This window comes from Lactuca virosa, chromosome 4 (genome assembly GCF_052849685.1).
Source record: "Lactuca virosa cultivar CGN04683 chromosome 4, Lactuca_virosa_CGN04683_v6, whole genome shotgun sequence".
NCBI classification, from domain to species: domain Eukaryota; kingdom Viridiplantae; phylum Streptophyta; class Magnoliopsida; order Asterales; family Asteraceae; genus Lactuca; species Lactuca virosa.
In genome coordinates this window covers 62,647,445-62,719,533 of record NC_136429.1, presented here as the reverse complement: position 1 = coordinate 62,719,533, position 72,089 = coordinate 62,647,445, and the positions used below count along the sequence as shown (strand labels likewise).

Here is a 72,089-nt window from a genome sequence, read left to right as displayed (position 1 = left end):
GCTTGATCATGTATGATATGACTTGTACTCGCCCTGATGTGGCCTTTGCTTTGATCATGGTCAGCAGATATCAAGGGAATCCTGGTAAAGCTCACTGGACTGCAGTAAAGAACATTCTTAAGTACCTGCGGAGGACTAAGGACTGGATCCTTACCCTCGGTGGGGGTGATGACTTGAGAGTGACAGGGTATTGTGACGCCGGTTTTCAGACCGACAGTGATAATTTGCGCTCTCAGTCGGGCTGGGTGTTTACCCTAAATGGAGGAGCAGTAACATGGAAAAGTTCCAAGCAGGAGAATGTAGCTGATTCAACATGTGAATCAGAGTACATAGCCGTGAGTGAAGCATCGAAAGAGGCGATATGGTTGAAAAACTTCATCGGAGACCTTGGAGTTGTGTCATCCATAAAGGAGCATATGGAGATTTTCTGTGATAATGAAAGGGCGGTTGCCTTAACCAAGGAACCGAGAGATCATGGTAGATCCAGGCATATCGACAGAAAGTACCACTTTATAAGACATCAAGTAGAAGAAGGACACCTCGTGGTGAAGAGAATATTGTCAGAGGACAACCCATCAGATCCCCTCACGAAGGGACTGAGTAGGGTTAGGCACTTGCAGCATGCAAGGGGCATCGGGCTAACAGACGATATTAGTTTTAGTGATTAGATAAATATTTTGAAACTTCTAATAGCTAACTTGTAATTCACATTTGATGATTGAATAAAAGGAGTTTTATTTATAAGTAAAGTTACTATCTTGTGTCAATTATTTACTATTGTTTCACCTTCGCATGTTTTGACTTCCGGAATAATAAGATTATTCAAACTATCCACAGTAGATCATACTTTGAAAGTAGGTTATGAAGTTAGTCTGTCATGAATTTGGCTTGTAGATTGTCAAAAGTCTTAGGCATAACAAAAGTATGCTACAACGTTCATGAGTGCTCCTGAAATAAGATTTGAGTATTAGATTAAACCCACGCTCACCTGAATCACTTCATGGAATTTATCACGAGTGATTGTAAGACTATAATATCATATAGTCTTCAAACCAATATATATGAGTTGTTGACCACGAGTTGGTTGTGCATTGATGATACGAAAACGCATCAATAACTTGATGTTATAAAACGCATCGTTGTGCATGATTTAATGAGTAGTTAGTACAAGCATATAATGTCAAAGTTAATCTGTTCCTTTTATCCTAAGAGGATTAAAAGCGATATCTTAGTCCCCTCGATGAGTTTGTTTTGACTTATGTGTCGGGCCCGGTCAGAATTAAATTGTTGTGTTCAATTATGTTCTATGTCAGACAAATTAGAAATCAGGAAACAAACTGTAGGACAATAAGTATGACTATGTTCCATGTATTTGTCCGCATGATATCTTGAAGAACAGAGGAATATATGATCCCTTATCTAAAGGACGCGTCACCGACTAGGTCAGAGTTCGACAACGGCTTTTGAAAGCTACGATTGCTAATCCGATTTTGAAGAAGCATTGGCAATTATAGTTATTAGACTTATCCAAGTGGGAGACTGTTGGATTTGGTGTCTAAGCCCATAACTATAACCGGGATGTACTTGACCCGATAGTAGCATGGTCCTTTTGGGTTGCCTTCACCAGTGCAATTTGATAGGATGGACTTTTGAGAATAAGGTTGTTTATGATTTATTAATATATTATAAGTATAATATATTAATTGAGAAATCATATTATTTAATTAGTATTGATCAAGAATTAATTTGGAATTAATTTAGTGATCAAAAGAGACTAATTAAATATACGGGGACTGATTAAGTAAATCAATGATTCTTATAGTGTGGGCCAAAGATCCATGGTTAATTAGGATGGGATAAACCAATATGATAGTCCATGGATAGTCCATAGAGGATTAACCCATGGATCCTAAGTAATATGAAGGGTCATGGTGCATTAGGGTTTGCATGGATGAAAACCTAGCCTTTGTAACACTATAAAAGCACACCCCTAGAGCCAAAATCGGTTACCCCATTCATTCTAAGAGAGTGATAATCGATTTTGTGCTAACTAGCCTATTCTCTCAAGTCTCCTCTTGCATTTGGTGTTTGTGACACATTAGAGGCATCACACTTGAGGTGCTAAAGCTTTCAAAAGCCAAGAACTTCAAACTACATAAGAGGTATTCATCAAACTATGAGTTTTATATTGTATATCCTCTATTGTATGCTAGTTAGAATGTATGCTTTGGAAAATTGAAAAATGCATGTATAATTAGAGAAAACACAGATCCAAAGCATCTAGGATTGCATGTGCACCATAAGAGTGTTATAGTGCTTAAAACCCAACACCTTTAGGGTCCCCTTAAACTTCTGGAGAAGTTGGGTTTGACGGCTTAATGATTTAAGGACTTACAACCTTGATTTTTGGCTTCAGACTAAAGTCACGACGTGACAACGAAAAAGCCCGTAGATCGTTGACCATTTAAAACTCATCACGTGACATGGTGATGCTCACGTCATGAGGTCAGTGTTGGATTAGGTGTCTAAGCTCATAACTATTACTGGTATGTACTTGACCCGAGAGTAGCATGGTCCATTTCGGGTTGCATATCACCAGGACAATTTGATAGGATGGACTTTTGAGAAGAGGTTATTTATGATTTATTAATATATTATAAGTTCTAATATATTAATATGAAATCATATGATTTAATTAGTATTGATCAAGAATTAATTTGGAATTAATTTTGTGATCAAAAGAGACTAATTAAATTAATGTGGACTAATTATGGTAATTAGTGAAACATATGGTTTGGGCTATTGATCCATGTTGGACTAAGTTTAAGTAAGGATACATAAAGAGTTAGCCCACATGAACCATGGATCATAACCTACGTGTATGGATTAGGGTTTACCCATCACCTTTGGAATCCTACACTATATATATGTTTCTCATACCCTAAAATCCGCTAGACATGTTCTTGGAGTTCATAGGAGCCGATTTTGAAGCTAGCAACTCTTCTCTCAAGTTCTCCTTTTTCCTAGGTGTGTTGTGAACCATTTGAGGCATCACACTTGGGGTGTTAAGTTCTTAAAGGCCAAATACAACAAGTTCTACAAGCTACATAAAGAGGTAAACTCCTAACTAGTATTTTATGTTGTTTAAGTCAATTGTTTGCTAGTTGTAGGCTTAATGCTTTGGAAAAAATATTGCATGTATAATTAGAGAAAATGTAGATCCAAAGAATTTAGGGTTGTATGTGCACCACAGGATGTTGTAGTATACTAAAACCCAACAGTGGTATCAGAGCCTAGGATTGTTTTCTATTATATTTGATGCATGACTTAATTTTCAAAGCTGAAAAATCGATTTTCTGGCCATCAGACTAATGAACTCGCCGAGTCCACTGGCTGACGTGACGAGTCCACTCAGTATAAGGTCAACTCGGCGAGTCATGTTCATGTACTCAACGAGTTGATGCTTTTGATGCCAGGTTTTCGGGAGTTTTGGCCTGTTTTGGATTAGGATCATTACCACAAAATGTTTTAGTTCATAAAATTTGATTTTGTTGATATGGAAGTGATCATGCTTTTCCAATTAAAAGATAATTGTCAAAATTTTCAAGATTTGTATTAGTTTTTTTATGATTAGGCTAATTTCTTGCAAATTATTGATATGAATTATTTTGACTTATGAGTTTAACTTGATCATAGATAAATCATTTATTTATTTTGTTAATTGAAATGTTTGATCTTAAATGTTTTTAAAGTCTTCCATAATTTGTCCTCAAGTTATGGAACATGAAAAGTTTTTCATAAAAACCACATTAAACTCATAAGTTATAGAAATCAAAGGTTTTTTCAAGAGTTACAAAACTTGCCCTCAAGTTTTGGTATTTAAAAAGTCTCAATTTAAGAAACTCTTGTAATTAAAAGGTGTAACTCTTGGGTTCATAAATTAAAAATTAATTAAATAGTTTTTAATTTTGAATTTTTTATTTAGGACCTTGATGTTTTTGAATACTTCAAATTACACCTTATGGACTTTATTAAATTAATTAAAGTGTTTAATTAAAAGAGAAGTTTAATAAATCCATAATAACATGGTTTAAGATTAATTAAATTAAGAGTATAATTTAATTAAAAGATTAAACCACCAAGTATTTTAAATGTGTAAAATACACTCTTATACTACATAAAATTAAAAGTTTAATACACTACAAGAAAAAGACCCTTTTACGACGCGCAAACCACGACACTCATTGATTTATGTTACGCAAAAGAGACTGACATTAAAAAAGTGTCATCTCTTCAAAAAATTTAAGGATTTATGTCACGCATTATTGTGTGCCGTTAAATTAGTGTCTCTAGAAAAGAAATTAAAAACACGGAGGGCGCTTTATTTTAAACGCGCGTCCTCTATACCTGTCGCTTTATAATTTTAATGAAACGCGCGTTTAGCAGAGGGGGAAACGAAATCCCCAAAATTTTGAAAACCCGTCTTCTACCTTCTTTCTATCTTTCATCTTCGCAGTTGACTCTCCCCTCTCCCTCCTTCTCTCTTCTCTCCAATCCGCTTCTCCGCCACTACTGACCTCCTTCTTATCGGTCTCATCAAACATCATGTCCCCTCCTTAATACCTTGCAGGAATCTAAAAACTAGAAAACCCCATCCTCACTAAGTCTAGGAAACTAGGGTTTTTTTCATCCCTCAAAGAACGACCCACATCCTCCATAGATCGATCTCTATCGCTTCATTTCTCACAAAGTATCGAACACTTTACATTTATAGGGCCACAAAATCGACTATTGCTTGAACTAGGGTTTTGAGTTCGTATCACATAACCCTCCCTCAATCTGTTCTCACTGTTCAATCGATTCGCTGGTTTTGCTCGACTCCCGCTCACGCCGACCATCGATGTTCAATCGTCGACCATCGCCGCAACTATAAGTCTTTATCTTTAAGTCTTTATCGAAGGTTTAATCGAAGGTTCATCTGTTATGTAAGTCTTTATCGATGTTCAATCGTCGCTCACGCCGACCATCGATGTTCAATCGATTTGTGTGTACTCAGAACTCAGTAAGACTGTAGACGCGGGTGAAGGCGGAGAGAGAGAGAGAGAGAGAGAGAGAGAGAGAGAGACTCTGCACTTCTCCATCGATGACGTCTGATGAAACTGAGTAAGTCTTACATATTGTTTTCTCTCTGGAGTTCCATTTTGGTTTACACCTGAAAAGAAATTAAAAATATGATATTCTTGTGATCTTGTCATCCCATAACTTTTCTTTTTTCAGAACATTATAAGAAATGTTTCTTTTCTTCAGTGATTAGAGTTTATGTTGTTTGAGCATGTTCCTTTTTCATGGTTTCAGTTGAATACCCGACTGGAAAAGCCATTGCGATGTTTATTGAGAGCTTCCACAGTTCCACATTATCACTGGTGTCGACCATGCAAGGTAAGTCAATTTCTCAAAATTGTTGATAGTCTTTCAACTCATTAAGCTATTTGATGATGTTATCTATAAAAAAGGAAACTGAAGGAATCATAATTAGTCTTGTATTTGATTGGTAGAAATTAGAATGAATTCAATGCACTTAACATGTTTGATGAAATGCCTCTATGGAACCTGAACAATTTTTTTAGATATATGTTGATAAATGTAAGGGAGAGTACAATACATAGACCCAAGAGGATCAATCATTCATAGGTGTGAGTCAAATGAGTCTAACATCAACATATCTAAGGCTTTACAGATGTTGCAGAAGAAAAGAGTGAGGAGAAATGGTGATGCATTATTTAGTAACTTCTGAAAATATGTCATAGTTGTATAGATTATAATGAAATAGTACCCCAAATGTGGATGATTAGTGTGTTTCAACTCTCTCAAGGATGATTAGTTTGTTTCAGCTCTCTCAAGTGAGGGATAATTTCTAATAAAATAGGACTAAGTAGAGAAAGATATATACACTACCTGATGTGTTTGTGCCTGTGGTTATATTAGTTTAAAAGCATGTCAAAAAACAAAACTAGAAATCTTGGTAGTTCATACATAACCAAAGGAGATTGAAGATCTTTTTCTGATTTTGCCAAAGTTTAGTTTGAAAATAGTACGAACAAATTCAAGGCTGCCAACTTCTGACTTATTAAGAATTATCTTTTAGGTACAACACTCTATGGTAGATGCTTTATGTATGTTGGACACTATTTCAGTTTGATTTACTTATGTAGTATCACATGCAGGTTTCCTATGGCATTCACCACCACAATGTTGTCACGGGGTATGCTTGAAATTGTTGGGTTCACAAAAAAGATCTAGGAAATGCGAAAACAACTATCTATTGGGTGACTGGTTATCTTCTGAAAGATATGCTTCAAGCGGTCATCATTTATGTTCAGGTAAATCTGTATAAAGACGATGCATTACATCATTTACAAGATCTTTGTCTATCTTCCATGGTTTTGACTCAAACTTTGTCTATAATGAAGGTTGGTTCTGTAAACAAAGATCATGCTTCTTGGGAAAGACCTGGAGAAATTGATACCACATAACAATGTTGAAGATTAAAGAACACGCTCTGATCCAACATGATTAAAGATTCTATTTGAAAGGGTTGTTTCAAACATTGGGCTCAATAGTTACGGGTGCCCAATTTACTGCTCTTATTTCGGATGCCAGGTAGTTCGTTTTAAAAAGATTTGTGGGTGATTTTGTATAGGATTTATTACATTAGATCAACCACCCATGCTTCAATTCATGACAAATATCAATTTTAAAGGAATAGTGTTCAAAAATATTCTATTGTTTTTATGCTTCACAAGATGCAAGTTGGGAATGTGTTTGGTCTACTTTTTTAAGAAAATGGAGCGATGAAAACCCAAGTCCTAAAATTTATTAAAAAAATCTAGATATTCAATGCATGTTAGTAATGAGAGTGCAACGAGTGGAAGATGGTTTTCATTTATCGACTATATGCTTACTTTTAGGCTGTGGATTTTGGTTTAACAAAGCTTGTTTAAATGATCGCAGCTCATTTCTTGGGAGATTATATTTTGTCATTTTGTGATTCACATGTTGTATCTAACACTTGTGTCAGACTGCTGCTAGCTACCATGCTATAGCAATTGCTCTTTCCTTGATGGAAACCTATTCCTTGAGTGTTCAACATGAGCAAACCACTTTACAGATTCTGCAGGCTAAACTTGGACCTGAAGATCTTCGTACTCAAGTACCTTACACAATTTTTTTTTATTATTTTTATTTTATGATTTTCACATTAATAATTTTAGTTTTACTAAGTGTATTAAGATATTGTAGGATGCAGCAGCGTGGCTTGAATACTTTGAGTCCAAAGCCCTTGAACAGCAAGAAGCTGCACGCAATGGTACCCGAAAGCCTGATGCCTCTATATCCAGCAAAGGCCATCTAAGGTAAGCATAGGCTATTGGAATCAGGAAAGGAATGGAATAGTTCATTCCAGGATACTGAAGTTTTATTATTGGGTTATATAATCCAATAAATATAATCCAACATATATATATATATATATATATATATATATATATATATATATATACATTTATCCGTCGAATACAATAACGAAATCAATGTTTTTCATAATTATCTTGTTCATTTTTCATGGCCATATTTTGGTCTATTGTATGTGTGGTTCAAAAAAACCAGGAATGGCTCGTATGTTCTTATGTTCAAGGTCTTCAAGAATGGCTCGTATGTTCTTATGCATAAGACAAATTCATTCTCGAATCTTCTTTATTGAACTCAATGAATTACAACTCATAATTTAATTTTTTTGATCATGTTGCAGGCAAAATTAATTATTTAGGGATGTTAAACCATCAACATCTTGTGAAATTAATTAGTTACTGTTTAGAAGATGATCACAGCCTGTTGGTATACGAGTTCATGTCTAGAGGGAGCTTGGAAAATCATCTTTTCAGAATTAAGTTTTCACCATTTTTTATCCAAATTGGGAAATTTCCCATCATTAATGAATCTTATGATCTGTTTATTATAACAGGAAGTTCTTACTTTCAACCTCTCTCATGGAACCTACGAATTAAAGTCTCTTTAGGTGCTGCGAAAGTCGCTTTGGTGCTGGAAAAGGTACAAAAGTTATTTTTTTTTTGGAGAAAGAATTGGAATTGGAAAGATTGATCTTTCTGTGTATGTCTCTAGGTATTGCATATGTTTCTTGAAAGGATTTTTTTATCTGATGAGTTGCTCCCTTTGTGAGTATTATAAAGGAAGCTAATCAATGCATCAAGTATCTTCTTGAAATGGTAATATAAAGGAATCGATTTGATGATTGAGTTTTTTTTATGGTCTGTTTTGCTTCATAACTTGAAATTGAGTATTTTTTTTACATCAAAATGATTTTTTTTTTTTTGGATTGTTAATCGGTGCAAATTGTTTCCTTTTTAGGGGCTTGGTAATTGAGATAAGAGTTGGGGATATGTGAATCAGTCTAAAGGCCCCACATATTAGATACTTAACAAATCACCAAAGAATGAAGTTTGACTGAAAGAAACCCTCAATACTGCCTAACAAAATGTAAAAGCCTAGCCTATAATTGAAAAAGTATGATCCTCTCTCTCTCTCTCTCTCACACATACATGCATATCAGTATCAGTGTATTACAATACTTCCTTGTATATATGTATACAGGCCAAGGTCATACACATCTAGCACTGCAATTGAAACAAAACGAAATGCTGGAGGTGGCCATAAGAAAAGGTAAGCAAAGGGTAATTTGGTATTTGTTACTGTTATTGTGTATTACAATACTTCCTTGTATATATGTATAAAGTTTGTTCTTATTCAGATTCGTCTTTTACCATTGATTTCCTTATTGAGGCATTGTACTTTGAAAATGTTAATTCTTACCTTTTGTCCATGTAGGATCCACCAAGAACAGGAAAAACACAAACAATTCTTGGGCTTCTTAGTGCCATATTACATACCAACTGAGTATCTAAGTCTCTTAGTAACGTTGTAAGACATTGATTACTTGAGGGTATTTTAGTAACATTGTAAGAGATTGATTACTTGAGGGTACTTATGGTATATAATGTTATATTCTTTTGTTAACACTGTCCTTAGTGCAATGAATTATCTTTATTGTTTATGGTATTTTATTTTGTATTATGAGACTTTTAATGTGTTATTTAATTTGAAAATTAGTAAATCTATCAAAAATATATAATTTTAAAAAAATTTAAAATTATGACACGCAAAAATGCGTGTCGTCTTCCTTTATGACACGTGCTTCCTTGATACGCATTGTGTGTCATAAACACGCACATCGTAAGGTTACGACACGCAAATGCGTGTCGTCTTCCTTTATGACAGGGCCTTCCTTGATACGCATTGCGTGTCATAACTGCGCGTCGTAAATGCGTGTCATAAATGCGCGTCGTAAATAGATGACGCGCAAAAGCGTGTCGTCTCTCGTTATGACAGGGCCTTCCTTAACACGCATTTGCGCATCGTCTGAGCATTTTACGACATGCATTGCGCGTCGTAAAAGGTTATTTTTCTAGTAGTGATATATTATATATGTATAAGTAAAAGGTCAGTCTTACCGTTAGTAGGCCTCATTCACGAAGCCGGTCTATAAGGGGGGTATAAGGTTACTACCAATAAAATGGTGGTTTAATGGGTGTCCACTCTCACCCATCGCTTCCTTGACTGGTGGAGGGTTGTTAGCCGAACAGGTAGGATATGACATTAATTCTCATCAAAAGTATAATGAAATATTAAATAACTAAATGTCTTACAAATTCCCAATCTTAGTTACCCAGGAAAAATATGAATTTGATGCTAAACCATGAAATTACACTTTGCACCTTGCCAAGCCATTAGTGGAGCATGTGTGGTTAACCGGCACACTATCTTGGACTAACAAGGGTGGCAAAGGGTAGCTCGATGTTTGTCATAGATCAATGGAGCGTGTGTGGTTAACCGGCACATTGATTAGGTGATAAATGACATCGAGAGTGCCAAGCTAATTTGCATGGTTATTCAAACCTTTTTTGTGATCCTCGGCATCCCAGTCACAAACTTGAAGGGCATAATCGAGATTAAACATTCCATTGATAAGTTCAATGAATCTCAAAATGATCTAGGAATTTCAATTCATTGAAAAGCTAAAGTTCATTTTCGTTTTTCATGGTGGGAATTGGTAAATCGTCATTTACCTACCTTCAAATATTTTTCAATTGGATTACGGTATCCCTCTTCCGAATTGTAAAAATATTGTGTTGGGTCCTAGCCTTAATATTTCATTGGGTGTTATATTAAGGACTTAAATCAACTAAACTTGAATTTCTCCCTTATATATGTCTAGTTCAGACTACTATGATCTTCCTGAATCCTTTGTTTATAAAGATAATATTCCACAAGACGATCAAGGTGAAAGATTAATCCCTTCTTCGTGTTGTAGTGGTACTTCACTTCCTCCACCTCCTCCAATAATTCTCCTTAACCCACAAGTTCAAAGACTTGAAAAGTTCAAGGTCACTCAAGCTCAAGCACTATTGGCTAGCAAACACCAAAATGGAAGGTCTGTGTGTGCACATGTCTTGGAGATGAAGTCACACATTGACAGGCTGGGAATGTTGGGTGTCGTTGTTTCAAGGAAGTTGGCTGTTGACTTGGTTCTTCAATCACTTCCTAAGTCATATAGTGTGTTCTTTAAGGACTACTATATGGGAGATCACGACATGACCCTTATTGATCTAACATATTTGCTTGTTGCTGCTGAATCAGCAATGATTTGGAAAACTGGTAAAACAAATTTAATTGGAAGATCTACTTCCCAAACTTCCATGGACATTAACAATGGTAACATTGGAAGTCCAGAAAAGCTTTCTCTTTCCAATGTAAACGGATCGGCCATGTTCAAGTCATTTGACCGAATGGCAAAGAGAAAGGCTAAGTCTGAGATAGTCTCGTGTACCATTCCAAAAGAGTATGTTTGTTTCTATTGCCAAGAGAAGGGGAATTGGTTGCGAAGCTGACATTTTTACCTGAAAGATTGCAAGGATGGTAAAGTCAAAAAGTTTGACTCTGCTTCAGGTAAGTCCATTATCTAACTCTATTAAGTTCCTATTTTGAGATTCTTAATACATGATGTAATGTAATTACATTTTGATGTTTTGTAGGATCAAAGAAAAGAAAGGTTAAAGGAAGAGCATGTTGAATCTGATCGCGAAGATGGATTTCGGTCGCATGGTTCGATGATCGGATTTATGAGCTACTACTTAGGAGTTATGATAGATTGCTTAGAAAAATTTGGTGACATAGTTTTCATTTGTAATTGCATTGTAAGGAAAAGTTTTTCAAGGTTTTATTAATAAATAAATAAATTTTGATTTTATTTTGTTTTATATTTCCTTGCAATGACATTTGTGAAAATTGATGTTTCTATTTTTAGCAATATGGATTTGATTCTTTCGTTTGTGGTAGTGTCTAAATTTACCAAATAAGGAAAGATTCTCATCACCCAAGTTTTAGTTGGATAGAAATTTGGAATCATGCAACTTGTATTGTGTGATGAATGAGAACCTTCATCTTTGGGAAATTAAGACTAATTCCTTGTTGACATGTATATGTGACTCAAGTGAAGGACTAGGGGATCGGGTACACTTGGTTGTACGCAGTTCAGGTCCACCACAAAGAATGATAAGACTATTCGTTATGATTTACTAAAGTTTAGTAAATATTGTTATACTTACAAGATTAAGTGTAATTCTGAATCATTGGAAAAGTTTCAATGTATGGCAGAACGAATAAGAAGAATCAAATTAGGCAGAAAGATAAACGTTTCTCCAATCTGAGAAGAAGGGAGAGTACTTTAGTATCGTGTTTTATGATCATCTTAGTGATTATGAATCCATATCACAATTGATCTTCTAAGGAAATCTTAGTGCATTTGTATGGCTAAAGAGAGGAATCGTGAAATGTTGAAATGGTTAAATCAAGAAGATAAACCATACTTCGTTCCAAAATCAGGTCTTAGAGTCATACTACAAGATTGTAACTTGAGTGACATGGTCTTAAGAAAGGTTTATAACACTCATCAAATGTAGAGTAAAATGTTTCTTACTCTTGTACATTTGAAATTGGAAAGTTGTGATGTTTTGGATAAGACAAAGACCAACTAAGACCAATTGTGTGAAGTGTTTGTCTTGATAAGAAACCACGCTAACTCTTGAATATTTGTTTGTCAAGTAATGTTCCTTGACAAAGTGAATCTTATATGTCAAGTTGTCAGTGGGAGTCTTAAGGATCTTGAATAGCTTCAAGAACTAATCAAGAGTGAACCTATTGTTAATCACTAGCACACGACTTGAGGTTTGTAACCTATCGTGTTGACATATTCTTGTTTCTGTGCCCATTCCAGTTAAAGTTGACTATGCATGTGAGTTTTATGAATGCTCAATTGTTTGCATAACAACTTGGAAGCAATGGTAGGCCCTTGTGCTACCAAGTGGCAGGAAATTAATATTGAACAAGTTCAGTCCACATGAGTTTGGATTTGTCACTGACCTTGTCTTATGATTATGGTTTGACAAATTCACATGGATAGGAACACATACACCATAAAATCTAAATGTCATAAGGTTTCTCTCCGCTTCATGAAAATGATTGTGAGGAAACACTTTCACTAAGTAGATTCTAAGGAGATAGCAATTGTGGTACTTGCATTCTCAAATTCGATTATGATTACGTCATCCCTCTTCATTGTTCAAATTGTGAGAAATGTCAAAAGATCTAAACATTTGAGACTTATCGCTGTAAGTTCTAAAATTGTTTAGACACACATGTGAGCTATCTAAGGAAAGGTGTATGAGTTTGAGAAGCCTAGATAAAGTCTTATCGAAGCATCTCGTGTCAGAAATCTGAACTTTGGTAAGAAAGTCAATAAGTATTGATTTCTAGAAGTCCAGCTGATTTTTGAGTGCATGTCAAAGCAAGTGGGAGCATAAGTGTTATGCTAGTAAGATAATAATTATTATGCTAGTGGGAGCATAATTTTTATGGTAAGTGTTGCAACTTAGCAATGTTAATTATAGAAAACAAAAGTCTCAATTTGCAAACTTGCAGAGTTTGAAAAGTTGTTTTGCTATAATTAAGGGAGAGAAATTTATACTTCATTTCAATTCTAAAAGCTTAGATTGTTAGATTTTAATCAAATTTAGTCAAGGACATATATAAATGTTATGTTGATAAGATTCGACATAAGGAAATTCTATATATGGAACTGTTATAGCAAGAGACTGGTAAAGTATCAGGTCGTTAATATGAATCGTGTCCCATATGCTTCGAATATAGGATCGATCGCATGTGCTATAATATTCTCATGTTCTAATTTTCCATATGCCTAGGGCATTAAGAGGGAAAAGGGACTAGAACGAGATATGACTAAAATGGTTAAGCAATTGTCAAGGACAATCTGACGTTTACCAAAGATTGGTTGCTCATAGACATTTGGAAGTATAGTGTAAAATTTAGAAGGAACATATTGACATACTCTGAGAAGAGGTAACTCTAGTTCAAAAGTGATAGTCAAGATGGGAATATGGAAATGTTTCCATAAGTGGAAGTTATTCTTAAATCTGTGTAAGATTAGAAAACTTAATGCAAGAAGGATGTTCAAAGGAATGTACTTTGAATGTGAGACTTCGTTTCCATGGAATTGCTCTCCATTGGAGTACTTTGTAATGTCTGTTGCCAAGTCTCTGTGACTTTTGTGCATAGTCATTACAAGAGGATCATTGCATATAAGTTTAAAATCTAACAGATTATAGTAAATGGAAAGAATTTGGTATTCTTACATTTACGATAAGGATTTGGAATTGTGAAATGAGTGTCATTGAAATGCTTTCAATTGATCTATTTTACAAAGAAAGGACCATAAACAAACATAGTGTGCATGCTTGGAGCATCGCATAGATGTTTTATTTCAAGTATTAAGTTGATTAATCGGAACATTATACAATGAATAATGTGTAATCAATATGGTGATTAAATAAAAGGTGTTTTATTTATATTCATAAGTTCTGAGACCATATTGGATTCGATTATTCGTGTGTTTCACTTTGCATGTTTTGACTTCCCGAATAACTAGGTTATTCAAACCATCCACAGTCAATCATACTTTGGAAGTAGGTATTGAGGCAAGACTGTCATGAATCTGACTTTAGATTGTCTAGGTGTTTTAGACATAGCACAAGTTTGCTGCAGTGTTCATGAGTACTCCTGGAATAAGATTCGAGTATTGGATTAATCCCACGCTTATTTGTATCACTTTATGGATTTTATCACAAGTGATCATGAGACGATAATATCTTATATTCTTGAAACCAAGACATGTGAGTTGTAGTTTACAAGTCGGTTTCACATTGACGTATGTAAACGCACCAGTAACTCGGTGTTATAAAACATATTGTTGTGTGTGATTTGATGAGTAAATACAAGCAAGCATTTGAGTCGAAGTTTATCCATTTCTTTTACCCTTATAGGGATAAAAGCGATATATGTGGGTGCCCCGATGATTTAGTGATGACAAACCTAAGTACTTGGCCAATCCTGGACTGATTTGATTTGTTCAATTAGTCGGTCGTCATAAATCGGAAATCAGGAAACAACAGATGGACAGAGAGAATGATTATAATTCATGTCTTAGTCCATATGATATCTTGTAGAATGGAGGAATATATGATCCCTTATCGAATGGACGCGTCATTGACTAGGTTAGAGTTCGACAACGGCTTTTAAGAGCTACGATTGCTAGTCGGGATTTTGGAGTTGTACTTGCAATAATAGTTATTCGACTTATCCAAGTGGGAGACTGTTGGATTAGGTGTCTAAGCCCATAACTATTATTGGTATGTACTTGACCTGAGAGTAGCATGGTCCATTTCGGGTTGCATATCACCAGGACAATTTGATAGGATGGACTTTTGAGAAGAGGTTATTTATGATTTATTAATATATTATAAGTTCTAATATATTAATATAAAATCATATGATTTAATTAGTATTGATCAAGAATTAATTTGGAATTAATTTTGTGATCAAAAGAGACGAATTAAATTAATGGGGACTAATTATGGTAATTAGTGAAACATATGGATTGGGCTATTGATCCATGTTGGACTAAGTTTATGTAAGGATCCATCCGCTAGACATGTTCTTGGAGTTCATAGGAGCCAATTTTGAAGCTAACAACTATTCTCTCAAGTTCTCCTTTGTCCTAGGTGTGTTGTGAACCGTTTGAGGCATCACACTTGGGGTGCTAAGTTCTTAAAGGCCAAATACAAAAAGTTCTACAAGCTACATAAAGAGGTAAACTCGTAACTAGTATTTTATGTTGTTTATGTCAATTGTTTGCTAGTTGTAGGCTTAATGCTTTGGAAACAATATTACATGTATAATTAGAGAAAACATAGATCCAAAGCATTTAGGGTTGTATGTGCACCATAGGATGTTGTAGTATACTAAAACCCAACAGTCAGTCCAACAGAATAGCCCGCGACTGAGTGATCTGAGTTTGGAGCGAGTTGATGGAATCGGACCTGGTAGTCTCTCACGACAAGACCAAGGAATGGTCATGATGCAAGATCCGAGATTAGGGTTTTGTCTGATGGATTTGACCTTGTGAGTTGAATTTTTTACCCGGTCTGACTTTAGGGGTGGTTCCTAGCCATGAAGGGGAAAGATGGTCATTTACCCCAAGGAAAGTATGCTTAGGAACCTTAATTGTGGAATGTTACCTTAATTTGTAATTAGGGTTGTTTGGATATGTTTAGTGTGAGGAGATTTTGTAGCAGCTGACCGAGTTTTGTTTTATCCAAACATCGATTGAGATGACTCTTCTACCATACTAATGGGTCGAAGGCACCAATGTCGGCCCACTAATTTGTATGTGTTGGATGTACTTGATTATGTGACTATGGCTGAAATGATTGAATGATGTATGTGTGCGTCTATATATATATATATATATATATATATATATATATATATATATATATATATATATATATATATATATATATATGGATCAAATCTGGGCTCGGATTTATTATGGACTCGGGGGTTGATACGGACCCGAGACAGCTATTTGTTGTCATATGGGTTGATACGGCCCCGACACAGCTACCTGTTGTCATATGGGGTTGATACGAACCTGAAACAACCACATGTTGTAATATGTTTATGTGTTTGTATGCGGTACTTTGGGAAAGCTCACTAAGCCTTGTGCTTACAGTTTATGTTTAGGGTTTCAGGTACTTCCGGTTCGAAAGGGAAGGGCCCAGAATGATCGCAATGCATCCACCTATGTTCCGCATTTTCTTATGATTTGGATTTTGTACTCTGATGATTTATTCACATAATGACATACTTTGTTTGGGGTTGTCTTGATTACTTGATGGTTTTTTTATTAAATTAAAATGAATTTTTTATCCATGATTTTTGGGTTGTTACACTTAGGTTACCTATCTCACCACCGTGGGTACCAATGCCTGAATCTTGAAACTCAATAGATTATTCTATCTCATCATGCCACTTTTGAAGAATCAATTTTTCCTGTTAGGTTTATGACTCTGAACTCCACTCCTTCCTATAAATTTCTTGACACTATAAATGACACCAATCATCTCTCTCAACTATTTCGTCAGACTCCTATCATTCCCGCTGCCACTCAAACTGCCGCGGAGCTCATCCCAACTTCTGCAGATGACATATATCCTTCCATATCCGTTGCTAGCTCTCCCTCCACTAATGATTCGATTCCCACTCCCTTTAGGGTTCTGTCGACGAGTATTCCATCTCCCCCTCCGACCGTCTGAGGTCATCCAATGGCTACTCATCTTCGCCACATTAATAAACCCATTCACAAACTCAATCTCCATGTTGACACTCCATATCCAGTTCCCTTAATTACTTACAAGAATTTAAAGATCCTAACTGGCTTAACGCCATGAAGGATGGATTTAATGCTCTTTTATCGAATCGAACATGTGTTCTTGTTCCCCATCCACCTGGTGCAAATATTATAAACTGCATTTGGTTATTTAAGAAGAAAGAGCATGTAGAAGGATCTTTGGATCGCAACAAGGCTCGTCTTGTAACTAACGGTAGAAGTTAGTGACCCGACATTGACTGTGATGAGACTTTCAGTCTGATGGTCAAACCCACTATTATCCGTACTATCTTTTCTCTTGCGGTATCTCAGCACTGGCATATTCGACAGCTTGGTGTGAAGAATGCATTTCTTCACGGTGATCTTAGTGAGACTATTTTTATGAATCAGCCACCGGGTTTTCGAGATCCTCGACACCCTGATCATGTTTTTTTATTACATCGCTCTTTATATGGTTTTAAATAGGCTCTGTGGGCATGGTTTTATCGGTTTGCTCAATTTATTTGCAGGATTGGTTTTTTCAACAGTCGCTCTGAATCCTTCGAAATCTTCTTCGAGAGCTTCATCAGTCTCCCTCGCATCTCACTATAGTTTATTATGATAATGTTAGTGTTGTATATCTCACCACCAATCTAATTTAACATCATAGGACCAAACATATTGAGATTGACATTCACTTTGTTCGAGACAAAGTTGCTCTGGGTCAAATTCGGGTTTTGCATGTTCCCTCGTCTTCTCAATATGCGGATATATTCACTAAGGGCCTTCCTTCTCTGTTATTTCTTTACTTTCGGTCCAGTTTGAACATTAATTATCAGGCAAACTTTCCAACTGTGGGGGGATGTTAGTATACGTAATTGTATGATGTATTTTGTATTGTATGGCCCAATGTATTTATGGTGTATTACGCCCAGTCCAATTTGTATCTTGTATTTATTGTGGCCGATTAATGAGATGAGGGGCATGGAAGATTATTACATTGAAAGAATGGACAATTTTTTTAAGGCTCGAAATAAAGTTGAATGAATAATTTTTTTAGGTTTTCATAAGTTTTTTTAGCATAAATGATAACTTTCTTATGGTTAGAACACTATAGACTTGAATATAAAATAAAGAATGAAGAGTTGGGATTCGATCTGGATAAAATCTTACAACAAGATCTAACAATCCTAATCAGAAACATCTATATTAATACATAACTTGCTTCGAATTAATTATAATGTGATTGAGATGGTGTTGAAGTTTTGTTAAAAAGTATGATTACTCTATACTTATGTTATTACTTAAGATTAAGAGACCACAATCTAGATACTTATGTTATCATGATAAAGTTTTGTTCGATTAAACAATCTTAATTAATCAAAAAAAAAACTTTGACAAATGAAAAAGATATTGTTAACAAACATATAGAGTTCCATTACAACTTCTGTAGATATTTTTTACTATGTCCAACGATGAAAGCATAGTGATTGACATGTATAATTCTATAATAGATATTTAAGGTTCAAGCATTACATATCCAAAATATTGTTAGTGTTTCATAATTTACCTCTCATGTAAATGGGCATGGGTCTGGTTTGATATGGGACGTCAAGAGGGTGTGACTTACCATTTTTTAATCTATACCTTTACGAAAAGAACCCCTATGTTTTTTTCCATTTTGGGATCTTATATTAATACTATTTTCTTCTACAAAAAATATATGTAACGAGGATTTTAAGTCCGTACGTTGCGCCGAGAGTTTAAATAATATTTTTTGTGAAAGTTAAAGAAAGATAAAATGTGTGTAGAAAAATAGAAATAGCAATATAATTATTGTGTTTACCGCACGTTGTTGTGGGTGTCATGGTGAGATGCATTGAGTATGTTCCTCTAATATTGGTGTCCCTTTTATGTTCTTCAACCTAACTACCAACCAACATACATACCTTACATGGTAACAACTATTGGCTAACATACATCCGCCGAAAATGGAAAATGAACCTTTAATGAAAATTTAAATGGAAACGAGTAAATAATGATTATCTATTTAATCTGTCATTCAAGGTTCACTTTCACTCTCAATGGATATCAGTTAGCCGATGATTGCTACTATGTAGGTATGGAGGTTGGGTGGTAATCAGGTTAAAGAACGTAAGAGGAACATCAATATCAGAGGAACATTCATAGATTGCATCTCACCATGATGCTCATAACGATGCATAAGAAGATCGTAGATTTTTAAAGTGGTCAACAAGCAACAGGGGAGTACTTACTCAACCTTTACATTCCTAGAAGTTAACAAATGTATTTCCTTTTCTATAATAAAAAATGATGTGCTACATTTATAAACGATGCTTTTAAACCCGCACGTTGCAGCAGACGTTTTAAGCAATAATTTTTGTGATATAATATGTTTTTTTGAAGTTCACTTTTAGATTCCAATATAGTATTGTACTTCCATTTTTTTCTGTTACCACTTTCTAATTTTAGGTTCTTTCTTATTATGGCATTTAAAAGTACAATGTTGTAATGAACACTTACTTCCAATAACCGGGTGAAAAAAATCATTTTTTTACATTAAGGAAGCAAAATACATGTTCTTATTAGGGTTGTTCACTATTCAGATAAAACCGAATTATCCAATTGGATAATTTGGATTGGACTATTTGGTTCGGATATTCGGATTTTTGGATTGATTTTCAACAAAACCAAATTATTATTTTGGATTTCGAATTGGTTTTGGTTTATAAAATGAGAACCGAATAGTCCAAAAAAACCGAATAAACATTTATAATTTATCTATTTATAATATATATCTATAGTTATTTATTAATTTTGTAATTTATTTTTTCAAATAGGTTCAAAACGTTTCACCCGATAAAAAAACATTAATATGCATTTTTCTCAAAAGTTTTTTGTCTATAAAATATTTAACTATAATATATCTTCTTATTAGTTGTTTTTTAATTTCAAATCACAACTAAATAATTTGTTTTTGCTTCTTGTGTAAAGTTGGGTAATATTATAATTATATGTCGTTTTAAAATGTTTCGGTTTTTGTAAACCGAATTATAAAAACCGATCCAACCGAATTGTAATTGGTTCGGATCGGATCGGATTTGAATTTAGTTTGAACTATTCGGATCCATGTTTTGAAAACCGAAATCAATTTAGATTCATTTGATTGGATCGGATCAAACCGATCCATCCAATCGAACACCCCTAGTTCTTATAACGTATATAAGATGGACTTGGGTCAATAAATAAGAAAAATTCATGCTCTGGTAGCCACTACTTTAATCAACAATTTCCATAGCCTACTTTGAAACATAAAAAATGCAAGTAAGATGCTATAATAAACAAATTAATAAAAAAAATATACCTTGCTATTTCCACAATTTACCAATAAATATGCATACTACTTCAAATAGCTAATAGGATGATCTAATTTCACAATTGTGAATTGCAAAATTACTTTTTGAAATATCACCACCTCAAGAAACCTTAAGAAAATTATAGAAAACATTGAAATATCATCTTATGCAGGTCAAAAAGAATCACCTCACAAAAACCAAATAAAAAACCAACTCATATGGTGTCACAACCCGAAATTTCTATCTTGTACAAACCATTGACTTCAATCTAAGTCAGACTCGTTTCTGCTAACTTTCAGCACTGTTTAGAGTCTGTTTGAGCATTCTGAGCCTAGTGCATCAAAGGAATCAGTGTTTGGATGTATCAGTTAATGTTCTAAACCAACTAGCAAACTGTAAAACTCCTCAAAAGGAGTTTACGGTCAGAAGCTTAAAGCTTACGGTCATGGTGACCGTAAACTCATAGATATATGACATTTAGTCATTTTTCAATCACTTTTACAATTCCAAGCCAAAAATCTCGAAAACTCTCTCAAGTATCATAAGATCTTCATCTCGATCTTCCAAAATTGTAAGAATTCTTTCCTTTGATTTGTTGTTACATCTCTTTATCTAGTGTTTATGCATGATTTCATCCATGAAATCTCTTCATTTTGATAGATCTTCAAGTGTTCTTCGTTCCACCAAGAACACCAAGAACACACACTAGTGTTCTTGGATTCTAATCACCCTTACAAGCTTCTAATAAGTAAGTACACTACCCTTAACTTGTTATATACTAGAATCACTAGTTAAATCACCTTGAAATCATCATTCATCCAAGAACAAAAGGTGTTTACGGTCTATGCATCTCCTTAGACCGTAAAACCTTATAAATGATGCATTGTGACCATTAAACACTCCTAAAGCCTAGAATGGAACTTAGAAACCTTCGAAATGCTTGGAAATCATCCTATGCACAAAAGGATGTGAGTTTACGGTTGGATCTCCTTAGACCGTAAACTCCATGACCTTAAGGTCATTAGACCGTAAGGTCATAAGACCGTAAACCACTTGAACCGTGAACCATTTGGACCGTAAACGACTTGGACCATAAACACCCAAGGTCGTGCCATTTGTACCGTAAACTCTATAGGGTGGCCATATACCCTAGTTATGCAATCTTATGTGATTGTATCCCTTCAAACTAGGAGTTTCCTAGTCTATTAGGGTGTTATCCCTTATAATTAGTTGTTTATACACTAATCAAATTCACATACATGTCATTATATGTTTATTAGGATCTTTGTGTGTGCTCAAGGTTTCACCTGACACTCTACATCCTACTTCCAAACATACTTCCGTATCACTCACTACAGGTGAGTTCATACCCCTTAATCTATCCTTTTAAATGATTTTAAATGCTTTTACGGGGGGGGGGGGGGGGGGGGGAGAATACAAGTTGAAACATTATAGTTATTATATCAATCACATGTGATTAATAACTATCAAACAATGGATTTGTTATACTTTTAGTTGTTTTATCAAACAAACTACTTCAAAATGTTTATCAAACTTTTTACATGTTAAACTCTTTATCAAACTTGTTATTACATGCCAAACCTTTTCGTTTAACTCTTTTAAACTTATATATTGTCAAAACCATGTCTAATGCATATATAGTTATATAAGTAAGGTTGGAAGGACTTAGGACTGATAACTTACTTTATTTCTTGTTCCTCGTTTGGTTGTGGACTTAGAGTATCCTGTTATTTGTCCGAGTGTCATTTGATCCTTAGTTATATATTATGTATATATGTATAAGACATAAAAGCTGTTATCTCAGTTCAATACACGCAGTCATACAAACAACTCTACTAGTAAACTATAATAGGTATAGTTTAGGAAGATGCTACTCATTACTTCTAGTACAATGAAACATACAAAGAGTCAGTTCATACATGAGTCAATACATACTATTATGAGAAACTAAGAGAACATACTATTATGAGAAACTAAGAGAACATAATATTATGAGAAACTAAGAGAACATACTATTATGAGAAACTAAGAGAACATACTATGATGAGAAACAAAGAGAACATACTACATACTAGACAGAGAGAACATACATTACACTAGTACATACAATACATATACAAGAATACTATAACATAAATGTGAGCCACGGTTTTGGGGCATGGCATCACCTGTCATGGCTCGTTTTGTATCCAGAATCTCCTAGAGGGAGAGCGTGAATTTGTGTATAGATATATACTGGATTGACTATCCTACACCTTGATGTTCGCTACAGTGGGACTTGCAAGTCTACGGGTGTTAAATGTCATTTCTTCCGACGTCTTTCATCGTCGTGTTATTAGTCGATAGTATGGTGCAATCATATCACATTATACTTTAAATAACAATTGGTTTAAAGTAGTTAGTACAACAGTAGTTATTATAATACAACACTACAGTACTATATTATTTCCCCATTGCATTCACATTGTGATCTTCTCACATAAACGGTAATGTAGAAACTATATTTTTGGTTAATGATAGTCACACTTGGGAAAATACACACTCTTACAAGAAACAAACATACAGAACATTTGATGCCTTGGTAGAAGGCTACGTTTAGTAGAAATATAGGATTTTCTAGGATATACAAACATTTACTACAAACACCTACAAACTTATACGTCAAACATTTATGAACATTTTCATACAAACAATGACACTAAAATGCTTATGAACTCACCAGCTTTAAAGCTGATAAACTCTTTCAATAAACTTGTATTCTCAGGTCATCAGTAGACAGGTACCGATGCCAGGTCTTGAGAAGATGGAGTTCGATCAAGACTCATCTCTTATTTTGATTTACATTTTTGGTGTCTTATAAACTTCTCAGAACACACTTGTATTAAATTATATTATTAATGCAATGGATGATGTTGTTGCTTGTTTACTACTATGCTTTGTTGTGATACTGTACATGACGTCCTCCAGCCCCGAACGTTTCCGCCGTTCCGGTTTTGGGGTGTGACATATGGTAAACAAACAACAAATCTGTATATAAATAAAGTGAAAAAGTGAGAAATTGATGCATCTGGGTATGGATTCTGTAAGAACCTAAAATTTAGAGAAAGTTGACTTTTAGTCAAATATTTAATAAAATGGTTAATTATAAGAAAGAGATGAGATTATGAAGTTGTAACTTCATGAAAATGGCCAATAAGAGTTTAGGTCACTGAGAAGAGGTTACACGAGTAAGTTCAAGATAAAGAATGCACGAGAAGATGCATTTTTGTTCAAAAAGGTAAAATGGGAATTTTATACTTTTTAGGTCAACTGTATGACTTAGTAGATTAACACATGTATTAAGTCAGTGAGATATGACTTAACATAAGTGTAGAGTATGTTCCCACCTTCATGTAAATATAAAGAACATAAAAAACGGGTAAGAAACGATGAACATAAGAAGGTTAGAAGTTGGGACAAAAATGTCCCAAAGCGGGAATAGAATTAGCCCAAGGGGCTGCTGTCAAGTCACAACCTCGATGCGGTGGGTAGAGTACCACAGTGTGGCAAGTGTTCGTGTTAAGAAATATTGGCAATGTACTTGCCTCACGGCGTATATATGTGCCACAGGGCGCTGTGAAAACTAGGATGCCAGTGGAGGATGAGTACCACAACGTGGCAAGTAGAATGCCACGACGTGGCAAGAATATGCGTGTCCATTGAGTGAGGTAAAATGGTCCCCACAACATGGTGAATAACCAATTACAGCGCGATTACACATCATAGTAAAGTTTGTTAATCCCTTCATTCTTGTCATTTTACACCCCCAAGTCCATATAGGTGGAACTCCAACGATTTCAGGATAGAAGTCGACCAAGTGGTCATCAAGGGTGTTAATGGATTGGATTGAAGGTGGAATGCTCGATATGCCTAAGAGCAAAGAAGATGGATCAAGATGCATCAATGAAAGAGCAGAGGAGAATGGGACAGTTAGTCTTTAGTAACTAACAATGTGAGATATTACTCACACACACACACACTTTCTCTCTCTCTCTCTCTCTCTCTCTCTCTCTCTCTCTCTCTCTCTCTCTCTTTAGATTATATATATATATATATATATATATATATATATGTGTGTGTGTGTGTGTGTGTGTATGTGTGCGCGTGTGTTCGTATGTGATTCTTGGGACACTAAGTGAATGTCCCCAAGTAATGAGATGAATATAGATGAAGAATATACGTGTATGAACATGAATCTAAGCATGTATGTATATTAAGAGTATGTAGAAGGTATACGTAAGATACATGTAGCAGAGCATGTATGTATACAAATAGTATGAAAAACAAGATGAGAATGGTATTTACTAAATACCTAAGAGATAGAAGGAAGAGTTAGAATATGATCATATGCAATATAATCATAAGAGTAAGAATGTACGTCTATACATAAATGGTATTGTGTAGAACTCCAATATGTTACTAGTGTAACATCCCAAAAGAACTAAGTATAAATTTTTGTTTTAAATCAACCAAAATCATCATTCATTCATTCATATCAAATCCTCAAAATGTGTCAAATAGAAAATAGTTATCAGAGTACAATCCCAAAATCATAAAAAACTGGACATGGGTGGATGCGTTGCGATCAGGTCGGGCCCTTCCCCTGCGAATCGGAAGTACCTGAAACATAAGCTTAAACCGTAAGAATAAAGCTTAGTGAGTTCCCCAAAATACCACATACGATACAAGAAACAGGGCCCGCCCACTGAGTATAACGGGCCTCGCCTAAATAGCATAACAGGTCCCACCCAATGAATATAACGGGCCTCGCCCTAACTCGCATAACGGTCCCCGCCCAATGAGTATAATTGGCCTCACCCTAACTCGTATAACATGCCCCACCAAACATACAAAACATGCAAGTATCACATGGACAACTAGCATCCTACAAACATAATCTAGTGGTCTGATATTGGTGACTTCGACCCACGAGTATAGTGAAGAGACTCACCTCAATCCGATGATAAACAATCACACACACAAGTTGCTGCTACAATGGATCCTCACACTGAACACATACAAACCAACCCTAATTACTATTTAGGGTAATAACCCACAAATAATGGTCCAAATCATAATCTATCATACTAAGGGTAGAAGACCATTTTATCTTTCTTATACTTGGCCCAACCATTATGGCCCAAAACCCAATATGACCCAAGGCTCAAAATGGACAAAATGCCTTTCTGGTGAGTATGCCAAGCGTACCACCCCATCATGCCCATCGAACAAGTCTTAGCAGAAAAGGAAGTTGGGGCTAAACACGTTACACTGAGCGTACCTAGATGGTATGCCCACTGTATTCCTCGGATGCCCAAAATTCATATTAAGCACTTAATACCTAAAGTCTAAACTTCTAATTCACATATCTAGCTCTTGGGAATGTATTAAATGATAAAGTCATCAACTTGATGCCTTTGCATGGATCAAAGAGGCCCAAAACCAAACTCTAACTTCCTAACTTCACATTATGAATAACAACTCATGCATGGTTGAATCAAATCCATCAAGATATGAGTTTTATGCACAAGGGACCTCAAAAACATCAAGAAATGCTAACCTAAGCTTTTGAGAGAGGTAATACTAGATGAGAATACGCAGTAATGATTATGGGATGTTGTTCCCTTATATTAGAGTATGATATGTAACCGTTGGGTCTAAGTGAGAAAAAATGTTGAGGCATTAGAGATGATAATAGAGAAGAGAAAGAGTAGAGTAAAAAAAGAGTATAAAAAAGAAAGAATAAAGAACAGACCAAGAGATAGAGATTAGACAGAGTAAAGAAGATATAAAGATTAGACATAGTAAAGAAGAGATAGAGTATGAGTAGAGTATGAGAAGATCCTGAGAAGTGGCTAAGAAAAAATTATGAGAAATAGAGTAGGTGATAGAGAAAGAGAGAGATGAGATGAGAAAGAGTAGAAAGAAAGATTAGAGAAATGTAGAAGAGATAGATGAAAGAAGAAAAAATAATAGGCGTGTATGCTATTGTAGAAAGAGTTAGATGATATAGTATGAGAAAAAGAAGGAAAGATAGATAAGAAAAAATATAGCAGAATAACTCACCAGACACATAATGTCTAATGTTGTAGATATGTTTATGTTTTGCAGGTTCAGGTAGCAACAACCGTGGTACCAGAAGAGAAGACAGGAGCACAAGGAAGATTTAGATAGAAATTTGTTATTTATGTATTCTCCCTCTCAATTTGTATGTATGGATTTTATTGTAAACCCATGATTTTTCCTGGCAATTCAAGTATTTTAATTTTTTTAGAATTCCGCTTTGTAGATAAAACTCTGCTAATTCTCGTAGGTTAGATGCATAGAAATTCGGGTCATTACAGATTCAATTTTAAGTTATACCATACTGGTACTCTATGATCACCAAGTTATTATGTCCCTAAAGAGTTGCCCCTGCCACTGTCGTAAAAAATTAGCATAAAAATATTCAAGTGACACTGAATACAAATGGTGTAAAACATGATAAAAAGAACTGATATTTTATTACTTCTATATCATAGCACCTACAATTTCCTTAACCAAAATACAGTTAATTTCATCAATTTTCACTTTCATTGTTGTAGTTGCGTTAGTTCTGTTATAACATTGTATTTACAATTTCACATCCCCAATTTCATGGTCATTTTAAAACTTTCTATTTATGCTTATTTATTACAGAGCTTATTCATTAATGCGGAATTTGGTCCCTTAAAAGTATTTCCGAAGAAATGTTTCCATTGATTTATTAAGGCGGGGGATGCCACAAATGATACAAGAAACATAAGCATAAACAAAGACTTACAATGTCTCAATATACTAAAGATCTACATCTCCTTGAATCTCAGCAAATAATTATCTATCAGTACCTTCGTATAGATACATGTGATACAAAGAAAACTGAGTGGGTCGGGTTGGGAAACCTGTTGAGTACATAGGGATTTCAATCCCACAATGTTATTATATATATATATATATATATATATATATATATATATATATATATATATATATATATATATATTGTGACATCCCCATTTTCACGGTCATTTTAAAAATTTTATTTATGCTTATTTTAAAATCAGAGTATCCTTTTTAAAGAACAATGTTGCAGAATTTTGTTCCCAGAAAACATGATAAAGGTTTTATCAAAGCATTTCCGAAGAAATGTATTTGTTTATATTAAAACATTAGGATGTCATCGTCAATACAGAAACATAAGCATAAACAAACCTTACATTCTTTTACACTAGTTATTTACATCTCCTTTAATCTCTCAGTGTAATGTAGCTTCGTATCGACACCTGTGATACAAATAAACTGAGTGTGTCAGGTTGGGAAACCTGGTGAGTACATAGGGTTTTCAACCCCACAATAATAAAATAGTTATGTTTAATCATCAAACAATAAACCCAATTACCCATCCCCATTGTCTTCTTTATTCTTAAGTATCTTCCCTAAGAATCATCTATTCCTCATTATTTATTCCTAAGGATTGTCCTAAGGAATAGGCACGAAGTCCATCTTTGCCAGGGTTTATATAACAGGCACTAAGTCCATAGCTGCCAGGGTTCATCAAACATGCGCTAAGTCCATAGTGTTGGATTAGTGTCTAAGCCCGTAACTATATTTGGTAAGTACTTGACCCGGTTGTGCATGGTCCTTTTGGGTTGCCTTCACCAAAGCAACATGATAGGATGATTTATGAATAAAGAGGTTATTATGATTTATTAATATGTTATATGAATAATATATTAAAAGAGAAATCTTATAGTTTAATTAATATTAGACAAGAATTAATTAAGAATTAATTCTGTGGCTAAAAGAGATTAATTGAATAAAGGGGACTGGAACTGTCAATTGTGTGATAGTTGATTTGGGTGGACGAAAATAGAGTGGAAGCCCATCTAATTTTCGCCCAAGGCCTTATTCTGGAAGATTCTTTGGACTACTTAAGGCCTAAGCTATCCAATTAGGGTTTTGACTGAAACCCTAGCAGCACAAGTATAAATAGACCCCTTAGGCTACAGAAATCGGTTAACCCTATTCCTAAGAGTGCAAGAGCCGAATTCTAGAGCTTCCAACCTCTCTCCAAGATCATCTTTTTGCTATTGGTGTTTGTAAGCCATTAGAGGAATGACATTTGTGACTGTAAGCTCCAAGGGTAAAAGATTCAAGCCTTCAAGAAGAGGTAATCATCTAGATCTGCTTTTGTTATGTTAATTTCGAATTATACCTACTAGATCTAGGGTTTGCAAGACTTGGATGAATGCATGTACAATAGAGAAACCTAGATCCAAGCATTAGGGTTTGCATGAGCACATAGGATGTTCTTTTGGCTTAAACCCATCAGTGGTATCAGAGCTATGTTTGGTTCCTATTATATTGATGCCTTGTTTATTCATTCATGCTTTAAATTCGATTTTTTGGCCCCCTGACTGATAGACTCGGCGAGTCCCAAAGTGGGCTCGATAAGTGGGATGAACTCGACGAGTCCATAAGGGGACTCGGCGAGTCGAGACGTCTGTCAGAGGGATTTTCGGGATTTCTTGCTGTTTTGCTAAAGGATAATTACCAAAATCAGTTTTGACTAATAAAATCCGAATTTTATTGTTGTTATATGATTATCCTTATTAATTGAATGATTAATTCATTATTTGATAATATTTGATTATTTTGATTAATTGTTGAATTATCTTGTAAATAAAGTTGATTAGGTCAAATTTAGATAATCATTAAATTAATTGTTTAATTTAAATTATTTGCTATTTGATCCTTTGTGTTTTGAAAAGTTCAAAAACTTGTCCTCAAGTTTTGAAATTTAAATTTTATGATTAAAAGTTTAATTTGAACTATTTAAATTTCAAACCCTAAAATTTTTACAAGTCTAAAATTCAACCTTATACTTTATAATATTATAAGATTAATATATATATATATATATATATATATATATATATATATATATATATGTATAACCTAAATGCTAGTCTTACCGTTAGTATGCCTCATTCACGAAGCTAGTCTATAATGGGTGTTTAAGGAAGCGGCGTGTAAAATGACCGCCATTAGGTATCCACTCTTACCCACCGCACCCTTGACTAGTGGAGGGTCGTTAGCCGAACGGGTAGGATAGGGTAAACACTTTCCTCGTTAAAAGTATAATAAAATTATAAAAGTAACTAAATGTTTTACAAAATTCCTAATCTTAGTTACTTTAGGCAAAAGTGAATTGATGCAATTCCATGAAGTTACACTTTGTGCCCTTGCTAAGATGTTAGTGGAGCGTGTGTGGTTAGCCGGCACACTAATTGGGTTCTAAGCAAAGGTGGCAAAGGGTGACTCATTGTTTGTAATAGTTCGATGGAGCGTGTGTGGTTAACTGGCACATCGAATAGGTGACTGTAACAATGAGGGCACCATGTATATTTGCATGGTTATTCACACCCGGTTTTGTGATCCTCGTCATCCCAGTCACAAAATAGAGGGGCATATCGAGATTTAAACATGCCATTGAAAGGTTTAATGAATCTCAAAAGATCTAGGAGTTTTCAATACATTTAAAACTTAATCTCTTTTTCGTCTTTCATGGTGGAGAATTAGTGAATCGTTATTCACTTGCCTTCAAATTATTTGCTTGTTAGATTACGGCATCCCTTTTCTAATTTGTGAATAATGTTGTTGGTTCCTAGCCCTAATTTCTCATTCGGGTGTTTAATTGGGGATTCATTTCTAATCAAACTTTGTTCTTTTTTCCTTTTCAGATGTCTAACGTCAACAACAACGCTTCTGGTTCTACTTCCTCTGGCTCGTTCTCACTCATGAACTTGTGTGGGAGAGTGATATTTGACGGGTCCAATTTCAATTATTGGATCTGCAACATTCGCATGGTCACTCGTTACGAGCACAAAGAGTATGTCATTGATGAGAAGCTGAAGGAAATCAACCTCAACACTGCTACTGCTGAAGAGATCGCGGCATTTGAGGCCCATGAGCGTGATGCCATGAAAGTCCATTGCATCATGCTAGCGACTATGACTACAGAACTCCAGAAGTCCTATGAGGACATGTACCCCTATGAAATGCATCAGGATCTGTTGGACCGCTACCACCAAAGCGCTAGGCCAGAAAGGTACGAGATCATCACTTCGATGATCACTACCAAAATGGGCAATGAAGAGTACCTTACTGCTCATCTGCAAAAGATGCAGAGATATGTCGATCGCCTGCTAAAGTTAAATGTGAACTTTGATGAAGAGCTGGAAATTGACATCATCCTTCATTCCTTGACTCCCTGCTATAGCCAGTTCCGCATGACCTACCACATGAATAAGGAGGAGGTCACCTTGAGCAAGCTTCAAGGACTGTTGAGGACTGCTGAGAGCAACCTCAAAGATAAAACAGTTACATCAACTCCAACTCATACTGCTGCCCCTGTCTTGGCAATAGGGCAAGGGAAAGGTAAGAAGAGGAAGGCTCCCTCAAAGAGCCACCACAAGGGAAAGTCCCAAGATGGTACCTCTTCTAGTGGAACCAAAGTTGGTTCTGCTAAACCCAACTCTAACCCTAAGGAGGCAGAGTGCCACCACTGCCACAAGATAGGGCATTGGAAAAGAAGTTGCCCTGAATATCTGCAAGCTATCAAGGATGGGAAGATCAAGCCGTCTTTCGCTGGTATTTACAATATTAAATCTAATGATTCATTCTATTCTATTTCTTGGGTTCTTGATACAGGATGTGGTTTTCACATATGTTCTGCTTTGCAGGGACTAAGAAGAAATAGGGATGTGGAGCGTGGAAGGATAAACCTAATCATGGGAAACAGAAGATCGTCACTAGTTACCAAGATTCGAGTATATTCCTTAGTGCTTAGTGATGGATTAGGTTTAGATTTAAATAATTGTTGCTATTCGCCAGATATGGCAAGAAACATCATTTCATTTCATGGTTTATATAGACAAGGATTTAGATATTCATTTCATAATGAAAAGGGTTCTATTTATGCTTATCTTAATAGTGTTTTATATTTTGAAGCATTGCCTTGTAATGGAATATATGAAACTGTGATGGTTGTAGATAAACTAGGAAATGATGTGTTGTGTATTGATTCTTCCAATGATTTGGATAAAGCATGTTTGTGGCATTGTCGTCTTGGACATATCAACAATAAGCGCATAGCCCAACTCCAAAAGGATGGAGTGTTGGAGTCATTCGACCTTAGGGACGATGACGTGTGCGAATCTTGTTTACTTGGAAAGATGACCAAGTCACCCTTCACTGGAACTTGTGCGAGGGGTGAGCGTTTATTGGACCTCATACATACAGATGTATGTGGACCATTTAGATCCACCACAAGGGATGCTTGCCGATTCTACATGACTTTTACCGATGATTATAGCAGATATGGTTATATCTACTTAATCAGGCATAAGTCATAAACCTTTGAAAAGTTTAAAGAGTTCAAGCAAGAAGTGGAGAATCAGTTGGGCAGGAAAATCAAGGTACTAAAACGTTTTAGTATGGAGAATTCAAAGAAGGGGGAGTTACAAATCCAAAGTAATGCCAAGTTGAGTAAGACTCAAAGCCCGAGTACCGAAGTTGAGATAGCAGAAATGAACCGAGTACCATACGCTTCCGTAGTTGGCTCGATTATGTATGCTATGACTTGTACTCGCCCTGATGTGGCCTTCGCTTTGAGCATGGTCAGCAGATATCAGGGAAATCCTGGCAAAGCACATTGGACCGCAATCAAGAATATTCTTAAGTACCTTCGTAGGACCAAGGAATGGTTTCTAGTCCTTGGTGGGAGTGATGACTTAAGGGTGCGAGGGTATAGTGACGCAAGTTTTCAAACCGACAGGGACAACTACCGTTCGCAGTCGGGCTGGGTCTTTATCCTAAATGGAGGAGCAGTGACTTGGAAGAGTTCCAAGCAAGAGACCGTAGCTGATTCGACGTGCGAATCAGAATATATAGCGGCGAGCGAAGCGTCAAATGAGGCAATATGGTTGAAGAACTTCATCGGAGACCTTGGAGTTGTGCCAGCCATAAAGGAGCCTATGGAAATTTTCTGTGATAATGAAGGAGCGGGTGCCTTGACCAAGGAACCCAGGGATCATGGCAGATCTCGACATATCGACAGAAAATATCATTTTATTCGACATCGGGTGGAAGAAGGACTCCTTGTAGTGAAGAGGGTATCGTCAAAGGATAACCCAGCAGATCCGCTTATGAAGGGACTGAGCAGGGTTAAGCACTTGCAGCACGCTAGGAGCATCGGGCTGAAGGACAATATTAGTTTAGATTAGATAGTTTAGAAACGTGTAATAGATAAATTGTAATTAACATTCGATGATTAAATAAAAGAGTATTATTTATTAGTAATGTTACTGTCTTATGTTAATTGTTTACCTATTGTTTCATTTTGCATGTTTTGACTTCCTGAATAATGAGATTATTCGAACGGTCCACAGTCGTTCATATGTAGGAAGTAGGTATGAATGAAGACTGTCATGAATTGATGTGTAGATTGTCTAAAGAGTATTAGACATAGCAAAAGTTTGCAACAACAACCATGAGTGCTTATGAACTTGATTTGAGCATTGGAATAAACTCACGCTTGCTGGAATCACTTCATGGAATTTATCATGAGTGATCACAAGACGATAATATCATATGGTCTTGAAACCTAGATATATGGTTTATTGTTTGCTAATTGGTTGTGCATTGATAATATGTAAACGCATCAGTAACTTGATGTTATAAAATGCATTGTTGTGTATGATTTGATTAGTGGATAGTAAATGCATATAAGTCGAAGTTTATTTGTTCCTTTTATCCTAGGAGGGTAAAAGCGATATCAGGGCCCCTCGATGATTTGATTTGATTTTGTGTCGGGCCCGGTCAGGACTGAATTGATGTGTTCAATTAAGTTCTATGTCAAATGAATCTGAGATCGAGAAACAACTGCTGGACAATAAGTATGACTATGTTCCATGTATTTGTCTGCACGATATCTAGAACAGAGGACTATACGATCCCTTATCTAAAGGACAGGTTACTGATAAGATCATAGTTTGACAGTGTCTTTGAGAGCTACGATTGCTAATCGGATTGTATTTGCATTTGTAGTTACTAGACTTATCCAAGTGGGAGACTGTTGGATTAGTGTCTAAGCCTGTAACTATATTCGGTAAGTACTTGACCCGGTTGTGCATTGTCCTTTTGGGTTGCCTTCACCAAAGCAACATGATAGGATGATTTATGAATAAAGAGGTTATTATGATTTATTAATATGTTATATGAATAATATATTTAAAGAGAAATGTTATAGTTTAATTAATATTAGACAAGAATTAATTTTGTGGCTAAAAGAGATTAATTAAATAAAGGGGACTGGAACTGTCAATTGTGTGATAGTTGATTTGGACTGAGAATCCTTTGGGATTAAGGGGGTGGACGAAAATAGAGTGGAAGCCCATCTAATTTTCGTCCAAGGCCTTATTCTGGAAGATTCTTTGGACTGCTTAAGGCCTAAGCTATCCAATTAGGGTTTTGACTGAAACCCTAGCAGCACAAGTATAAATAGACCCCTTAGGCTACAGAAATCGGCTAACCCTATTCCTAAGAGTGCAAGAGCCGAATTCTAGAGCTTCCAACCTCTCTCCAAGATCATCTTTTTGCTATTGGTGTTTGTAAGCCATTAGAGGAGTGACATTTGTGACTCTAAGCTCCAAGGGTAAAAGATTCAAGCCTTCAAGAAGAGGTAATCATCTAGATCTGTTTTTGTTATGTTAATTTTGAGTTATACCTACTAGATCTAGGGTTTGCAAGACTTGGATGAATGCATGTACAATAGAGAAACCTAGATCCAAGCATTAGGGTTTACATAAGCACATAAGATGTTCTTTTGGCTTAAACCCATCACATAGCTGCCCAGGGTTTATCTCATTTATTGACAGTACTATTTTAGGGAGTCCACCCGCAATACATGTCAATGGGTTTTTAGAGTACATCGGGTGAACACATCGTTCACAACACCTACAGGTTGCGAGCCTGCTAGTGTTCCACTGGACTGTCTAGAATAGTCTGTGGTTGTCATCTATGCTCTGCTAGATGATGGGGCCATCGCTTGGGTCATCGCTTGATTCATCGCTTGGCTCATCGCTTCTCACTATCTTTTACCACTCATATATCATCGCTTTTCATTCATCTCATCTTTCATCGCTCATCATTCATCTCATCTTTAATCTACCCATCTTTTACCCATCATAATTATAGGTATAAAATAGATATACAGCTTAAAACAATTAAAGCATGTATATTTTTGTTCATCCGGCATAAATATTAAGTACACAGATAATATGCACACATAGCACATAATTTATATTAAATACTTCATATCTATGTGTAAGATGAAAGTAACTATGCACTCACTTGTTAAAGTGATGATTCCAAACTCGTGCAACGCTTCGCTTCTTAACAATATAATTTCCTTCGACGAAACCTAGTATTATTACCACTAGATTTTAGTCTAATATTTACCGTGACTGATTATTAGTCTTAGCATTATTATTATTATATAAGCGTTTGAACAATATTTTCCAACCACTATATACAGACAAGGGCCAGACATAAAACACCGGAGGGCAGGACCAGTTTGGCATATAGCACTTCTGAAATCCAACAACCCTATGCGTCCCTTTAAACCAGATTCCCTGTACCACGAGTAGTTAAAACGATATTATAACAACACTTATATAAGTCATAATAATAGCCCAAATATTTATTATAAGTTCATAATAACAATACTAATTTTAAATATAAGCTATATTTAAAATAAGGTAAACATAACTTACTTACAAGGGGGTTTTAGCTAGAAGTCGGGCTCTGCAGGGGCAGAACTTCGTCGCTGAATCTTTCTAGGAAAGATTCTTGCAGCGCTTCAGCGCTCACTTTACTATACTAAAACTACAGAAAGAGAAGTCAAATCACGAGGGACCGAAATGCTCGGGGGATAAGAAATATGAGAGCCTAGAGGCTCTTATTTATAGTAATTTAATTTTCAAAAACCACCTTCTATATTTACTTAAATGACTAAACACCCCTTTATAATACTATTTTAAATAGATTTAGTGATATTTGTATTAAACTAATGTCGAAAATACTCAACACTAGTCTTATAACGACCACATCGTCGATAGCTTTCTAATGATATATACATATGTATATATATGTACACATATATATGATTTACACTTTATTTTAATACGTAAATGTGCTATTAAAAATTATAACTCGTTCATACGAACTCCGTTTTTGACGTTCTTTATATCCACGCGTAGCTATCGACGAGATCTACAACTTTCGTTTAGACTCCGTCGGCTAATTTTGAATTTATATTTTTGTCCATATTTTTATAAAATTAAATGATTTTGTTAAAATCATAACTCTCTCGTACGGACTCCGTTTTTGGCACTCTTTTTCTCAAAATTCATATTTTAAGGAGTACTACGATTTTCTTTTTGGTCGCATTAGCTAAAAGTCAACCATTCTCTCCGTAGCTTTTTACGTCATACATTCGTTGTGCGCGGCTGACTTTTATATCTTATAAAAATCATATCTAATTCATACGGATTCGGATTTCGACGAAATTTATATTTTCGGGATCGGGACGACGTGTACTTACGAAATATATAATAATATATATATGTTTGGGCGCACTTATTTTTACGATTTACGGACGATTCGACTGATTTTTCCTATTTTATTATATTATATAATATTCAAATAATTCTTCTTTATTACGTCAAATAGGTTACAATTGTTGACCCTAACTATTACTTTTGTTAAGATTATTTATCCTAGATAATTATCTATAAAAAATCATTTTTAACGATTATTATATCTTAGTTGACTAGCCCGAATCTGCGGGTGTTACATATATATTAAAACTCGCAATATACAAATATCTCTCTCATAAACAATTTACCCGTTCCCGCCAGTCCTCGCATAGTCCATACTCTCAGATTCAGAAATGAATGGCTTTACCTAATCCCTACTCTCATATAAAGAATAAATAATTATGTCTAATCCATACTCTCGGATTAGGAATAAATAATTATGTCTAACCCATAGTCTCAAATCAGTAATGATTGACTATGCCTAGTCCATACTCTCGGACCAAGGAAAAATGTTTATGCCTAATCCATACTCTCAGATCAATGACAGATGACTATACCTAATTCATACTCTCAGACCAGTGACGAATGATTATGCCTAATCCATACTCTTGGATCAGTGGCATATGTCTATATCTAATCCCTAATCGATCCTCACAGATCCTAGTCTACGATTATCAGGAAAAATTAACTCACCTAATGAATCGTTTAGAATATGCATACATATTATTCAGTTGTTTGGTATGGGTCCACTATTTCTGGTCACCCAAGAAAATAAGCATACATACCATTACATTTGTCTGATCTGGGCCCACCATTTCTAGTCACCAAAGAAAATAAGCAGACACACCATTACAGTTGTCCGATTTGGGCCCACCATTTCTGGCCACCCAAGAAAGTAAGCAGACATATCATTACAGTTGTTTGATCTGGGCCCACCATTTATGGTCATCCAAGAAGGAATATGATTTGTATTCCGGTACGTATTTCATACCATCAACACCTAAAAGTGTCTAGGAGCCAGAAACGCTACTCTCGGTTCTAACCTACACACACGTATCCTGAATGAGACTACCTGATATCGAACTTAACTGAACTAGGTATCTATAATAAGCCTTATCTTATTAACGGGCAAAACTACTAGGTTCCCAATACCAAATCGGTTTAACAATCCTTTTGTACATATTTAACACACAATATATACTTTTATCCTTTTCTCCAATAATATTTCTATTATTGTTATCATATAATAATAGATACGTACCTTTTAACACACACACACACACACACACACACACACATATATATATATATATATATATATATATATATATATATATATATATATATATATATATATATATATATAATCATATTTGGTTTGCATATTGCATATTCTCAAATACATATCTAACACATATACTAGCCAATTAGCATATAGCTCACATATAACTTTCTAACATATATTCAATACTTTAATTAATATTTGTATTAAAATCATGTTCATGAAAGAGACTATGCACTCACTTGACTTAGGTGGGTGACTGGAGAATTCGACAGCGCTCCGCCAAACTCCTTGACTTTTCTTCTGGCGTGAACTAGATATAGATGTCACTAAGTCTTAGTTTAATGTTCTTGGCGACTAATGATAGTCTAGATTCTTCACTAATCTCAATGTCTACATCAAGATCTATCAAGTAAAGAACAACTAGGTAGGATCATATCGGAGGTAGGGTCCGTTTGGTATACAGAGTATACTGTTTGGAAATCCCACTTTAAGCATATCACTAAATCCAACCTAGACATCATCCCCGTAAGTAGATCAATCAGTTATATGACGTTGGATTTACTAACAAATCTTAATTATAGGTTCATAATAACGACTATGATTATAATTAAAAGTTGCACTTCAATAAAATAAGTGTAACTTAACTTACAGAACACACTGATGAAAACTAGGAATTAAGCAGGCAGAACTCTGACTCGAGAGCTCCTGATTACTGTCAATCTGACACCGCAGGACTTCGTCGAAGTGGTCGGAAACTCGGGAGTAAAAGGGCTAAAAGTTAGAAAGAGTTCCAGAGATATTCTAGTGAGAGGTGTGAAGAGAAATGAAGGATTTCGCAGGGTTTATATAGGCTTGAAAAGGGTGCGTGTCGCGCACCATGTCCCCTGCGCGACGTGCATCTGGTCGGCCAGCGTGACATGTCGTTCACTACGTGCTGCCACGTGTCAAGCATCTGGTGGAGTGTCAGTGCGCGCCGCACATGCTGTCTGTGCGCTAGGGTGCATGCGGAAAAATCTGAATTCTTAGAAAATTCATAACTAATTCATACGAGCTCCATTTTCAACATGTTTTATATCTACGCGTAGCTATCGACGAGATATACAATTTTCATTTAGACTCCGTTGGCTAATTTTGACTTTATTTATAAATTTATATTTTTAACAGACTTAGACTGTTAAAGTTCGTTAAAAATTCATAACTCTCTCATATGATATCCATTCTTGATTGTCTTTATATCGACGGGTAGGTGTTGATGAGATCTTCAACTCTTGTTTAGATTGTTTTCCTAACAATCGAACGATTTCAATATCGGTTTCTAAGTCGTACAATGCTATGCTAAAATATTAGAAAAATCATAACTTCCTCTTACGAAGTTAGATTTAGGTATTCTTTATATGTGCAGAATCTTTGTCACATATACTATAACTTTGGTTAAAATTATTTATCCTAAATAATTTTCTATCAAAAAGTCAATTTTAACGTTCAAAGTATTCGAATTGACTAGCTCTAACATGCCGGTGTTACATACAATGTCATCATAGGAACAAATGTGAGTAAGAGGCTATGATATATAAAAAAAAAATGAAAGTACGTTGTTATTGCTTGCATCTAACTCTTTCTCAACAAAAAAATTACACATTCCCAACTTTTAACATTAAGATCCTTGATTTTTAAAGTGTTATTTCTATTTATAAGGGGTTGAATGCAAGAAATAGCAACATGTTTTCTTTATTTTTTTATTATATCATCCTACTTTAATTATCAAGAAATAACATGTTTTTTTAATAATATTAGTAAATATTAACCAATAGATTATTATTTCCGCCATTCTAAAGAATATTAATCGATTATGATTGATATACCTATGAGGTATCTGGTATCATGCAAAATGTAATCTGGAAATCTGACATCGCGAGCTATAATTGGTTGAAAAATTAGCCTTATTTGAATGAAACTGTAAAAAATAAGGGCAGAACAGCCCCCAAATAATCCTACACTTGAAATTATATCGTTAGCATTATCTCGTTTGTTTCTCAAAATTTGGTTGTTATAAGACAAAAACCAATATAATCAATATTAAATTTTTAAACCTTCAAAATGTTATTCTAACTGAATACAAAAATCATGGAAGTAGCATGTTTCAGCACCTAACGGAGCATACTTATATGCCTTTTTGGGTATTATAGTGATAGATAAGAAAAAAAAAGTAATACTTACATCCTTTAAGGGTCCTAGGAACAACTTTCAGAGATTGCAAGTAGTTCACTGGACAATTCTTCAAACATGCCAACTGTTAAACGAAAATATATTTAATATATGTTGATAAATGGTTTAAGAAACCAATAAAAATAAATATATAAACAAAAATGAGTGTAACTTACAATGGTATTTTCAGCTGCCAGAGTGCGAGGTATTTGTCTCTAAGTCCCGACAATATCTACACTTTCTTTATATATTCTCCTAAACGAAAGGCCATTACATATCATATTTTGTATAAAAGCTTGTTTGTTATGTAAATAAGGAAGAATGTAAACTATCTTTGCATAAATGCATATTTTAACCCTACAAGAAAACACCAATTCTATTTAAGTACTCAAAATGATGTGCGATCACTAGAGTAACAACAATAACCTAAATGCCAATCATCCAGTCAACACTAAATGCCTCTTGTGTATCCTTGTTTTCCTCACAATTATGAGACATGGAGATAAATATTCGAAAACAGAGTCATTAAAAAATGTTGAAGAGCATAACTGAGAAAAACCATTAAATTTAAGGAGCAACAAAAATAAATGTATCAAAACCAAACAAACAGATAGAAAGAGAAAAAAACCATATTTTTTATTCTTCAAATATGAGATGAACTCCACTATTCTTTATTTTTCATATGGTTTAACTTTTTGAACTATGAACTCCATGGATTCGAGATGAACTCCATATATGCATCATCTTCTACATATAGAAAGTAAATTATTAACCAAAACAACTAAAAGTTTTGTTAGACAAAAATGAATGAACAAATCGAGATTTGGCTTGGCTTACTTTGGCTAGGGTTTGATAGATTTGATTTACATGGGCTAGCAGTAAACGGAAGACCTATTTGGCTCCTAGCAGCATAGTAGAAAGAGGAAAATGATGGAGGCCTGTGAGTTTTTATTGATTATCTATGCAGTTTGTTCTTTCTTAATGTGTTCACCGAAGAAGAAAGAAACAAACACAAAAAAATATTTGTTGGGTTAGCCTTAAAACTAACAAATAAAACTTGCAAACAATCGAAAAAACATAAGACAAAGCATCTGTAAATGTATTAGCAACCGGAAAATCAAATCCAAAAGTGCAAGTTGGTGAGGTGAGGCTAGGTCATGGTTCTCGAGGGCGGTGACTGAGTGGTGGTGCTTTGGTGATCTAATGATAATGGAGGAGAAAGAAGAGATGAGAGAAATGAAGAAGATGCAATGAGTTCATGGTGGGGGATCCTTACCGGAGATGTGGCGGTGAAAGTGAAATTTGGCGGTGTCCAGATGGAAGATTGAGAGAGGGTAGACTATAGAGAAAGGTGCCTTCTATGTTGAGAAAGAAGCACATGGTCTCCAATCCTTTAAAAGTAAAGATAATTGTAGTAAGGCACGGTTATATCATTGTAGAGTGATGTGCTCTTGGCTACAGGAGATAACAATTTGTAAAATGTTAGAGTTTATAATAATAATACAATTTGTAAAATGTTAGAGTTTACAATAATAATATACATTAGTTCAAGGGAAGTATTCAGAAAAGTCTCAGTACTTTGGTTGGTTAAGAATAAGGTAATCTTTGAAAAAATCTCAATATTCTGACCAAATTAAGGAAAAAAGACAGGATATCGGCTAAATCTGCAAAACCGAACAAAATGGTTTCTTTTCGAAGTTTTAGTCGGTATTTTGTGCTTATTTGTAAATAAAATTTCGTTTTAAACTGTAACATCCCAAAAATACAATCCAAAAATTTTCGTTTGAAAACTTTACTAAACCATAATATCAAATATTAAAAGATAAATCCATGGATCATGCGTCTCAAAATGTCATAATAAATTTATCAAATCAACTGGTGTCAAAACATATCAAAATATCCGAATAAAACTCCCAGGATAAACTGAAGTTGTGGTGTGTGCCATGCCATCATCCCGAGCTCTTCCCCTTACTAGCGGAAGTACCTGAAACCAAAAACTGAAACTGTAAGCACTAAGCTTAGTGAGCTCCCCCAAACTACCACATACCATACAATAACATATAAAGCAACTACTGGGCCTTGCCCACTGCATCGGACCGAAGTCCGGAAACTGCATCTGACCGAAGTCCGGAACTAACCAGGGCCTTGCCCTCTGCATCAAACCGTAGTCCGGAAACTGCATCGGACCGTAGTCCGGAACTAACCAGGGCCTTGCCCTCTGCATCGGACCGAAGTCCGGAACTGACTGAACATAGCATAGCATAATCATAACTACTAGCATAAACACATATACTGCATACTACATCAGACCGAAATCCGGAACACATAACACGAAGACATGCTTGAATCACAAAGACATCAGGCACACTGAACTACTGTATCGGACCGAAGTCCGGAACTACTGCTAACTTAAACGGGCCGGCATTGTGGCCGTAGACCCGTTCCTACTGGAAGGAAACTCACCTCGTAACGCTGGCTGCTGAGATGCTAAATCTGAAACTGGCTGACTGCTGCTCCGGAACTCCCCGGCTACAATCCCATAAACACTAAATCAGATACTGATAACTGTTTTCAGGGTAAAATGACTATTTACCCCTGGTCAAAGTCAACTTCCTGGTTGACTCTACTCGCCGAGTCCTACTATGAACTCACCGAGTTCCCGGACTCACACTTCTCTAACTCGCGACTCGACTCGCCGAGTCGGGACGTAGACTCGTCGGGTCCTTCTACTTCCAGATCCTTGTTCTAACTCACTGGGTCTCTTCCACTCGCTGATTCAACTCACCACTCTAAAATCGGAGAAATTAGGAGTTTGCGCTCCGACTCGCCGAGTCCAAGAACAACTCGTCGAGTCCTATGCGTGTCCTCACTAAACAGTTGATTCTAATCGATTCCAGTGCATCCAATTCATAGATCTGAGCTTCTAGGGCCGATATAACACGTAAAGTTGCCAACTTTACGTACATGCATAGAGGTATGAAGCTAAAACACCAAAATAAGCTAGAAATGGGAACCTAGGGTTTGGAACAAGGCCTTGCTTTGCATAAAGGTAGCTACTTTGAGCTCCTGGGGCTCAATGATGTCCAGATCTATAGCTCACTACCCTAAGGGAGCTCCAATCTCGAGTTTGGACCTTGAAATGTCCCAAAAATGGCAACACAAGCATATATGAAGATCTACTAGGAAAATGAACAAGGTAGAGGCTTTATTACCAGATGAAGTAGCAAATGGAAGCTAGCTTCTGGATCTCCTTCTTCTCCTTTGCACCTTCTCTCTTTCCTTCTCTTCTACACTTCCAAGAATACACCAAAACACTCAAAATCAAGAAGGAATCACTCAAACTCACCAATGGAGGCTAGGGTTTTGAGGTGGAAACGCTCTAAGGGTGCTGGAGGCTGGGATGGGGGGCTATAAGGACGTTTAAATAGGGTACAAACCCCAAGGATTAGGGTTTCATCCAGACTGGCCTACTCGTCGAGTCCAGGCGCGGACTCGCCGAGTAGATCACTTAAAACCCGCGTCCAATCTGGCATCTACTCGACGAGTTAGGGCTACTACTCGCCGAGTAGCTCTTTATAAAAGACATTTAATACGTACCAGGAACGGGGCGTTACAATTCTCCCCCACTTATCTTAAACTTCGTCCTCGAAGTCTGCTGTCTCTAGAAACAACTCTGGGTAGTGCTCCCTCATCTCTTCCTCGGGCTCCCACGTCCACTCCGAACCCTTGCGGTGCTGCCACTGCACCTTAACTAACTCTACTGCCTTGTTCCTTAGCTCTTTCACCTTGCGATCTAGAATCGTCACTGGTCTCTCGATATAGTTCAGGCTATCGTCAACCTGAATGTCCTCCAGGGGTACCACTGCTGAATCATCCACTAAGCACTTTCGCAACTGAGAAACATGGAACGTGCTGTGGATCTGGCTGAGCTCTGCTGGAAGATCTTGTTGGATTAGATGTCTAAGCCCATAACTATTATTGGTATGTACTTGACCCGAGAGTAGCATGGTCCATTTGGGTTGCATATCATCAGGACAATTTGTTAGGATGGACTTTTGAAAGAAGGTTATTTATGGTTTATTAATATATTATAAGTTATAATATATTAATATGAAATCATATGTTTTAATTAGTATCGATCAAGAATTAATTTGGAATTAATTTAGTGATCAAAAGAGACTAATTAAATCTATGGGGACTAATTATGATAATTAGTTATATTTATATGTGTTGGGCTTATGATCCATGTTGGACCAAGTTTATGTATGGATACATAAAGAGTTGGGCCACATGAACCATGGATCATAAAACCCATGGGTATGGATTATGGGTTATACCCATGACCCTTGGAATCCTACATATAAATAGGTTACTCCATAGCCAAAATCACCACTTCTTTTCTTAGAGAAATATGGAGGTGTTTTGGTGCATGGAATTCTCTCTCAAGAGCCACCTTTGTCCTAGGTGTGTTGTGATTCCATGTGAGGCATTTCATACTATTGGTGCTAAGCTCTTAAGGCCAAATACATCAAGACTTCAAGCCACATAAAAGGTATGTTTCCCTAACTAGTATATTATATGGTTTATGTCAAATGCATGCTAGTTATAGGTTTAATGCCTTGGAAACCATTTGCATGTATAATATAGAAAACATAGATCCAATGTATTTAGGGTTGTATGTGCACCATAGGATGTTGTAGTATACTAAAACCCAACAGTGGTATCAGAGCCATGGGTTGTTTTCTATTGTATTTGATGCAAATGTATTTTTTTTCAAGTTGAAGGGAAAAAAAAGAAAAAAAACATGAAGTTTGTCAAATTTTATGATAATTACTTGATTTTATGAAAAACTAATTATTTATAAAATTTGAGTCACTTTACAACAAGAGTTGAATTAGGTCAATTTATTAAAAGATAGAATGATATGATTATTTTATTTGTTTTAAAAGTTTGATCTAAATGGTTTTAAGGAGTTACAAATTTTGTCATAAAATTTTGGAACTCAAAAGTTTTTTTTAAAGTTATGATCTTAAGAGTTTTGAAACTTCCATAAGTTATGGATGTGAAATGTCTCATTTATTAACTCTTTAGGTTATGAATTCCAAGAGTCTTCAAAGGATAATTGTCAAAGTTTCAAGATTTGTATTAGTTTATATGATTATCTAATTTCTTGAAAATTGTTGATGTGAATTATCTTTACTTATGAGTTTAATCTAGATCATAGAAAAATTATTTGATTATTGTGTTAATTGGAATATTTGATCTTAATGGTTTTTATGAACTCCATAACTTGTCCTCAAGTTATGGAAAGTGAAGAGTTTTTCTTTTTAAAGTGTCATTAAGTCTCATAGGTTATGAAAATAGAAGAGTCACTATTTTTAATGTCATCATTAAATGATTTAATGTCTTCCATAACTTGTCCTCAAGTTATGGAACTTGAATTTTTTTTTTTAATTAAACCTTAATTAAACTCATAAGTTATGAAAAATCCAAGAGTTTTGAAAGGTTTCAAAACTTGTCCTCAAGTTTTGGAATTTGTAAAGTTACCCCCCATGTATACTTTAATTCCAAACTAGACCTTAGAATTTTAAAAGTTTAAAATTCAACCCTTATACTATTATTATAATTTTAATTATATAGATATGTATAAGATAAAGTCGTCTTACCATTAGTAGGCCTCATTCACGAAGCCGGTCTATAAGGGGGGTATAAGGTTACTGCCTATAAAATGGCAGTTTAATGGGTGTCCACTCTCACTCACCGCTTCCTTGACCGGTGGAGGGTCGTTAGCCGAACAGGTAGGACAAGGACTATAATTCTCCCTTCATTATAAGTATAATGATAAATACTAAGTAACTAAACACTTATAAATTCTCAATCTTAGTTACTTAGGAAAATGTGAATAAGGTGCTAATCCATGAAATTACACTTTGCACTTTGTTTAAGCTGTTAGTGGAGCGTGTGTGGTTAACCGGCACACTAACCTGGACTTAACAAGGTAGGCAAAGGGTAACTTAATGTTTATCATATTATCGTTGGAGCGTGTCTGGTTAACCGGCACATCGATTGAGGGGTAAATATTGAGGGTACCAAGTATATTTGCATGGTTACTTCACACCTTGTTTTGTGATCCTCGGCATCCCAGTCACAAAACCTGAAGGGCACACTCGAGATTGAAACATGCCATTGAAAATTTCAATGAATCTCAAAAGAATCTAGGAGTTTCAAAACCAATTAAAACCTAATAATACATTTCGTTTATCTTGGTGGAAATTGGTGAATCGTCATTCACCTACCTTCAAATATTTTATAGCTTGGATTACGGCATCCCTCTTCCAAGTTATAAAATAGTTTGTTGGGTCCTAGCCTTAATATATCATATTGGGTGTTATATTAAGGACTTAAATCAACTTTAAGTGAATTTCTCCCATTGTTGATGTCTGGTTTAGACAATAATGATCTTCCCAAACCAAGCTTTCCTAATGAATATGACTTCCCGAGTTTGGCTCATGGAATTCATACTTCTCTTCCTCCACCTCCTCCAATTATTCTCCCTAACCCACAAGTTCAAGGTCACTCAAGCCCTAATGGCAAGCAAGGTCTATGTGTGATCACATCTTAGAGACGAAGTCACATATTGACAAGCCGGGAGAGTTGGGTGTCAAAGTCTTGAGAAAGTTGGATGTTCAATCACTTTCTAAGTCACATAGTGAGTTCCTTTGGGACTACTATGAAACAGACTATGACATGAACCTTAATGATCATATCTATTTGCTTGGTGCTGCTGAATCAGCAATGATTTGGAACGATAGTAAAGCAAATTTGATTAGAAGATCAACTTCCAAAAAAATTTATGGACAGTGACAATGGTGACACTGGAAATCCAGAAAAAGCATTCTCTTCCCAATGGAAAGGGATTGGCCATAGTCAACCCGGTTGACCAAATTTCTATATTAAGTAGCTAACTGAATTTATGATTTTAGGATTTAACAAAAAGTTATTCAATAAAAACTTAATTTTTTATAGCAACTTACGAGATTACTGAAAAATGGAACTATTGAACAATAAATTTTCTGGATAACGTTTTATTTTCATTATTTAATATTTTATTTAACAAAATGAAATTATTGGCAAATAAAGAAATGAGTTTAATTAAAATGTCTTCATCCCAAATTGATCGTGAGAGTAAACAAGAGAATGTATTCTCCTCTATAAATAGGAAAGGTTGTGAAATATTTCAAAGGGACTAAGCCATGAAATCTTCATTGCATCTAACTTTGTAGGACGTTGAGTGTATTCTTTGGTGAGATTGTCTTTGTCGACAAGTGACCAATTAAATTTCAGAATTTCGAAAATGATTTTGGACCGTATTTTTTAGATTTGGATCGAGTTTAATAAGGATCTGAGTGTCTTCTGGCTGAGTTAGGCAAACTCGCTTCCATTGGAGGCCGAGTTTAAGTAACATGTCGAGTATTTGGTTGTGTTAGCCAAGTTTTACAACCCTGTATGTAATACAATTTAAAGTTTTAACCTTATAAAAGACGTCACTATTATCATATGTTCTACATAGTTATGGTAATATTTATGATACAAAACATTTTTTTACTATTTAAGATAAAAAGTTGTCTCTATTATCATATGTTGTACAGAATGATAAAATTTAAGATAGATAAAAAGATGTCTCTATTATCGTATTTTCTACATAATGATAATATTTAATATAAACGTTTTAATTTAATATGAAATTATTATTTAATAGATAACAATAACGATTTATTTATTATTTTTTTTTTCTATTTTAATCATATAACTTTGTATATGCAAAACAACTTCAAGTTCCAACTTTATCTCTTATAATATAGTTCAACATAATAAGAATACAAAAAATCATTTTTTATATTTTTTATGAAATTATTATTTAATTGTTAATAACAATGATTTAGTTATTTTTAATATAAAATATTTTTTTATATCTCACGCAACGCGCGAGGATTCGCCTAGTATACATATATTTAGTCAACGCCTAAATATATAGATTTTTTTTCATCTAGATTCTAGAAATGAGTTTTACTAAAAAAAATCCATGCTTCTTGAAATTAATTGACGTCAAGATATTAATTTCATCTATAAATAAGTTTTAATTACTAAATAGGGATAATGACTTAAAAAGGTAATATATTTTTCGATTTGTACACATTTGGTCACTGAGTTTTTTTTTCGTCCACATTTATCCCTTCAACTTGTTAAACCGTACACATTCAGTCCTTATGACCGGTTACTCCAGATTAGCTGGGAAAAATGACTTAATAAGGTAATATATTTCTCATTTTGTACACATTTAGTCCTTAATATTTTTGTACACATTTAGTCCTTAATATTTTTTTGTTTCAAAATAAGTCATTTTTGTTTTTGTACTTATTCTCAATGATTTCTTTAGTTTTTTCTCACGACATCTTACGAGGGACAATCATTGATGAAGTGTGTGGGACTGTTGATTTTTATGTGTAACGTCTCATTTTCACAACTAAAAATTTTTATTTTTAAATAAGGCAAAAGTCCCTAATTATAAATCCATTATTAAGAAAAAACGTTTATTCCAAAATACATTTATCGAAAATCAGAGTAATATAAGAAACACGGAATCCTCAATATTGTTGATGAGTGTGTACAATCATGCCTTCGTCTTCCCACGATCAAATATATAACTTGAAAATATAAACAACTGGGTAAGCACAAAGTTTAGTGAGTTTTCCCCAAAATACTCGATACAACAAACGTATTATCATGCATAACGAGCCCACACTCATCAGATTGGAGTACCTTGGCCCAATAAGTCATCAGACTGGAATGCCAACATGCAACAGGTCCAAGTAGTCATCGGACTGGAATACCTAGGGTTTGTTGGCATGCCACCTTAACCCAACCGCTCTTCTCGAGCCTCCGTGCTTACGGCTTACAACTTGCATGCACCAGGTATCTTGCCCTACAACATATAGCAGGACCACCTCAACCTATCCCACCACGATATGGCTATCCTACGTAAGATGTCGTGAGAAAAAACCTAAAGAAATCATTCATAAGTACTGAATGAGTACAAAGACAAAAATGACTTATTTTGCAACAAAAAAAAAATATTAATGACTAAATGTGTACAAAAATATTAAGGACTAAATGTGTAGAAAGTGAGAAATATATTACCTTATTAAGTCATTTTTACCGGCTAACCTGGAGTAGCTGGTCATAAGGACTAAATGTGTACAGTTTAACAAGTTGAATGGGTAAATGTGAACGAAAAAAAAGTCAGTTACTAAATGTGTACAAATAAAAAAATACATTACCCTTTTAAGTCATTATCCCTGTGTACAATCATGCCTTCGTCTTCCCACGATCAACGATATAACTTGAAAATATAAACAACTGGGTAAGCACAAAGTTTAGTGAGTTTTCCCCAAAATACTCGATACAACAAACGTATTATCATGCATAACGAGCCCACACTCATCAGATTGGAATACCTTGGCCCAATAAGTCATCATACTGGAATGCCAACATACAACAGGTCCAAGTAGTCATCGGACTGGAATACCTAGGGTTTGTTGGCATGCCACCTTAACCCAACCGCTCTTCTCAAGCCTCCGTGCTTACGGCTTACAACTGGCATGCACCAGGTATCTTGCCCTACAGCATATAGCAGGACCACCTCAACCTATCCCACCACGATATGGCTATCCTACGTAAGATGTCGTGAGAAAAAACCTAAAGAAATCATTCATAAGTATTGAATGAGTACAAAGACAAAAAGGACTTATTTTGCAACAAAAAAAATATTAATGACTAAATGTGTACAAGAATATTAAGGACTAAATGTGTACAAAGTGAGAAATATATTACCTTATTAAGTCATTTTTACCGGCTAACCTGGAGTAGCTGGTCATAAGGACTAAATATGTACAGTTTAACAAGTTGAATGGGTAAATGTGAACGAAAAAAAAAGTTAGTGACTAAATGTGTACAAATAAAAAAATACATTACCCTTTTAAGTCATTATCCCTACTAAATACCGCAATGTGATCCTTCTCTTAAATTAAGAATGAACATATGTAATTTATTATACTTCCATCTAGAAATGAGTTTTACTAAAATAAAAAGTCTAATGCTTATTCAAATTTCAAAGTCAAGAGTTTAAATATATTTAAGCACGGGTTTAATATTTTAGATGCAAATAACCATATTTGAGAATAAGTTATGTAGTCTTGATGAGAAAAACTATAAAAAAAATTCAATTCAAATAATGGATCGAATATTCATAATATATATATATATATATATATATATATATATATATATATATATAATTTTTAATTAATCATTATAAACTTATAGACAAAACTTCTATCTTTGTAAATTAATTAATTTTTTACAAATATTTGATTGGTCATATATCAATATCATTTGTATGATTGATTGTGTTTTTTTTACATTCTATTCAAATTTATAAAAATCTAAACAAAACTTATATCTTATTAATTTAATAAATTTTTATAAAAATCTTTTACCCGTGATTTCTACGGGTTGTAACCTAGTATATATATATATATATATATATTGTGAATATATCGTCAACTACTGCTCAAAGTATAGCCAAAATCCCCTATTATAATAAAAGAAACTTTTTGTCTACGTGTCATATTCTCTATGCTTCTTGGGTTCAAGTCCAATTACTAAACTACCCTTCTATAACTTAAAATGGTCAAAGATATTCCGTATCAATCCCGTAAATTTTGAAACAAATAGGTTGACTAACTAAATATGTTAATCCCTAAAACACGCCTTCTCCCCTCCTTTTTGCATTTTGAAAATCAAATCACACGACCATATTTGTTAATTGGTTTAACCTATTAACTCCATTATTTGTTTCGAAAGTTACTATTGAAGATTGTAAGATGAATGGGGGAATCTCTTCAGTCACCATAGTTGCTTGACGAACTAATTTCCCTCAAGGGCTTCTGATTATCGTTTGCTATATAACAGGTACCAATTTTAACAAAATTAACTCTAAATATTTGAGTGGGGAAATCTTTGATGAATTAGGTTTTTGGATTTTAGGGTTTTCAAAGCAAGGACAATACCAACACCAACACAGAAGGCTAGCCTAGCGGATATGAGAGGGTTGGCCGACGGCTTAAACGGACTAAACAGTTCTGCCATGATTGACGAGGAGATTTCGATGGTGCTAATGCTTTGAACGGACTAAAGTATATCATTAAAGGTTAAGTGTCGGAAGAAGAAGCAGGAAAACGACTGGCCTAGGTAAGCTTGTGTACAACTTTTAAAGCATGTTAGCCACCATCTCAACTACAACCATCACCACTCATCGTTGTAGGACCTATTTCTTAGGAGCATTGCATCAGGGATGCACCGATCTAATGAAGTTGCATACAATACGACAAAGAAAAATTCAGAATCAAATACATAGTAATTGCTTGCTCTGGTACGTGTTTCTAAATTTAGGCTTTAAATACATGAAAACCAAATATAACGTCCAATCCCCACATAATTCTAATGTTTTCTTTTTCAGTTTTATTATTCCTTCTCTAATTTTGTTGTTTTAACAATTTTGTTGTTAAGTCTATAGAATCCATGTGTCCCTGGTCAATGGGTTTGGGTGAGTTGTAGCTTGAATGTTCCTCTCATAATCACGGACATGTAATTTCGAATATCATAAATTAAAATCTAATTTGGAAAAAAAAAAGCTAGATTTATATTTATATGTTTTAAAATTGTTTTCACAGAGTGTTTATGTCAAGATATGCGGCATTCCATAAAACTTGGACCAGGTAGAAGGTACTAACATCTCACTTTTCTTTATTTCTCTTATAGGTATTGTACTTTGAAAGTTTATTCAATTATAGCATTGTACTTTTAGATTTCATTTATTAGGATATTGTAATGTGGAAAATATAATCACTTATAGCAATAAGGATTGATTTTATTTGAATATATTTGCTGTAATGAGTACTTTTTTGAAAATATAATGCTATAATAGGAATATATAAGAGTAAATGAAGAAGGCAATGCTTATTTTGACATTAAGACATGCTTTGTTTCGTAGTAACTTTAAATATTAGTTTATTGGGTGATTGCCATATCGAAAAAAAATAAGTTTTGTGGTGTGTATTTTTAAACCGTTTTTTCGATTGTTCACTTTTTTTCTTTCAAAGAAAAAGAATTACATGCACTATGTATTTTATATGATTTTAATGGGTTTGATGTTGAGCTTCTCACTTCTACTTTTTATAGTATGATTTTTGTTTGTTTTTGTTATTTTAAAGATTAAATACGACAAGAAGCTAAAATAATGTTTTTTTTTACAAATTATGAATATTATAACATAATTTGTTTTATAACGAGATTCTTAGAATCTTTTTTGATTTTCCATATAGGAACCAATTTAAGCATTAATTGTATATAAAATTAGTTTAAATAAAATCAACCAGAAATATCTCATTGGTAAACATTATTGAAATATTTATAGCCTTCCAAGTGAGTGGAACTAATTGTGTTAGTATTAAACTATATGATTTGTTCATTTATATATATCACCTTCAATTAAATTTTTTGTTTCAGTATTTTCCATCTAAAATAAAATTTGTTGTATATCAAAACCATAGCCCTAAAATCTAACACATACTCAGCGTCTAATCCTAATAATATTGCATGTAAATTTTGACATTTTAATTATAAATTTTAGAAATTTATAAATCATTTTAGTTTTTAATTTGTAATTTATGGTGTTGTGTTTATTTATTTTTATTACATTTCTATTATATTTAGTTTTTCGTATATCATTGTTATTTCTATGATTGATTTTGGGTTTTTTTTTTACATTCTAATCAAATTTATATTTTGTTAAAGAAATTATAATTAATTATATTGAATGTCTTCACATACATATAACGAATACCAGATATTCAAATAAAAATATAGTATTAGTTTTAAATAGTCAATATAAAAATCTAAACACAACTTATTTCTTATTAGTTTAATAAAATTTTATAATCGTTTTACCCGTGGTTTCCACGGGTTGTAACTTAGTATAACTAACATACAATCGTTATTTTATGTTGAATATGATGACAATAATCCACTTGCCTTATATAAAGACAAAACACTTTAATTTGTTGACCTCGTCATTCAAATCAACCATTAAAAAGAATCGTGATTAAACGAATAAATGATGCTAAGATACGAATCATGCAATCTTCAAATGTGTAAGGAATATGATTTGAAAAACGGCGCATGACAATTTAAAATGCAATGCATTTAAACTCAATTGATCTTGTCAATGGTGATATGCCAAATGATCGAATCGATATGAATAATGTCAAACCGTATAATCAAGTTTTTCATTTAAAAACGAAACACATTCTAGTGTATAAGATTCATGAATAGCCACATTTGTGTTGGGTACATGTAAATGCACACGTCGGGTCTAAACATAGCATGATTTTTTTTTCAAAATTAAATGAAATTCTGTAAACTAATACGAGAATAAACGAAACAATGAAAGTTAAAATACGATTACGATTTACAACATAGATTTCATACTACAAATTCCAAGTTTCCATGTGGTATGCATGGCAATTGGCATATGATGAAAAATGATAAGATGTTAATAGATTATAATAATAGGGAATCCATTTGACAATGACTCCTAATTCCCAAATTATACTCGAGAGCGAATTTGCAATATGCACCCCAAGTTAACAAATAGAGTTTACTTCATCAGATATATTGTTTTAAATATGTTGTATAAAATTGAACTTTGATGATGCAAAAAGATAAGCGCAATATTTAAATCTCGTTGACAGTTATATAAATAAAGATTGTAAATTGTAAATTTTTGTGATTTTTTATTGATATATGACGCAAAACGATCAGCGTAATATTTGAATTTGCAAGTGCTTGACAATCTCCATAGTATAGAGATGAATGGTAACAAAGGTGGAATCTAAATCAATATATATCTCATCAAGGTTAACCCAGGTAGGACGCAATTCTCCAAACCAATATATCCAACTTTATGGAAGCATGATTATTCCATCTATTAGCCACCCCATTAGTAGCCAATATACCACTATCCACGAAATTTTGTGCGGAAGAAACTATTGATTTTTTCATCGAATCTAACGACCGACTCAAGTGATCTACACACCTCATGGGAACAAACCCCTATATAACGATAACCAAACACAAATTTAGACGCTAAGAAACCAATAGATTCTTGTGTGGAACATCAATCTTTCAGTTTTAAAAGAGTAAATCATTTTTTTTTTTTAAATATTCTTTTAAAATTAATCATTTATGGAAAATATAGTCCCATGGTCATAGTCTTTAATAAATTCTAAAAAAAATAAAAATAAATAAATAAATAAATAAGATTTTAGTAAGAAGGTTGCATCAATTAATATCATTATATTAGTTCAAAATGAACCACTACAGAACAGTGGCCTTAAAAATGTTTATGCACTCCTTTAATATCTTTAATCCTTCGTCTAACCTAAATATATGTTAATATACATAGATTTGGCATTCTTCCTCTAACCTTAATATATGTTAAAATACATAGATTTGGCATTGAGAATGCATATTGAGTATTACGGGGATTCATAATCATCTAAGTCAAATATATTAATGACCAAAATAATCCTACAAAGGTTCATATTTGATGATTTAAGCATAACTTAGGTCCCGTTTGATAGTTGCTGACTGAGAAATGTCTGTATGGGTAAGAAATCATGTCTGAGTAAGATACCATGTTGTTTGATTCTACGTCTGACTGAATGGACTGACTAATGAAAAATGACCATTTTACCCTTTGCTCTATACAGTGATGTAAATTACACACAAATCCTTTAAAAATTCCAAATAAAAGTTATAACAGAAATCATTGTTTTTATAAAATTATAAATAAATTCATTGTTTTTCAACAATTTATTCATTGACCAAAATTGATACAGAGCAACAGTAAACATAAAAATAACACTTTGACCAAATTGTCCCTGCTCCATTTTTATTCCAGACCATTCCATGAGCATAGAAATTTGACCATATGTCTTGTAAAAAACAGATCCTCTCATCCATATCTTTAATAATCTACTAATTTTGAATTTCTTGATCCAGAAAAACCGATTGAGAACCAACAGACCTGGCATATACTTGCTAATCTTGAAATTAATCAAAAAAAGACCAACCTGCCCTTTTCTCAAAAAAATTCCGAATCAATAACCAAAAATGTTTACTCATTAATTAATAGGGAAAATGTCACTGTAGCACAATGAACTTATGTGATTTGTCTGACTTGACCAATTATGTTTTTTTGCGCATTAGGTCATCTAACTTTTACTGTACATGTCAATTAGGTCATTATCGTTAGTTTTTAACAATTCATTCGTTAACTAGTTATCTAAATTACATGAATGGCCCTTATGCTTTAAATTTCTTTCGTAGTTGGTCCCCTACCAGAAGGTCTCTTACTCCTCCCGTCTTAGGTACCCAAATCCTATCTTGGAATACCTTCAGTCCTTGACTGTTTGTATCAAACACTAACGTTTTGCCCAAACGTTCTTCCTTTCGGTCATTTTTCTCTAAAGCTTCCTCTAGAGCTTTCTTTATACTTTCCATAATTGTCGAGACAACTTCAATTCTCAACGCTCTTGGCCTTTTCTTTTCAAGGTTTACCTTTCGACTGAGAGCATCATCAACAACATTTGCTTTACCAGGGTGGTAAAGTATCTAACAGTCGTAGTCCTTGAGTAACTCTAGCCAGCGTCGTTGCATCATGTTCAATTCCTTCTGATTAAAGAGATATTGAAGACTCTTATGATCAGTGAAAAGTTTACATTTAGTGCCATAAAGATAGTGCCTCCATATCTTTAAGGCGAATACTACCGCTGCCAACTCCAGATCATGAGTGGGGTAGTTCTTTTCATACTCTTTCAATTGCCTCGATGCATACACTATCACTTTATCCCTTTGGGTCAAAACACAACCTAACCCAACTCCATATGCATCGCTATAAACTGCGAAGTCATCAACTCCTTCAGGTAAAGAAAGAATCGGTGCTTCACACAACTTCTTCTTTAACTTCTCAAAATCTTCCTTATGCTTCTCATTCCAAGTATAAATAGCTCCTTTGTGGGTCAAAGCTGTTAATGGAGTAGAGATCGAAGAAAAGCCTTAGATAAACCTTCGGTAAAATCCAGCTAATCCTAAAAAGCTTCAGATCTCCGTAGGACTTTCAATCGTAACCTTCGAGTTACAAAATAAATCCTTATTGAGGACTCCTTCTTCTTCTTAGAATAAGTAATTTCCTTCATTTATTGTAACAGACCGATGGGTCATGTTCTATTGATCTCTTATCGTATAATGCACTACTTAGACTCAGGTCTCTTAGAGACAAATTCCGGAACAGACTATACCTTCCTTCATGTTCTAATGTGATACAATCACAGTTCAACATGTATCATTTCTAACTACCAACTTCTTTAACAACGAGCGCGATACTTCTATTGATCGCTTTGATCATCTTTCACTTCAATCTTCTGGCTTAAGTCAAATGCTACATCGAACTTGGTTCTCTGAACCACGTGACATACTCATCTTAGTCGGACTCGATTCGATATGACCTCTAAGGTCGGAATACCAATCATCTTCTTAGTCATTACCGAAACGATGGTAACGGCAGACTAGAACAAGACGAAATCAATTACTAGCTCCTTGGTAACCTTGTGACTTTCCCTGATCCAAGTACAAGTCCTGTGCTTCCGGTAGTATAGGCTTCTACTACCATTCACACCTACTCATACTCGTCCCAAGTATTGTCTCGCAGTTCTCCAAGTCACCATACAAGAATTTCACATAGTCATTCAATTCATCAGAGGACAAAACCAGGGCTTATATTATTTCTTGAAACGATTACACAGAGGTTCAAGTTTACCCTATACTATGCCTCTAATAGGCTAAACGACTTGTTACTATTCATATTACTACTTCATAACTTGATCTTCGGGTATCAAGTCTTTACTTCTAATTCCTAGCATTGTTATTTGCTTCGTCGAGGATATTCTGAAATTCCCTTGACGTTGGCGGTGCGCTTGGCCTTGTTACTTCATTTTTCTTCGGACAGTCCTTAGAAATATGGCCTTCTTCCTTACATCCGTAACACACCCCCTTGGGAATCGTACACTCATCGGCGTAATGCCCAATTTCTCCAAACTTGAAGCAATTCACCTTCCTGCCATAGTTCCCAGAGTGTTTATTTTTTCACTTCCCGCACCATTTTCCTTTATCTCCTCTTTTGCCAGACCTTGAGAACATGTTGCTCTTGTTGGACCTTGAAGACTCCTCAAATTTCCTCTTCTTGCCAACTTCAACCTTGTTGGCGGTCCTATCATTGATCATTTCTTCAATAGACTTAGTTGTTGGGTTTTGAGCATTCTAACACTCCTAAGTGTACATGCAACCCTAAATACCTTGGATCTATGTTTTCTCTATTATACATGCAAATATGAATATTCCAAGGTATTACCCTATCTAGCATACAATCCTTGATACTTGGGTAATATAACAAGTTAGAATACATACATTTTTAATGAAGCTTGAAGTCTTGAACTTTAAGAGCTTAGCCCCAATAGTGTGGAAGCCTCAAGTGGAATCACAAATCACCAAAACACCTTGGAAAACCTTTAGAGAATATGGATACTTGGCTCACACTTTTGAAATCGGTTATTGCCCTCTTTAGTGTATCCACACTAGCCACTAGCCTAATTTCATGAACCATAAGACCCTTTATATAGTGTGCAGGATTAGGGTTAAACCCTAATACCCATGACCTTTCATTTCCTAGGATCCATGGGTTAAAGCTCCATGGACTATCCATGAAGACTTAGCCCAACCTAAATGAACTTGGCCCACTACACATATATATCTAAGAGTCCATATTTAATTAGTTCCTTTTGATCACTTAATTAATTATAAATTAATTCTTGATCAATACTAATTAAATAATATGATTATATCTCAATATATTAGAACTTATAATATATTAATATAAATCATAAATATACTATTCTCAAAAGACTATCCATATAAATTGTGCCGGTGAAGTGCAACCCAAATGGACCATGCCGGGTCGGGTCAAGTACATACCAAATATAGTTATGGACTTAGACATTAATCCAACAGTCTCCCACTTGGATAAGTCTAAAACTATTATTGAGTATGACTTCAAAAACCAACTGGCAATCGTAGCTCTTAAAGCCGCTGTCGAACTCTGATCTTGTCAACGAACTCTGACCTCTGTCAATGACTTGTCCATTAGATAAGGGATCATATATTCCTCCATTCTAGATATAATATGTACTGAGACATGGATTATAATCATTCTCTCTGTCCATTTTTTGTTTCCTGATTTCCGATTTATCATGACTGACTGATTGAACAAATCAAATCAATCCTGGCTTGGCCAAGCACTCACATGTGTCATCACCAAATCATCGAGGGGCCCATAGATATCGCTTTTATCCCGAAGGTAAAAGGAATGGATAAACTTCGACTTATATGGCTTGTTCTACTACTTGTTGAATCATACACAAAGGCACGTTTTATAACATCGAGTTACCAATGCGTTTTCGTGCAATCAATGTATAACCAACTCATAGTAACAACTCATATCTCTAGGTTTTAAGAATATAAGATATTATCGTCTCATGATCACTCGTGATAAAATCCATGAAGTGATTCAAATGAGCGTGGGTTGAATCCAATACTCAGAACTTATGAGCACTCATGAGTGTTGTAGCACCACTTTGTCCACCAACTTGGACCTCTACAAACCAACCCATGACAGTCTTGATTCATATCTACTTCCAACATATGACCGACTGTGGATGGTTTGAATAACTTAATCATTCAGGAAGAGCGACTTAGTTATTCTGGAAGTCAAAACATGCAAAGTGAAACACAAGAATAAATGAATCAAATATGGTATCAAACCCTATGAATATAAATAAACACTTTTATTTATCACCATACTGATTACTCATTATTCATTGTTTCGGTTTTATCAACTTTATACTTGAATTAAAAACACTAGTTGTCCCATGCTCCAAGCATGTACACTATGTTTTTCTTAAACAATAGCTTTGCCATACACCAAGTATGCACTCTATGTTTGTCTATGATCCTTACTTTGTGAAATAAACCAATTGAACATAATTTCAATGATTCTAATTTCACACTCCCAAATCCTTATCGAAAAATGTGAGAATTTCAAATTCCTATCATTTATCGAAATCTGTTTAGATTTTAAACTTATATGCACTGACCCTCCTGTAATGAATATGTACAAAGTCACAAAGACTTGTCAACAGTCATTATAAGGTATTCCAATGGAGATCAACTCCATGGAAACTAAGTCTCATATTCAAAGTACATTGCTTTGGACATGCTTCTTGCATTAAGTTTTCTAATCTTACACAGATAACTTCCACCTATGGAGACAACTCCATATTCTCATTTTGACTATCACTTCTGAATAAGAGATGCCTCTTTTCAGAATGTGTCAATATGGTCCTTCCAAAATTAGCACTATACTTCCAACTATCCCTGAGCAACCAATCTTTGGTAAACCTCAGATTGTCCTCGACAATTGCTTAATCATTTTAGTCATATCCAATTCTAGACCTTTTCCCTTCTTAATGCCTCTGGGCATTTGGAAAAATTTAGAAATGACAAATATTATAGCACATGCAATCGATCCTGTACCCAAAGCAAATGGTACACGATTCATGATGTCTCACATAAAGACATGATTCTAGACCAGTCTTTTGCTACAATATTTTTTGTTTGCCATGTTCTCAAAATTGACTATGAAGAGGGATGTCGTAATCATAATCGAATTTTGAGAACGCAATATATAGAATTTCCTTAAGTTGAACCAATCCAACATGAAATTCATATATATATTCTTGACTAAAGATGATTAAGATGCCGTAATCATAATCGAATTTTGAGAACGCAATATATAGAATTTCCTTAAGTTGAACCAATCCAACATGAAATTCATATATATATTCTTGACTAAAGATGATTAAGGTCTCAATCTAAGCCTTTAGAACTAAAATGAAGTATATCCTCTCCCTTAATTATAGCAAAACAACTTTTTCAATCCCTGCAGCCTCACGAATTGAAACTTTTGTTTTCTATAATTAACATTGCTAACTTGCAACACTAACAATAATTATCATGCTCCCACTAACATGATGATTATTAGCATAACACTTATGCTCCCACTAGCTTTGACATGTACTCAGAAATCAGCTGGACTTCTAGAAATCAATACTTTATTGACTTTCTTACCAAAGTTCAGATTTCTGATACGAAATGCTTTGATAAAACTTTATCAAAATCATACACCTAGCATGCATGAATGTCTAAACAATTTCAGAACTATGAAAAGGGATGTCGTAATCATAGTCTCAACTGTTTAGACCTTTTGCCATCTGCTTCAAATCTAATTGGTGGAAGTGTTTCCTCACCATCATTTTCATGAATCGGAGAGAAACCTTATGACCCTTAGATTTTATGGTGTATGTGTTCTTATCCATGTGAATCGTCAAAACCATAGTCACAAGACAAGGATAATGACAAATCCAAACTCATATGGACTGAACTTATGCAATCTTAACTTCTTGCCACCTGGCAGTACAGGGCCTGCCATTGCTTCCAAGTTGTTATGCAACCAATTGAGAACTTTCAGAACTCCTATGCAAAGCCAACTTTAATTGGAATGGGCACAGAATATGTCAACGCGATAGGTTATAAACCTCAAGTCGTGTGCTAGTGAAGAACCTCAGGTTTTATTCTTGATTAGTTCTTGAAATTCTTTTTAGGATCTTTAAGACTCCCACTATCCTCTTGACATATAAGACTATCTTGCCAAATATTCAAGAGATAGTGTGGATTCTTTATCAAGACAAACACTTCACACAATTGGCCTTAGTTGGTCTTTGTTTTATCCAAAACATCACAACTTACCAATTTCAAATGTACAAGAGTAGGACACTTTTACTCTTACATTTGACAAGTGTTTTAAACCTTTCTTTAAGATATGTCACTCAAGTTACAATCTTGGAGTATGACTCTAAGAACTGTTTTGGAACGAAGTATGACTCATCTTCCTGATCTAACCATTTCAACAATTCATGACTCCTCTTCTTAGTCATAAGAATGCACTAAGATGACCTTTAGAGGACTAATTGTGATATGATTTCTAAATCATTAAGATGATCACAAACATGATACTAAAGTACTCTCCCATCTTTTCAGATTTGAGAAACTTTTATCTTTCTGCCTAATTTGATTCTTCCCATTCGTTCTACCATACATTAAGACTTTTCCAATGTTTCAGAATTATACTTAAACTTGTAAGTATAACCATATTTACTAAACTTTAGTAAATCAAATAGTATTAACGAGCTTTGTGGTGGACATGACCAGTGCACAAGAATATGTACTCGATCCCTTTAGTCCTTCACTTGACTCACACATCCATGTGAACAAGTAATTAGTCTTGATTTTCCAATGCTTGAAAGTTCTCATTCATCATACTATTCAACTTGCATGATTCCAAGTTTCGGTCCAATTGAAACTTGGGTGATGAGGAACTTTCCTGATTTGGTAAATTTAGACACTACCACAAATGAAAGAATCAAATCCATTTTCCAATATTGCTGTCAGTGGAATCATATAAGCAACAATTTTCCACAAATGCCATTGTAAGGATACTTCAAATAAATAAAATTAAACAATTTTCTTTTATTTTAAAACTTTGCGGAAAAACTTATCCTTACAATCCACATGGAAAATTGTTGTTATCTATTCCTTAGCAATATATCATAACTTCTTAAGCAACTGCTCAAAATTCTGATGCGATCGAAATCCACCTTCGCGATCAGAATCATTATATACTTCCTTTAAGATTTCTCTCTATTCTTTGATTCTTAAAATATCAGCATGTGACCCAGTCACATCATGTAATGAGGATCTCAGAATAGAACTTAACAGAGTTAGATAATGGGCTCTACCTGATGTAGACTTTGACTTTAACATCCTTAGGTAAATTTGGCAGCTTTGCAATCAACGCCCCTTCCTTTGGCAAAATAAACATATGGACCCTTTGGTAATGGGACTATCTCAGACTTAGCCTTTCTCTTTACCATTTGGTCAACCGGGTTGACTATGGCCAATCCCTTTCCATTGGGAAGAGAATGCTTTTTCTGGATTTCCAGTGTCACCATTGTCACTGTCCATAAAGTTTTCGGGAAGTTGATCTTCTAATCAAATTGGCTTTACTATCGTTCCAAATCATTGTTGATTCAGCAGCACCAAGCAAATAGATATGATCATTAAGGTTCATGTCATAGTTTGTTTCATAGTAGTCCCAAAGGAACTCACTATGTGACTTAGAAAGTGATTGAACATCCAACTTTCTCAACACTTTGACACCCAACTCTCCCGGCTTGTCAATATGTGACTTCATATCTAAGATGTGATCACACATAGACCTTGCTTGCCATTAGGGCTTGAGTGACCTTGAACTTGTGGGTTAGGGAGAATAATTGGAGGAGGTGGAGGAAGTAAAGTTCCAAGAGATTTGGGAGGATCATAGATGTCTGAACCAGACATCTTTTTGGGAGATATTCAAGATAGTTGATCTAAAGTCCTTAATATAACACCCAATATGAAATATTAAGGCTAGGACCCAGCAAACTATTTTATAACTTGGAAGAGGGATGCCGTAATCCAAGCTATAAAATATTTGAAGGTAGGTGAATGACGATTCACCAATTTCCACCAAGATAAACGAAATGTGTTATTAGGTTTTTAATTGGTTTTGAAACTCCTAGATTCTTTTGAGATTCATTGAACTTTTCAATGGCATGTTTCAATCTCGAGTGTTCCCTTCAGGTTTTGTGACTGGGATGCCGAGGATCACAAAACAAGGTGTGAAGTAACCATGCAAATATACTTGGTACCCTTAATATTTACCCCTCAATCGATGTGTTGGTTAACCACACACGCTCCAACGATACTATGATAAACATTAAGTTACCCTTTGCCTACCTTGTTAAGTCCATGTTAGTGTGCCGGTTAACCACACACGCTCCACTAACAGCTTAAACAAAGTGCAAAGTGTAATTTCATGGATTAGCACCTTATTCACATTTTCCTAAGTAACTAAGATCGGGAATTTATAAATGTTTAGTTACTTAGTATTTATCATTATACTTCTAATGAAGGGAGAATTATAGTCCTTGTCCTACCTGTTCAGCTAACGACCCTCCACCGGTCAAGGAAGCGGTGAGTGAGAGTGGACACCCATTAAACTGCCATTTTATAGGCAGTAACCTTATACCCCCCTTATAGACCGACTTCGTGAATGAGGCCTACTAATGGTAAGACGACTTTATCTTATACATATCTATATAATTAAAATTATAATAATAGTATAAGGGTTGAATTTTAAACTTTTAAAATTCTAAGGTCTAGTTTGGAATTAAAGTATACATGGGGGGTAACTTTACAAATTCCAAAACTTGAGGACAAGTTTTGAAACCTTTCAAAACTCTTGGATTTTTCATAACTTATGAGTTTAATTAAGGTTTAATTAAAAAAAAATTCAAGTTCCATAACTTGAGGACAAGTTATGGAAGACATTAAATCATTTAATGATGACATTAAAAATAGTGACTCTTCTATTTTCATAACCTATGAGACTTAATGACACTTTAAAAAGAAAAACTCATCACTTTCCATAACTTGAGGACAAGTTATGGAGTTCATAAAAACCATTAAGTTCAAATATTCCAATTAACACAATGATCAAATAATTTTTCTATGATCTAGATTAAACTCATAAGTAAAGATAATTCACATCAACAATTTTCAAGAAATTAGATAATCATATAAACTAATACAAATCTTGAAACTTTGACAATTATCCTTTGAAGACACTTGGAATTCATAACCTAAAGAGTTAATAAATGAGACATTTCACATCCATAACTTATGGAAGTTTCAAAACTCTTAAGATCATAACTTTAAAAAAAACTTTTGAGTTCCAAAATTTTATGACAAAATTTGTAACTCCTTAAAAGGGTGTATTTTAGACATTTAAAATACTTGATGGTTTAATCTATTAATTAAACTAGACTTTTAATTTAATTAAACTCAAACCATATATTTATGGATTTAATAATACTCTTTTAATTAAACGCTTTAATTAACTATTAATAAAGTCCATAAGAGTTAATTTGAACTATTCAACAAAACATCATAATTCCAATTATTAAACTCAAAATTAAAATCATTTAATTAATTGTTTAAGTTATAAACCCAAGAGTTTTAGAATTCAATTCTTTTTTTCATAAAAAACTTTTCTCAAATTCCAAAACTTGAGGGCAAGTTTTGTAATTCTTGAAAACCTTTGGATTCCATAACTTATGAAATTAATGGTGTTTTATGATGAAACTTTCCATGTTCCATAACTTAAGAACAAGTTATGGAATTATTTAAAACATTAACACCAAATTTTGTAACTCCATAAAAAACTTTGAATCAAATTTTTTTTTAAAAAAAAAAACTTCATATCCATAACTTATGGAAGTTTCAAAAACCCTTAAGATCACAACTTTAAAAAAAAACTTTTGAGCTCCAAAATTTTATGACAAAATATGTAACTCCTTAAAACATTTAGATCAAACTTTTAAAACTAATAAAATAATAATATCATTTTATCTTTTACTAAATTTGACCTAATTCAACTCATATAACAAATAATTCAAATTTTACAAATAATTCGTTTTTCACAAAACAAGTAATTATCTTAAAATTTGACAAACGTCATGTTTTTTTTTCCTTTTTTTTCAACTTGAAAATAAAACATTTGCATCAATATAACAGAAAACAACCCATGGCTCTGATACCACTGTTGGGTTTTGAGCATTCTAACACTCCTAAGTGTACATGCAACCCTAAATACCTTGGATCTATGTTTTCTCTATTATACATGCAAATATGAATATTCCAAGGTATTACCCTATCTAGCATACAATCCTTGATACTTGGGTAATATAACAAGTTAGAATACATACCTTTTTAATGAAGCTTGAAGTCTTGAACTTTAAGAGCTTAGCCCCAATAGTGTGGAAGCCTCAAGTGGAATCACAAATCACCAAAACACCTTGGAAAACCTTTAGAGAATATGGATACTTGGCTCACACTTATGAAATCGGTTATTGCCCTCTTTAGTGTATCCACACTAGCCACTAGCCTAATTTCATGAACCATAAGACCCTTTATGTAGTGTGGAGGATTAGGGTTAAACCCTAATACCCATGACCTTTCATTTCCTAGGATCCATAGGTTAAAGCTCCATGGACTATCCATGAAGACTTAGCCCAACCTAAATGAACTTGGCCCACTACACATATATATCTAAGAGTCCATATTTAATTAGTTCCTTTTGATCACTTAATTAATTATAAATTAATTCTTGATCAATACTAATTAAATAATATGATTATATATCAATATATTAGAACTTATAATATATTAATATAAATCATAAATATACTATTCTCAAAAGACTATCCATATAAATTGTGTCGGTGAAGTGCAACCCAAATGGACCATGCCGGGTCGGGTCAAGTACATACCAAATATAGTTATGGACTTAGACATTAATCCAACATTAGCAACCCAGATAGTTGCCTCAAGAGCAAATGCCTGAAGTACTGGCACAGTAAGTTCGTCCTTACTTTGTTGAAGTAAACGTTTTGTCTCTTCCATCTGTTGATCCAACATCGTACGCACCATTGCCTGTACCCCAACCATCGTGATTGGCTCGGGCTGCGGGTTATCGTTTCCAAATCCACTTTGAGTACTCGCCATTTCGATCTATACACCAATCGTAGGTGAATTTAGATCTTTATTTTTTTGATAGACGTTAAATCTTCGTTATTACTCCGAAACGTTTATATATTAGTTCTAATATCGTAGTCATACGTTTAGAATCCTACACACATAAGGTTTCCAGATCCGGTGGGCAACAGACCATGGATCCGAACAAATAATGGCATATATGGCAAACATATAACATTTAGCACATAAAAACATTTTAGGCATCTTTCCTAAAATAGACTAGTGCTCGTGTCTAAAATATGGTAGACACTCATCTCACAATCATCACTTAGCATTCTAAGTTTAAGTCTAGAAATCCTACAAATTCCTAGTTCGCTTAAACTAATGCTCTGATACCAACTGTGACATCCCCTAATTTCTCAGCCAGAAAAGACCGATTTATTTTATGCTTTTTAAAATAAAATCAGAGTAATCTTTTTAAAAGATGTTGCGGAATTTGTTCCCAAAACAAAACATGATAAAAATTTATCAAAACCTTTCTTTAAGAAATATATATTTTCATTTTATATCAAAACATCGGGATGTCATGTTTTGATACAGATCAAAAGCATAAACAAGAGATTATAAGCCTTACAACAGTTATTTACAACTACTGGCCTATAATCCAAAAATCACTCATCATCATCCGACTATGCTCGGGGTCCACCACCTGTAATATAAAAAGTTGAGTGGGTCAGGCTTGGGAGCCTGGTGAGCATATAGAGTTTTCAACCCATAATAAATAAATTTATTATGCTTAAACATCAAACAATCAACCAAATTATCCCAACCCCATTATCTTATTTATTTCTTAAGGATTTACCCTAAGAATCAACTATCACTCATTCCTAAGGATTCATCCTAAGGAATAGGCACGAAGTCACATCGTCGCCAGGGTTTATACAACAGGCACTACGTCCATAGTTGCCAGGGTTTATACAACATGTGCTAAGTCCATAGCTCTTATTCATCGATAGTATTATTCATGGGAATCCCCCCTGCAATACATGTCAATGGGTTTTTAGAGAACAACTGATGAACATATAGTTCACACACTTACAGGTTGCGAGCCTGCTAGTGTTCCACAGATCATCTAGAATAGTCCATGGTTGTCATCCATACTCTATTGAATGACGGGGGCCAACGTTTGGGTAAGTGATTCTCTCATATTTCACCACTCACCCTCATATCATGATCTATATCACCGATCATCTCATTTATCCAACTCATCTTTCATCACATACCAACTATTTCATCAACCCATGTTTTACCCAACATTTTTGTAGATAAAAAAATACATATACAGTTTAAATTATTTAAAAACCTGTATAAATCATTCCTTCAACATCCATCTCAAATAAACAAACAATATATATTCACATAGCACGTATTTTATATAAAATACTTCATATCTATGTGTAAGATGAAAGTAACTATACACTCACTTGATTTAATGATAATCGGGTAGCACTTCGTTTCCTAAAACGATCGTTTCAAATAAAACCGGGAGTTTTATTAAGAAACCGGGCTCTGCGAGGGTTGGGCTTCAAAACCGAAAAGATAATTTTTTCAGGTCTTCGGGTACTTCGGAACGTGTTTCGGGTGTTGGAAATGATCTCGGGGCTTCGGGGGAAGTCGAAATAGTGAAAATATTGAATTTGGGTGAAAAAGTGGCAAAAATCTGATTTTAACGAGGAAGGCTCGCAGCCTACCTATTTATAGGGCGAGATTGCGAGGGTCGGCCGAGAAGGGTGAGTCAGCGAAGGCAGGTGGCAGCAGTAGCGAAGGGCAGGTGGCTCCAGGTGGTTCGCATGCGAGGCTCCAGGTGGCCCGTGCGAGGCTCGGACACACGAAGACACGCGACAACTTCGGATTGGACCTGCGCTTTGGATGCGAGGGTTGCGACACGCCTCACCAGCTGGCCTCGGATGACTCCGCAATTTTGGACACGTGGCATGCTACGAGCGAGGGTGACGTGGCCGAAGTCTCACCATGCAAAATTTCTCGGATTTTGGGATTTTCTCGATTTTTGAACCAAAACTTCTAAAATCCATAACTTTCGCATACGGGCTCCGTTTTTGACGTTCTTTATATGCACGCGTAGGTAAAATTACGCTCTATAACTTTCGTTTAGACTTCATAGTCTAATTTTGACTTTAATTTTAATCTTATTATTTTTAATAGACCGGGACAGGAAATCCGTTAAAAAATCATAACTTCTTCATCCGACGTCCGTTTTCGTCTGTCTTTTTACTGTTGTACTACTATTGACGAGACCTTCGATTCTCGTTTAGGTTGTGTCGGCTAAAAATCACTCGATCTAAAATTCGAGTTTTTAGCTGTCTACTGCTAAGCTGAAACTTAGAAAAATCATAACTTCCTCATACGAAGTCAGATTTGGACGTTCTTTTTATACATACTCTCGGTTTAACGAACACTACGACTTTTGTTTAGATCACTAAGGCTAAAAAGTAGTTTATCAAAAACTCACTTTTTACGTCTTTCGGCACCGTGCCGGTTTTATCGCGAAACTTCGACAGGTCATAACTTCTTTGCTATAACTCGGATTTCGGTATTATTTATATATCCGGAATCCTTGTCACGACCACTACAACTTTCTGAATAGATATCGGCTTTATCTAATATTTATTTTCGACGCTCATTTTTACTCTTAATTAATTAAATCCTAATAATTAAGCATAAAACACATAATTCACATAATTCCTTTTCATTTCTTCAAAATGAGTTACAAAGGTTGACCTAGACTATTTTATCATCATTAATGCCTATCCTGGAAACACAGGCGTTACTTAAGAACCCGAAATTTTGAGCAGAACGACTTTTAGTCAAATACTGACCAAAAGGGCAATTTGTCATTTATGACAAAGAGATGAGAAAATGAAGTTGCAGCTTCATGGAAATGGCCAATAATAGTTTAATTCACTTAGAATATGTTAGATGAGTAAATTGTAGAGAAAGAATGCATAAGAAGATACATTTTTGGTCAAAAAAAGGGGGTAAAATGGGAATTTTATGCTTTTTGGCCCAAGTTTGTGACTTAATAGATTAACACCCATATTAAGTCAGTGAGAAGTGATTTAATAGATGTATATAGTATGTTCTCATCATTGCATGGATATAAAGAACATCGAAAACGGGTTAGAAACGAAGAAGATATGAGGGTTAGAAGTTGGGATAAAAATGTCCCAAAGCTGGAATAGAATCATCTAAGGTTATTGTTGTCAAGCAGTTTCCGCGGCGCGGAAAATGTATGTCGTGGCGTGGAAAGCATTTAAGCGGCCATTGACTTTTGGTCAGGTAGTCTCCGCGATGCGGAAAGCAATTTCCACTGTGCGGAAAGCGGTTTTGTGATGTGGAAACGAGACAAAACAAGAGGCTGTTAAGCCTTCATTCTCATCATTTTCACCCCCAAACCTTCCCATATGATGCTCTGGCAATTTGGAGAAGAAAGAAGGGGCAAGAGGCGGTCTAGGGTTCATATGGCTTGGATTAAAGGTGGAAAACACATGAGGTAATCATCTACTCCTTAATTAAGCTAATAAAGGCTTTAAGGGTGTTTTGATGAATTGGTTAGATTGCTTATTTTAATTAGCATATAGATGAAGTATGATGCTATTGCTAGTGTCTAGAAGCTTTAACCAAGCTTAGAAAGTAATTTCCATTGTGGAATCAATGTATGTGAGGTTAGGGTTTGAAACCCTAACTAATTGGATTATGAATTGATGCATGAGAGTAGATTATAATGAATTAGGTATAATGGGATGATTAATTCATTAATTGGATGAGTGTAACGTCCCGAAAATCCAAGGTAATTTTTTTAAACGATAAATCATACAAACGACTTGTTCCAAAATCGATCAAAGTGAATATATCATTTAAACATCAGAGTAATATCATTAATTGCCATTGCGGAAAACTCTGGGGGATACTGTGTCATCACGCCGGGCCCTTGTCCTTAGTATCGGATGTACTTGAAACATAAACTGAAAACCGTAAGCACAAAGCTTAGTAGTTCCCCAAAATACTACATACCATACATACATTTTCCATGGGCTACTCCCATGGCCTTTTCCCTAAAATGTCATGGGCTACCCCCATGGTCTGACATCCAAGTTCCATGCGCTACCCCCATGGTCTCTCCTTGAAATGTCATGGGCTACCCCCATGGTCTGACATCCAAGTGTCATGGGCTATCCCCATGGTCTTTCCTTGAAATGTTATGGGCTGCCCCCATGGTCTGACATCCAAGTGTCATGGGCTACCCCCATGGTCTTTCATAGAAATGCTATGGGCTACCCCCAGGGTTTTCTAGGAAAGTATCACAAAGACAACTAGCATTCCACATAACAAGTAATGGGCCGGCATTTGTGCCTTCGACCCATGGACATAGTGAGAAAACTCACCTCACAGTCTGAAAGAATAGTTGCACCGATCACCGCTCTAAAAACTATCTCTACCGGTCACCTACTCAATGGAACCCAAATCTCAAACTATAAACCAAATTACCCAAAATGCCCTTAGGTCAAACTTGGTCAACCCTGGCCAAAGTCAAAGTTAACGGTCAAGGTCCAAAAGTCAATATTCCTTCCGCGCGCAGTACGCCCTACGTACAAGGAGAATACACCCAGCATACTCTGATGTTGACCAAAAGCGGGGTGCTGACCGCGTACGCGCAACGTACCACCAGGTATGCCCAACGTACGCAGCCCAGTCCCAAAACCCCATTAAGAGCTTATTCCATTAAGCTCTTACGTCCAAAACTCAGATCCAAGCCCAAAATGATGTCCTAAGTCATAAAGTTTCAAACTTTATAACTTTTCATGGCTATAAAGTGCTTAATGTCCAAAACCCTAAGCTCTTAACCCAATAAGACATCACAACTCTTGAATGGAAGCGATAGAAGGGCCAAGATCACATTTTTATAGTTCATAATAGCTTTATAGTGGATGAAGTTTCCAACTTTATCCATTAGAATGATCCTAACAGACAAGATCTATTCTTTAATTCTCAAAGGGACCCAAAAGTTCATCTTTTTCAACTTAATCCATTAAGTACAAGTCTCCAACTTTCAGATCTGGATCAAAATGATGTTTAGATGGATAAAGTTTCTAACTTTGTCCATAACAAGGTCACAAACTTTCAAGATCTAAACTTTATGCACTAAAAATGACCAAAAGCTCATAACATCCAAAACTAGCTAGATCTAACAAATGAATCATCAGGATTCAAACTTTATACCTCTAGAAGATAGATCAATGTGAACAAAGTCCAGATCTACAAGCTCCAAAGCAACCACCACTTCTCCAAGAAGTTCCTTCTTCTCCAAGGTGCAACATGCATACCCCAAAGCACTCAAAAACACCTTCTTTTAGCACACAAGGCTCAACTAGGGTTAGGGTTTCATGGAAGGGGTGTTGGAGGGGTGGAGGCTGGGAATGGAGTGGGTTTGGGGGAGTTAAGGAGCTTAAATAGGGCTCAAACCATGAAAATTAGGTTTAGGAACTAATTGCATACGCCCAACATACTCCTGGTATTCCCAACGTACTCAGGGTGCCTCAGTACGCTCAGTGTATGCCCTTCTCTACGCCAGCGTACTCAACATAACCTAAAAACCGACCAAGCTTCAAACGGGCATAACTTCTTTGTTCTAACTCCGATTTTGATGTTCTTTATATCCACAGACAGGTATTGAGGACTATACAATATTATCTAAATATATTGGACTAAAAACTTCTCGAACAAAAATCCACATTTCATGCAAGAACCCGGCCTATGACTTTTCCCCCTTTTACCCTTTGACTTCAAAACACAATTCAAAGGTTTAGATCTCATAACCATCATTACCTCCTTCTAAAAGGTCTAAACATCGCCTCCTTAAGGCCCAAAGACTTTACACAATCAAGTTCCGACCCACGACCCTAAATTACAGAATGATCCCGAACAGGGTGTTACAACTCTCCCCCACTTAAATTAGATTTCGTCCTCGAAATCATTCCTTACTATCTCCTTCACCGAACTAAGTGATCCTGACTGAACTCCCTGAATCCTAAAAATGACTGGGGAAGTCACCTCGCTCTGATGACCGCCCACCCTTACTGTTGTCGAACCCAAAATAGAAGATTTCACAAGCCCTAACGAATAATGAACCTCAGCTTTTCCCTAAGCCAATGAGTATCCAACTGCTATACCTGAAATTGAAAACCATGAACAATTTCGGACTCCAAGACAGACAGAACCAATCAAAATTGATCCCGCAAAGACTCAACTTCACAACCCGAACCAAACAAACCTATACGGCCTGAACAAAATTACGGATACCCAAAAACATATACACCCCGACCATCTACCAGATACCTGATAAAAGTTGACCGTAACATATGATGGCCTTCCAATAGTCGAACCCATTCTAAGTAGAACTCACATACTGACGACGAACGAATCCTTGCTCATGCTGACGTTAACTGATAAAGGACAACCATCACTACTCATCTCAAAACCAGGAATCCAATACCTTATGTGAC

At 35.0% G+C, this 72,089-nt stretch overlaps 1 protein-coding gene and 3 long non-coding RNA genes across 12 annotated transcripts; 3 read left to right on the top strand and 1 right to left on the bottom strand.

Annotated features, from left to right (window-relative positions):
* Window positions 1-4,521: 4,521 nt before the first annotated feature.
* On the top strand, window positions 4,522-8,043 carry LOC145109788 (uncharacterized). Of its 2 annotated transcripts, XM_079046946.1 has the most exons (7): window positions 4,522-5,163; window positions 5,356-5,439; window positions 6,225-6,380; window positions 6,471-6,660; window positions 7,079-7,210; window positions 7,300-7,412; window positions 7,808-8,043. In XM_079046946.1, exons 1-4 carry the CDS (start codon window positions 5,154-5,156, stop codon window positions 6,521-6,523), a joined length of 303 nt encoding a protein of 100 aa, XP_078903072.1. In that variant the 5' UTR covers window positions 4,522-5,153; the 3' UTR covers window positions 6,524-6,660; window positions 7,079-7,210; window positions 7,300-7,412; window positions 7,808-8,043. The 2 variants fall into 2 exon arrangements, with proteins under 2 accessions (XP_078903072.1, XP_078903071.1); XM_079046945.1 differs by lacking the exon at window positions 7,808-8,043 and having other exon boundaries at window positions 7,300-7,507.
* A 205-nt stretch (window positions 8,044-8,248) lies between these two features.
* LOC145168731 (uncharacterized) lies at window positions 8,249-9,060 on the top strand. The gene is made up of 4 exons (XR_013742039.1): window positions 8,249-8,282; window positions 8,425-8,580; window positions 8,668-8,736; window positions 8,902-9,060. It is a non-coding gene; the product is annotated as an uncharacterized LOC145168731 (long non-coding RNA).
* A 15,800-nt stretch (window positions 9,061-24,860) lies between these two features.
* LOC145109900 (uncharacterized) lies at window positions 24,861-40,903 on the bottom strand. 3 transcript variants are annotated; one of them, XR_013709310.1, is made up of 6 exons: window positions 40,799-40,903; window positions 39,699-39,777; window positions 39,535-39,607; window positions 27,588-27,653; window positions 27,155-27,272; window positions 24,861-24,972 (listed from the first exon to the last, which is right to left on the bottom strand). It is a non-coding gene; the product is annotated as an uncharacterized LOC145109900 (long non-coding RNA). The 3 variants fall into 3 exon arrangements; XR_013709311.1 differs by lacking the exon at window positions 24,861-24,972 and having other exon boundaries at window positions 27,064-27,272; window positions 27,583-27,653; XR_013709309.1 differs by lacking the exon at window positions 24,861-24,972 and having other exon boundaries at window positions 27,064-27,272.
* Window positions 40,904-50,381: 9,478 nt separating this feature from the next.
* On the top strand, window positions 50,382-51,478 carry LOC145109787 (uncharacterized). Of its 6 annotated transcripts, XR_013709213.1 has the most exons (5): window positions 50,382-50,553; window positions 50,629-50,832; window positions 50,906-51,013; window positions 51,158-51,228; window positions 51,315-51,478. It is a non-coding gene; the product is annotated as an uncharacterized LOC145109787 (long non-coding RNA). The 6 variants fall into 6 exon arrangements; XR_013709214.1 differs by lacking the exon at window positions 51,158-51,228; XR_013709212.1 differs by having other exon boundaries at window positions 51,158-51,478.
* The last annotated feature ends 20,611 nt before the right edge of the window (window positions 51,479-72,089 follow it).

Bases quoted from the DNA above. Each gene is read 5' to 3' on its own strand.
- LOC145109788 (XM_079046946.1), top strand. The intron at 5,440-6,224 runs GTAAGTCAATTT...TATCACATGCAG, and splicing joins ACTGGTGTCGACCATGCAAG to GTTTCCTATGGCATTCACCA. The intron at 6,381-6,470 runs GTAAATCTGTAT...TCTATAATGAAG, and splicing joins CGGTCATCATTTATGTTCAG to GTTGGTTCTGTAAACAAAGA.